Raw genomic sequence first — 72,089 nt, 5'->3', positions numbered from 1 at the left:
TAAAATAACTATAAGCAGGGATCTCACTTTTTTTTTTTTTTACTAAAAACAAAAGTCACAATTCAGAAATCATCTTCTCACAACCCTACTGGTAATCCTAAGAATCTAATCAGGCTAGTCAGATTTTTCTCCAAATTTGTGCAAATTACTTAATTAAAAATGAACAGTAGAGAATATTTAGAATTACCTGTAATGGCTATAACCCTAAATGACAACAGAAACTTTCTATTGCCAAAGTGTTTTCTTTTGAAAACAGCCTTTACTAAATTATCAGTTGCTCATGGAGCTTAAGATTCACTTGCAACACTTTAGTTCCCCAGGTGGTACTAATTTTACAGCAGCATAGGAGGCAAATACGGTGATTTCTCAGTGTGATCATTTATCTTGTGTTTTTATATTATTTGCTCCTGTTTCCAAGATGCCCAACATTTGTGCCAACAGATGGCTGGAAAATGCCTCAGTCAACAAAGCAGCAACGTCTACAACAAAGGGACAATGGATTGAGCAATCAGGGAATCACCAAGCCAGACAGCAGCTAATACTTTTAAAATAACTGTAAATTATTTACAACAAAGCTCTACATTTGAAAAACTAAACGATCTATTTCATATAATCAATTAATGCTGAATAATAAAATTTTAATTGTATTTAACATATTGTAGTTGATGAGTATCAACTACATCTCCATTGATGATTGAACCTTAACAATTCATTCAATACAAAATTGGAACAAGATACTCCCTGACTTCAAGAATTTCACAATGAATTGGGATAGGCACATGGGTCAGGTAATTATCTTAGCTCTTGCTTGGGTAGCAAGGGGTATGTAAATCAGATTAGGAGCACCAGGATTCCTTTCAAGGGAGGTGATATTGAGCAGAGATGTGATGGTAGAGTACACATTAATTAGGAAAACAGGTGGTGGGAAGTCATTCTGAGCAGAGGGAAGAACATGTGGGAAGCCATAGAGCATCATAAGGCATGACCCTATCCCAGCGCTGCTAGAGGTTCAATATATCTAAAGATGATGCAGGAGCCAGAACTAGGGGCTGGATAATAGAGAAGCTTGCGTGCTAAACTTATTACGAGCTTTATTTTGAAAGTAGTGGAACATTATTGGACCACTTCAAAAGCGGAGTGTTATGTTCAGGCTTGAATTTTAGAAATATCTGTCTGGTAGCCATGTGTAGGTTGGTTTGAAAGGGAGGCATCAGACAGGAGACGAATGAGAAAGCTGTTGCAGTAAACTGGGTGAGAAACAAATGAGGGCCTAAACTAAGATGGCGGCTGGAGACTAGAGCTGGAGAGGGGAAAGCCTTCTATATCCGTCCACTTCTCTCCACACCCACCATTTTGGCAGAAGCCTAAGCCTTGCTCATCCCTTACTTAGGCTACATTTTCAAAAGTCAGAAAAAACTTTTTCCTGAAGAAGAGGTTTCTGAGACAAGTAGGTAAAAGAAAGGTCAGTGTGTGGGAGTGTGTGTGTGTATGTGTGTGTGTGTGTGTGTGTGTCCTTGAGTAAAATTACAAGCCAAAGAGGAAGGCAGCATTATGTATTCTCTGTAGGTGAGCAGGAAGCTTGCTGCTCTACACAGTGCTAACGTAATGAGTCCGTCCTGTGCCTATTCATTCAAAATAGGATTGAGGACGTCAACTTGACAAAGCTTTCTCTCCTTGCAGGACCCCTATTTGTTACCAATTGTAAGATAATCTGAAAATTGAGTCCGATTGCTTGGCCAGACTGGGTTGGGTGGTATTTGCCCTTGTAACGCCAGTTTCCTGCTTTAGCGACGCCAAAGATTTGATGTGAGGGCAGCCCGCAGTGACAGAGAGACACAGATCGGACCAACAGAAAAAAGCTGTGGGCTTTATTGAGCAGAGTGACAGTACGAAGCTTCCACAGCGTGGAAGGGGTCCCGAGCGGGTAGCCAGTGTTAGATTTTTTGATCACCTTTTAAACTCTTTAAGGCGGGAAATACCTGAGGTGGGAAGATGTTACCAGAGCAAGAATTGGGTGGAGGAGGTTATGCCTCTAATTCCAGTCCCAAGCCCACGCAGTATTTCAGCTCCTACAATAAAAGGGACATTAAGGGTTTGCGTGTGGTGAGACTGGGGTATAAGGAGACTTTGTAACTCTTGTTCAGTCTATATGGACATAGGAGGTGCTAGAAAGGAGAGAAAGCATAGTTCTTTTGGAGTGCTGTTTAGACGTTGATAGGCTGTGTTATCACAGATTTAAAAAATGCCTGAAGTTAGACAGGTGAAACCTGAGGTTATTGATATCCAGGACTGACATTGGGAGGTATTTTTATTGAGAGCCATGCTGAAATTTATGCATGTGAGATTTGAGGCTGTGTGGCTGGCAAATTGGTGACTATGGGACTGATTAATTTGGTGGTGTTTAGGACTGGGGTGGATAAGTTCTACTGTCCGGGGACAGGGACTGGGACATATGGTTGAAAACGCAAGGGGAGACACATCCAACAGTTGGTTGGATTACTAGGAAAGGCTTTTTGGATTCTTTTAAGGGTGGTGTTAAACAGGATCTAGAGATGAGAATGAGAGTTAAGGGTTTCTTGTAGTCTGGAAAGGTCTAATTTTTTGTATGGACTGGGAGTACTGGAGAGCTGGACTAAGTTTTTAATTGCTTGTTGGATATGCTGTTCTTTGGCCTCATCTTGGACGCCTCCTCTATCAGACATACCTATATGGGTATAATATGTACAACAAGCGTTGGCCCCCCATTTCTCAGGGCAGTCACCTCAGATCTTTTTTTTTTTTTTTTTTTTTTTTGGTGATATGTATGGCCATTGTTAGAACAGAGAGAAGCAGTTTTATAACATTCTTTTTTTATGTAAGTATATGTGGCAAAAGATGTGGGTGCTCGGAAGGGGCTACCTAATCTTCAAGAGTTTTTGAGAGAATGCTAGTTGACTCTTTCAAGGGAGGCACACTGGCACGGGGTGGGGTCGGGGAGGTGGGTGTTGTAGTTGGAGAAATGGACACAAGTACGAAGACGGTGGCCGGAAACCTAAGAGGAGTCATGACGTGTTGTAGGTGGAACGGTCATAGGAAAGAGGAAGGAAAAAAGAGTAAATTGCTGTTAGAAGGAAGGACGATAGAAGAAAGGTTGATGTGATTAGGATTTTTGTCCTGGCCGGAGCTATAGTATATAATCCTACTGCAAAGAGTATAGTTAGTATACTGCTTAATAATGTAATGAAACAGTAGAAGGATTCTATTAAAGAGAGCAAGGAGAGATGTCAAAGGTCATGTAGGTTTTTTACTTATCCTCTTTTAGGTAGGAAGAAGTTCCTCTCTAGGATTAACTGCAGGAGTTTTTCTGGTGGGAGGTTTTTTTTTCCGAAGTAGGAAACGCAGGCTTCTAGTGGCTGACAGGTGTATTGAGGCTGGTCTGGCTGACCTTGTGACTCCTGAGTTGATGATCTGTAAGTTCCTTAGGAGGTGTCCAAGGTTTGACTCGGGTTTGGTGAATCCAGGATTACACTCTTACCACTTTAACTGCAACGGGGGTAGACAGGATAACCGAGTATGGTCCCTCTCATAAAGGATCTATAGATGGAGAGGTAGAGGGGAGAGACTTGACCAATACTAGATCTCCTGGTTGAAACAACTCTATTCCTTTTTTCCTGTCACACTTTTCAGGTAAAGTTTTAAGATTTTGTTGATATTTTGCCAGAGAAGTTATATCTTTGACTAAATTGGCCGTTTCTGATCAAGCAGGAGGTCATTTGTGAGAAAAGGCCGTCCATACAGCGTTTTATATGGACTGAGTCCCATTCTATGAGGGGAGTTTCGAATTCTTAATAAGTCTATGGGCAAGAGAGTGCGCCATGGGAGACGAGTTTTTTGCACTAGCTTTTTCAAATGTATCTTAAGTGTTTCATTAGCCTTTTTGACTTTTTTTTGACGATTATGGCCTCCAGGCACAGTGAAGGTGATATTGTATTCCTAGTGCCTCGGAAATTTCTTGAGTTATTGTAGCTTTAAAGGCTGGTCCATTGTCTCTCTGTAAGCTTTGGGGAAGTCCAAATCTAGGAATTATTTTATGAACTAAGACTTTATCCACCTCTTGGGCCTTTCTTGTTTTACAAAGTTAGGCTTTCACCCAATTTGTAAAGGTATTAACACAGACCAGTAAGTACTGAAATCCTCTTGACTTTGGCATATGGGTAAAATCTAACTGCCAGTCCTCTCTAGAATAATGTTCTGTTCTTTGTCCTTTTGGAGGGGCTTTATGGTGAGCTAAGGGGTAATTTTTTGGGGCACACTTTACTACTTGCCGGATGGTTTTGAGGAGGTGTGGCCCTGTAAATAGGGATGTGGCCATCTTATGGGTACTTTTAATACCTATATGAAAAGTTTGGTGGAGGTTTTTAAGTATTTTCTACTGGCTGGCTTCAGGTATGAGCACCCTTTTTTCCTCTGTTGTTAGCCACCCTCAGGGGAGAAAACTACGTCCTCGTGAAAGTCCCCATTTTGTTTCAGTTGGGGAATACTGTGGCTTAACTTCTTGAAGGGGGCTGCTCCATACCAGGGGTCCTTTTATGGACATTTCTGGAGGAAAGTCCTGTCTGGCAGCAAATTTGTTTTCAGCGTCTGCTTGGCGGTTTTTTGTTTGTTTGTTTGTTTGTTTGTTTTGCTTCCTCTCCTTCACCTTTTTGATGGCCTTGGCAGTGTAAGACTGCCACCTTTTTAGGTTTTTGCACTGTGTGCAATAACTCCATGATTTCTCTGTGGTACTTAATGGGTGTTCCTCCAGAGGTTAGGAACTCTCTTTCTTTTCATATTGCCACATGTGCATGTAAGACTAGATAAACATACTTGCTATCCGTGTATACATTTATTTTTTTTTTCTCCCAGCTCTAAGGCTCAGGTAAGCACCACTAGTTCTGCTAACCGAGCACTGGTCCCTGGAGGAAGAGGCTTATTTTCAAGTACTAATGCACCGCTACCTATGGCATAGCCTGCCTTTCATACCCCATTTTCTACAAATGAACTTCCATCGGAGTACAGGTTAAGGTCAGGGTTAGCTAAGGGGACTTCTAAGGGATCTTCTCGGGCGGCATAAGTCTGAGCTATAATTTGTTGGCAGTCATGTTCAATTGGTTCCTCATCCTCTGGGAGAAAAGTGGCAGGGCTGAGGGCCGCACACGTGCGCATTTGAAATACTGGTCCCTCAAGGAGTAGTGCCTGGTATTTGAGTAGGCGGTTATCTGACAGCCACAAACTTCCTTTAGCATTTAATATGCCACTTATATCAAAAGTAGTCTAGACAGTGAGATCTTTTCCTTGTATTCTTTTAATAGCCTCTGACTCTAACACGGCCACTGCCGCAACTACCCGTAAACAGTAAGACCAGCCCTTGGCTACTACATCAGTTTTTTTGCTTAGGTATACCACTGGTTGTGGGACTGTCCTACGGGTCTGAGTAAGAACTCCAAGAGCTATTCCTGCTCTCTCAGTGACATATAAAGAGAAATTTTGTCCTGTGGGGAGGCTCAGGGCTGGAGCTTGTACTAGGGCCTGCTTTAAAGTTTTGAAGGCTGTTTCTGCCTCTGGTTCCTATTCCACTAGATGGGTGTTTGCCTTTTGAATCTCTTTTATCAGGATATAGAATGGCCTGGCCACTTCACTGTATCTAGGAATCCACAGTTAGCAAAAGCCAAGGAACCCCTGCAACTGTCTCAATGTCTTAGGGCGAGGATAGGCCAGTATAGGCTGAATATGCTCTTTGCTAAGGGCCCTAGTTTCTTTGGCTAGGACTAGGCCTAGATATTTAACCTGTAGATAGAGCTGGGCTTTTATCCTAGACACTTTGTACCCCAGGTTAGCTAGAAAGTTCAAGAGGTCTAGAGTAGCCTGCTGACATGAGGCTTTTGATGGTAGCCAGAAGTATATCGTCCACATATCGGAGGACTAGAATGCCTGGACTTGAGAAATGGCCCAGGTCTTGAGCCAATGCCTGATTAAACAGATGAGGGCTATCTCTAAACCCTTGGGGCAAGACTGTCCACGTAAGCTGGGACATGGCGTCTGTAGGATCCTCAAAGGCAAAAAGGAACTGGGAGTCAGAGTGCAGGGGAATACAGAAGAAGGCATCTTTGAGGTCTAGAACAGTAAACCATTCTGCTTCCTCTGGTATCTGACAGAGCAGAGTATAGGGGTTGGGTACAGCAGGATATAAAGGAATTACTGCCTCATTGATGATTCTGAGGTCTTGCACTAGTCTCCACTGACCGTTGGGTTTTTGTATTCATAGGATTAGGGTGTTGCAAGGACTGCTACATTTTTTTACTAAACCTTGAGCTTTTACATTTTTAACAGTATCCTGTAATCCTTTGAGAGCTTCAGGCCTTAAGGGATATTGCCTTTGATAAGGAAAAATAGTGGGGTCTTTCAGCTTGATTTGGACTGGATGGGCATTCTTTGCCCTGTTCTTCTAAGGCCCAGACCTCAAAGTTGATTTCTTCTTCAAGTAGGGGACAACAAATGAGTAATTTGTTCCCCATATTCATGTAGATAATGGCCCCAGCTTTGGCTAATATGTCCCTCCGTAATAAGGGGGTGGGACTTTTGGGCATAACAAGAAAGGCATGTGAAAAGAACAAAGTCTCCCAATTGCAGCTGAGGAGGCGAGAGAAATACCTGGTTACAGGCTGTCCTAAGTTTCCTCAGACAGTAACGGACTTTGAGGACAGTCATCTGGGGCAGGAGATTAAAACTGAGAAGGCCGCACCAGTGTCCAGGAGGAAGTCCACTTCCTGGCCCTCAATGGTCAAACTTACCCGGGGCTCTGTGAGGGTGATGGCATGAGCTGGCGCTTGCCCCAGACACCCTCAGTCCTGTTGCTGAATCATCCGGTTGGGTGCTTCTGGTCCAGAGGGCCTTTGTCCTCTGGGGCAGTGTACCTTCCAGTGATTGCCTTGGCATATTGGACATGGGGGAGGGGGTGGTTTGTTTTTTGTTGGACAATTTTTTTAAAAGTGTCCTTGCAAACCACACTGATAACAAGCCCTACTAGGCAATTGGCCTTCTCTTCTCTTGGATCCCTCTGAGCCACCAAGGTCTGCCTGCCTGAGGGCCATGACTAAGGCTGCAGCCTTTCTCTTATCTTGCTTTTCCCTTTCGTCCTGTTCCTCTTGGTCCCTGTTATAGAACACCGAGGTTGCCAGGTTTAATAATGTCTCCAAATTTTGTTCTGGGCCTAAAGCAGACTTTTGGAGTTTTCTCCTAATGTCAGCCATTGATTGGGTGATAAATTTATCCTTTAAAATAAGTTGGCCTTCTACGGAATCTGGAGTTAGGGAGGTGTGCTTTCTTATGGCCTCCCTTAGCCTTTCTAGAAAAGCGGAGGGGTTTTCCTCTTTTCCCCGTGTAATTGTAGATACCACTGAGTAGTTTATAGGTTTTTTCTTAGTCTTTCTCAACCCCTCTAAAATGCAAGTTAGCAAATTCCTGTGGCTCCAATCTCCGTGATCTGAGTCAGTATCCTAATGAGGGTCTACACTGGGGACTGCCTGTTGCCCTGTGGGGAATTTTTCCCTCTCCTCCAGGTTCATTCGATCATTTACCTGGCTAAGGTATCATAGATCCTTAAATTGCCAGGCTCCTACTAAAGCTGCTTCTTTTTCAGTAGGACTTAAGGTCTGATCAAGAAGCAACATGATATCTCTCCATGTTAGATCAAAGGACTGCCCCAATCCTTGCAGGACATCTATACAGTTATCAGGATTATCCGAGAATTTTCCTAACTCCACCTTTATTTGTTTTAAATCTGAGAGTGAGAAGGGGGCATGCACGTGAATGGGCCCAAATTCTCCTACTGCTTGTAAGGGACATAGTTTGGGTGCCTGGCTCAGGAGTTTACGTTCTGTTTCCAGTGTGCCTTTAACACTTCAGTGGGGCCGGATGGAGAAGAGTCAGTAGGAGAGGAGAGTGGGGCTGAGGGAGGAGGCCCTGAGTATGGAGGCAACTGTGGGCCTCTGTCATTTGGGCAAAGCCTGCAGGCTTGGCCCAGGCCAGTATTGTCACGAAGGCAAAGAAAACCTGTACATAAGGGACTTCACTACATTTACCTTCCTGTTTACAGAAAAGATCTAGTTGTAGAAGGGTGTTATAATTAATACTTCCCTCAGAGGGCCAAGTTTCTCCATTTTGTAAGGAATACTGTGGCCAGGCAGTGGTACAGAAGAAAATCAGCCGCTTCTTTTTTAAGGTTTCAGGGTCGAATTTGTCCCAGTTATTCGGGATACATCTTAAGGGAGTGTCCGGTTTTGAAGGTGTGGTGCCCATCTGGGTGGGCATCTGGGATGCCCGCACCCCTGGTTAGTCCTGGGACTTGTCTTCCCTTAGGGCGTCCCCCAAGGGTCAGGTCCAATTGTGCTCAAAGCTCATGGCCACTTTTCCTGAACCCTCCATCTACCAGATTTAACCATGCTTACTGGCGGGATTACCCCTGCCGTGCGCCCACTGACCACTGAATGGAGCACAAGGACTGTTGGATTTATTGTGGTCCTTCTGCCAACGTGTCCTACCTGTTCCAGGGTGGCAAGGCCTGGGTCGGGGGGCACCACTGATGCTTGCATGCTAAGGCCCAATTTACATGGGCCTGGCCATAAAACTATCCTTCAAGGAGGAATCTCTGAATTAGCGACAAGAGGCTTAGTAAGCTTTAAGGGGGTGGTGGATGACCTGTAGGCCAGGGCCGAGAGAACAGCTGCTGTACTCTAGCCTTCTGTCCCCACTTGCCATCAAAGGAGTAAGCCCCTCTTTTAAGGCGGTACCAGTATCCTGTGTCCTAACTGATTATATTTTTTTCCTTTCTTCCTTCCAATACCAACTATTGAATGGTTCAAATAGCAATTCAGCGGCTCTAAGAGCTGTACCCATGCACCACAGATTGTACTTGAGAGGCCCCAAGGAAGGGGAAAGTCTCTCTGGGGAGCAATGGAGGAAATGCCCTAAGCCTTCTACTATCCACATGAAAATTACAGACCTGTCTTTAAATTGTCCTGATGTGGGGGACCATACACTATGGTGGGGAACTGGCCCTTCAAAATAGCCATCAAACGGCGACACCTGCCTAAACCCCGGAGAGCACCATGAACGGGAATCTTCTGGGCACCACCCCGAGAATTTAAGACTTCTAAATAGGGAATCTTGATCCTACAATAGTGGGAATAACCTTGCTTGTGAGACGAGGAAAGAAGTCTAGCCGGCAGACATTAGGACCCAGGAGGCAGGGGTCAGAAGATGTGGCGGCCTCACGCTGGGTAACCCTTGCAGGGGGAGCCTCTGGCAGGGCCCTGATCTCAACCAGGAAATCTGGGAGACTAGAACGTCCACTGATAACTCCCGGGTGTACTTCGGGACCGCCACGGAAAGTGAAAGAGTATGAACTGGATCCAGACTAACCAACATTCCCAGCCCCAGAGGGTCAGGGGTTGTTAAGACCGCCCTTTTCCAGACAGCCTGACACCCGTGTCTTTAGTCCAGCGGCCGCGCTAATCGCCTTTAAGTGGCCGACAGATGCCCGGTTTAGCCTCCGAATTCTAAGAAAGGACAGGACAGAATAGCAAAGGAAAGGGGTCCGATCGTACTCACCACGTGACGATCTAGATGCCTTTCCTGGAGATCTTCCTGGCTGGCTCGCCAAAACTGTAACGCCAAAGGTTCTTGCCTTAGCCACGCCAAAGATTTGGTGTGGCGGCAGCCTGCAGTGACAGAGAGACACGGATCGGACCGAGAGAAAAAAGCTGTGGGCTTTATTGAGCAGAGTGACAGTACGAAGCTTCCACAGCGTGGAAGGGGTCCCGAGCGGGTAGCCAGTGTTAGATTTTTTGATCACCTTTTAAACTCTTTAAGGCGGGAAATACGTGCCATGGGAAGATGTTACCAGAGCAAGAAAAACAGACAATTAAGATATCTTAGATCTTGAGGAAAACCGGCATTGTAACTTAAGTTTTATCTGCTTTATAACCTTGCAGCGGCATGGCAAAGGAGACAGGATCTCACCGGAGTTTACAAATTGTGTTTACAAGGAATTGGAATTGGGACATAGATAAGGTCTGCTGATCACAGGAAAATGGGCTTTTAACATTCCTTTTAGTTTCAGGGGAGGGGCAAGAGAGAGAGGGAGCGAGGACACAGGGAAGCTTACAGCAAAAGTTTCGCTGTTTATAGCTTTCTTGGGGGAAGAAAACACATGCCCAAGTTTTGATGTTAGGAATATTTTAAGCATACATCTTTAATATTATTCATCCAGGACCAAAGTAAGTCCTGATGCAGGAAAGGAGTGAGTTTCACAGCTTTCTGAGCCCCTAATCAACCCAGGAAGCCCAGCTGGAACCTCCTCTCACTGTTAGGCTAGATTTTAATTACATCTAAGTGACAGTAACTTTCCTTATTCCTATTTGACCTGGTATTTTCTGGTTTCAATTTCTCTCGTTGAAAGGAACAACATTCCTAAGGCAAAATTCACAAGGCAGGTATCTAATAATTTGTTTGGGTGCTGTTGAAAGAAATTAACGAAATGATCCATCACTCCCTCAGCACTCCCACATGTGTGCACGTACACACATCCCCACACATTGGCTTTCTTCCAGTTCTTTAAATCTCAGGTTCTGAAAGAGATGCCAAATGGCTGGTACATTAATCCTGGCTTTTAAGCACCTACACACCAGGAAATGAATGTTCACAATAAAAGGCACAGTAAGGTGAGCGTCAATTCAGAACAGCAGAAGTGGAAATGTATATTCATTTGTAAATATTAGAAAGGATTTCATGGCTACATTGGCACTTGAGATCATTTCAAAGAATATCAATAATTAGAGACTGGTGGAGAATATTCCAGACACAGAGGAAAACATGCTAAGATGATGAGGAAAGACAAATTGATATGTTCGGAAAAGTGTAGGGAAGAGGGAGATGAAAAGAAATTTATAAATGGATACAAATATGTGATTTGATAGAAGAAATAAGACATAGAGTTAAAGAGATCAGTAGGGTTATTCTAGTTCACAGTCATCTATTGTATATTTCGTAATAAGTAGAAGATAATTCAAATAGTTCTAGCATAAAGAAAGGACAAATGTTTAAGGTGATGGACATCCCAAGCACACTGATTGGATCTTTACAAATTATATGAATGTATTAAATTCTCACATGGATCCCAAAATTATGTACATCTATTATGCATCAAAAGAAAATAAATTTAAAAGAAGAAAACTGTAGGGAACCCACTCTGGCTGAGGCACATAGCATGGGGAGGGACGGAGTTGAATTGTCAGAGCCATTAGGTCAAACTAGAAATTGTCAGTGAGGTATTGGTGTTTAATCCTGGCAACCACAGGAAATGATTGCCTAGTATTTAAGCAAACTGGTGATGTGAACCATGCTTCAGAATTTAGTTTTTATTCTAAAAATAGAAAAAAAAAAAACTATCTAAACCTTCCGGCCACTATTTTATTTCCCCAATGAAAATGGCAGGAGTCATCTCAGGGTTTACATGGAAAAATCACTTTTAAAAATACATTTGTGTATATTTTCCCATTTAGTCGTCATGGAAACTCTGAAGCAGGTACTGTCCTGGCTCTCCTGTTTACTAGATGTATGACCTTGGGCACGATACCTAAGTCAGCACTCATCTCTAGCATGGTAATAACAGTAGTACCTACTCCCTGTGTTTAATGTATAAAAGACACAATGGATGTAAAAGCACTTGGCACCATACCTACTGCATAATAAGCTTTCAATAAATATTAGATTTATAATTATCATTATTATTATTACTTTATAACAAGGAGAATGAGACAGAAAAGTTAAGTGATTTGCCCAAAGTTGCTGGGCTAGGAAGTGGCCGAGTTAAACTTGACTGCAAGCTACTGGCATGATGTTTCAAAACTGCAAATCATATCATGCTCCCTGTGAAAGAGTAAGTAAATTATAGGTCCAATAATGGAGAACTGACTAGGTAAATTGTGCACCTCTATCATGTGGAATTCTACAAACCAATTATGGTGATGTTCAAGAATTATTTTTTCCAACATAGAAAGAGTCAAATATATTATTACATTTTGTAAAAGTTAATGTACACTAAGACAATTTTATTAAAGATAAATAATAGAAATATCCTTTCAGGGTAGAAAATATTCTAAAAGGATGTATGCGCCAAGGCTCTCGGTGACTGAAAAAGAGTGAGAATGGATTTTTCTTATTCCTATGCTCACTCATCTGTGAGCATAGTAATATGTGCCATGTTTGACATATCCTTGTTGAACACAATTTGTCTTAAAATACATCTTTTAAACATCCACCTTTCTCCCCTCAACCCTAAAACACACTTCCTCTTCATAGCACACCTGTCTTGGTGCCAAACACACAAAGCATTCTTTTCTAAGATGATATATCCTACCTAAGATCCTATAAGGAATAGTCCTTGGCAGAACACATGACTCGCCCATTATTTAATCGTGTTACTGTCTGTGTTTGTTGCAAAGGGCTAATCTTAATCATAGAAAAGTTTAATGTTCTATAGATCTTTACTGTGGGCCATGTAGAATGGTAAGAAAAAAATTTAATTTCCCACTTTCCCTTATTCTCTGTCATAACCATGGATCTAAAATTCATCCCAAATCTCAAAGACCTTGAGTTTAGTCTAATATCTTTTTTGAAATGTATGTATGTACAATATACATAACTTAAAATTTACTATCTTAACCATTTTAACTGTAAATTTCAGTGACATTCACATTGTACGACCATCATCACCATTCATCCACAGAACTCTTTTCATCTTGCAAAACTGAAACTCTGTACCCGTTAAACAATAACTCCTACCTCCTCCAAGCCCCTGGCCACCACCATTCTATTTTCTGTCTCTAGGGATTTGATTACTCTAGATACTTCATATACGTGGAATCATTGCTGTGTTTGCCCTTTTGTGAATGGCTTATTTCACTTAGCATGATGGCCTCAAAGTTCATCCGCGTTGTATGCAGCTAGAAGCCATTATCCTCAGTGAACTAACTCAGAAACAGAAAAATAAATACCATGTGTTCTCACTTATAAGTAGGAGCTAAATATTGGGTACACATGGACATAAAGATAGGAACAATAAGCACTGGGGAGTACAAGAAGAGGGAGGGAGAAAGTGGGGCAAGAGTTGAAAGCCTATCTATTTGGTATTGTGCCCCCTACCTGAGTGACAGACTCATTTGTACTGCAAACCTTGGCATCACGCAATATACCTTTGTAAAAAACCTTCTTATGGACCCCCTGATTCTAAAATAAAAGTTTTAAAAAATTGATCACATTAAATTAAATTAAAATTAAAAGGACATACCATTTGACCAACATCAACAAAAAAATTTCATCCATGATGTAGCAAGTGTCAGAATTTCTTTCCTTTTTAAAGACTGAACAGCAGTCCGTTGCATGAATTTGCCACATTCTGTTTATCCTTTCATTTATTAATGATGACTTCAGTTGCTTTCATGTTTTGGCTATTGTTAATAATGCCACTATGAACATGGGTATACCAAAATCTCTTCAAGTTCCTATTTTCTATCCTTTTGGATACAATCCAGAAATGGAATTGCTGGATAACACTATTTGTTGAAAGACTGTCTTTCCCCCCACTGAATGGTCTTAACAACCTTGTTGAAAAATCATTTACTGTATATGTGAGGGTTTGCTTTTGGGCCCTCCATTTTATTCCATTGGTTTATATGTCTGTCTTTATGGCAGTACCAAACTAATTTGATTACTGTAGCTTTGTAGTAAGTTTTGAAATCAGGAAGTGTGAGACCTCCAATTTTGTTCTTCTTTTTCAAGATTGTTTTGGCTACTTGGGGTCCTTTGAGATTCCATTATGACCTTTAGGATGGATTTTTCTATTTCTTCAAAATTATCAATGGGATTTTAATAGATACTGCATTGAATCTGTAGTTCACCTTGAATCTGTAGTTCGTCACTATCTTAATAATAAATCTTCCAATTTGTGAACACTGGATGTCTTTCCTTTTATTGTCTTCTTTAACTTCTCTAATGATTTTTCTTTATTTTTCCAGCTCAGTGGCCTATAATGCCCTTTCCTAGACTTTGCCTTTTTCCTCTGTAGTGGTTTGAGGCCCTATTGACTTAATTTGACTGTGTTTGATATGCAAAAATAGGCAATTTGAACTCTTTGATACGTAATGTAAGGAGTGATGATACGTTATGGCAGAGGTCCTGGGTGTTCTGAATAGTTGGTGACATCGTTAATTTAGCTGTCTAAATTGGTGAAATAATCATTATATAATGATGAATGAAAAAATATACTACATAAGACCCCTGAAAAAGCAAATATCAGAGTTCTCCCACCCTATGTCTTTTGCCAATGGCTATAACTGTCCACTGTGGAATGTGAGTGGTCGTGGAGTTGGCAGAGGGGATCATTGGAAGAACATGAGATAAGATATCATGGACATAGGTAGGGTAATGTAAAAATTTTTATAAGTTTCCTTACTTGAGCTTAAGTTTGGGTATAACCTGTTTCAATGTTTGCTAACCTTCAAAAAGTTTTCAATAAAATCCCCTGAGATTCTTACGTGCCCTAATGTTCTCTCTCCTATGTCTCATAAGAAGTCATGAGTACAGAAGTGGGCATCCAGGAACGTATTTGACAAGGGATTTGAAACTGAGGGCCAGGACGCAATAGCCCATTAATGCACAAGAACATCGGGTGCTCCGTGAGATATTCTAGTGATAACAACAGCAAAAAAGCTCCATTCTCGTGAGAACGATCTGAATCGATCTGATTCTTGATCTCTGACATTGTAATTTGAAATTACAGAAGTATTCAGGCCCTCAGGAGCGGTAACTAAAATGGAGAAGCTGCGCTGAAAGGTGCCGTGGGCAAGTCAAAATTAAAAGTAAGTTGAGTTACACAGTAGCAGAAATTGCTACTGTACTAGCATAGTATCTCATAGCAGCAGTCAGTACTAGTCAGGATGAAGAGCAGGAATCAGAGCTGTTAGGTAGAAGACACTATCGCTAAAGGAGCCACTCAAAAGCTAATCCAGTCGTGCCACTCACCAACTTAAAGTTAAACCTCCTTTGGGGTCCATCATGATCTGCCCCCATCTTTTACCTCCATCTCACAACTCCCACCGCTCACTCCTGTTGTCTTTCAGCCCCAGTGATCCCCCATACTGAACTATAGTGGTCCCCTGCAATCCACTTTTGCTTTACAGGTTTCAGTTTCCCACGATCAACCACAATCTGAAAATATTAAGTGGAAAATTCCAGAAATAAACAATTCCTAAGTTTTAAATTGCACATCGTCCTGAGTAGCATAATGAAATCTCATGCCATCCCACTGCATCCCACCTGGGACGGGAATTATCCCTGTGTCTGTGTCTCCATGCTGCCTCAGGTCCCCACCCATTTATTACTCAGCAGCCAACTCAGTGATCAGATCAACCATTGCAGTATTGCAGTGCGCATGCTCATGTAAACCTCATTTGACTTAATAATGGCCCCAAAGCACAAGAGTAGCAATGCTGGCATATTGTTATAATTGTTCTATTTTATTACTGTTGTTTTTAATCTCTCACTGTGCCTAATTTATAAATTAAACTTTATCATAAATATGTATGTATAGGAAAAAAAGCATAGTATATATAGAGTTCGATATTATCCATGGTTTCAGGCATCCACTGGGGGTCTTGGAATGTATCCCTGTGGGTAAGGGGGGACTATGTACTTGTGGTTTCTGAAACAGATCACGTGCTCTCTCAGCTCTTGGCCAGAGGACATGCTGTGTCCTGTCTACCCAACACCCATCTCTGTCTGCCTGCCTCATCTAGTTCATCACTCCTACTTATCTCTCAGGGTTTAAGACTATGTCTAGACTAGGAACCTTTCCTTTGGGCTTCATTTGTGCTTTGTCAGTTTCTTTATTTGCCACTCCTGCAGTGAACTGCAAGCTCCTTGAGGAGCAGTTGTCCTTTATGCCCAGGCTTAGCCAGGCACCTGGCACATAGCAGTCAGGCAGGAAAATAGGGTCTGGAGGCAGGGAACATATGGCCGACTCACACTTCAGCTATGACAGGAAATATCCTCTCCATAAGGCATGCACCAGGTAACTATTGAAAACCTCTAGAGGGCATTTAAACCCCCAAAAATTCTGTTAACGGGGCCCTTGAGCCCCTATGCTCGGGCCCGCTCCCACACTGTGGAATGTACTTTCATTTTCAATAAATTTCTTCATTCCTTCCTTGCCTTGTTTGTGCGTTTTATCCAATTATTTGTTCAAGACGCCAGGAACCTGGACACCCTCTACCGGTAACAGTAGGAGCTCAGTATCTGTTTTACTAAAAGTCATACCCTCAGGTTAAATTTTATAAGAAAATCCAATTATATGCAGCATACAAAAAAATGGAAATATAGTGGTAAAATTGTGAAATGAAGTACAATTCAAGAAGAAATAATGAAACAAGTCAGAGAATCACTTTGACGAAATGATGCAATTCATAAGAAGGCAATGTCTCCACTAGGTGATACTTCCTCCAGGAGCTCTCCTCTCTCCATCCAACCTGGTTTAGGTTTCTGCCTAACCCCCTCACCTTTCTTGCAACCCTCTCAACTGACATCATTTGTCTTGGTGGGGTTCCCCACAACTCTGTAGTTCTTCTAGAGGAGTGACTGTGTCTTTTTACCTTTTTATCTCCAGCATTTGATAAATGGTGAATGGATGAATGAGACAGAGGCATGAATCTTTTGCAAAAAATAACATGACATCAAAATATATAGCAAAAAAACTATAACAAGTGAAAGTAGAAATGACAGTTATACAATCATGAGATATTTTAACACACTACTATCCATCTTTGAAAAATCAATTGAATAAAAAATAAATAAGGGCAAGGAAGAATTGAACTATATAACAAAGTTACATTAATAAATACTGAACTTTGTAACCCAGATATAGAAAATGCTTCCATAAATCAGATGTTTACAAAAATAGACCATGACCAGCCCACAGAGAAAACTTCAATTTACTGCACAAAGCACAAATTATGTAGAACAAGTTCCTGAAGGAAATACAAAAACAAAAAAGAAAGAAAAAGGAAAGAGAGATATAGCAGAAGCCACTTAGCAATTTAGAAAGCTTTACCAATGGTCCTATAAAGGTTGACATTATTTGAAGCAATAATACCCTTTCCAGAGATCCAGCTCAAGGAAATGATCTCAATTCCATCCTCAGATTTCTATGTACAAATATTATTTTATAACGTTTTTATAATAGAAAAGAATAAGAATTCCTTAAATGTCTAACATTAGAAAAATAGTAAATTATAGTGTGTATATCTAATGCAATATTATGAAGCCATTAAAATTATGTTTATAAAGATTTTAACAGCATGAAAATATTTCTGTTTCAGTCAGGTTGCTATATAACAAATCACTCCAAAACCTAATGCCTTGAAACTATAACAGTTTATTATTTCTCCCAGTCCTATGGGTTGACTGTGTGACTCTCCTGCTTTGCATGATTTTGGCTACAATTTTGGGATGTCTGAAAGGTCCAAAATGGCCACCCTCATGTGCCTGGACCTGGGTTATCTTCCATGAGCCTCTCCATGTGGCTCCTTACACTCCCTGGAAGAATGGGGACTAGAACACAAGAAGAACTGTTCTAAGCAGCAAAGGCAGAAGACATTGATCTCTTAAGGCCTAGTCTCAGAAATTACACAGCATCACTTCGGCTGCTGTGTTTTATTCATCAAATTAAATCCCAGGGCCAACCTTGTTTCAAGGGAGGGGAAGAGAGATTGCTTCTCAATGGAAGTGTTAAAGCAAACTAAATATGGCCTGAGAAGGACTTGGTACTTCTATATTTGAGTCCTTGTGGATGAACTGCAACCTAACTTAATAGGTAGGCAAGATTGAAAACCTAATTTAGGAGTATGCCCTGTAACAATCCCTTAGTCATCGCCAATCCTAGCAACCATACTTCAACCAGTCATACACTGCTGAGTGTTCAAACTCTGTTCAAATAAGGCAGATGCCAAGCTGTAACCAATCCAGCTGTTTCTGTACCTCACTTCTGATTTGTGTACGTCACTTTACCTTTTTTGTCTATAAATTTGTTCTGACCATGAGACACCCCTGGAGTCTTTCTGAATCTGCTGCGATTCTGGGGGCTGCCTGATTTCGCAAATCATTCACTGCTCAATTAAACTCCTTTAAATTTAATTTGGCTGAAGATTTTCTTTTAATAGAAGGATTGGCAAAGGATCTTTAATCCATCATAATAATATAACATTAAGTGAAAAAATCCTATTTTTTCACTTAATTTTAAATACATACATATGTAAATATAAACTCAAGTCTAATTTGTAACATTACATGTATTTTTATATTTCCTATGAATAAAAATGTATATTATACATAGATTTATATTTTCCATATGAACTTTAAAAGACCAGAGGGCAAAATGCTAACAAGGATTATCTGCAGATAGTGAAAGAGGCCTAATTATAATTTTATTCTTTAAAGGTTTCTGTTTGTTCCAAAGTTATGGAAATGTATTACTTTTAAATTGGAGCACAAATGTTATTTTAAATATATTTTATTCCCATATAGAAACATTTAAAGCAATTTCCTACAAAAGGCTAGAAAGCACTAAAGGAAATTGAATCAGAAGTGGATGAAAACCAACATCAGATTGAAAAGCAAACAAAACACAAAAAAGATAGTTCCAGATAGCACCTGTATAATTCTCTTCTTGACTGTACAGAATATTAAGCATCTGAATCATCAAACATTTCATAGCAGATTTATGACGGTATTGAACAAACGTATAAATGATTTTCCCCTTTCATTATACTTACAGTACATATTGAATATTTTTCTGCCTCCAAAAAGAAAAAAAAAAGAAACAAACGTCCCTGTTTTCTGTGTATGGATCTAAGCTAAGATAAAGGGATGCAGCAGAAACCTTGAGGCAGAGAATAATAAAAATTGACATTTTTTTCATGTATTGTACTAAACCCTAGAATAAAATAGAGGTGCTTTAAAAATAGTTTTACTGTTGTTTCTCTTGACTCTGTGCTTTTATAAAGTTAAAATAATGAGTTTTTTTTTAAACAAAGGCAACACGCAATTTTAATGCAGCATCATAAATTATTGCATGGTTTTGATGGCAACTTTAGGTAACATAGGAACACTAAGGAAGAAAGAAACATGCATTCTTCTTATACGGATAGAAGTTATTTGCAAGGACACAGATCTGCTGTCTAATAGTTTGCCTAGCCTTTCCAGAATTGTCAGGAGAGCCCAGTTTTTATCTTTGCATCCTCACTCCCAGAAAGTCTGGAAATATTCTTGGCTTACACTAAAAATTATATACTCCAGGAAAGAATTTTCTCTCCCTCCCAGAAATTGTCAAAGATTCCATAATCCAACACAATTTCAGAAGAAAGAGAAATATTAGAAAAGCGTTAGCCAAAAAAAGTGTGTACATGTACTCTGTTTATAGATGTGCACCTGCTGAACTTCAAAACAGCACCCCTAGATAGACGTCTGCTGATGTATGTATACCAGATGAAGCCTCTATTTTCTCACAACCTGAGATTTCTAACCACAGACAGAGTGACTCTCAGCCCCATTCCACAGATAAATTCTTAGCAGTGTTTCTCAAAACACATGCATATGCTGTAGTGATCTCTTTGGCACTAACAGGTAATGATATGTGCCATGCAGAAGATGTTTGTGACATATGAGATTATTCCTAAGTCATGAAACATAAAGCTTTTCCTTTGAATCATTCTTTAACAAATAAGGCCAATTAGGTAGCAAGTGCTCCTTTGGGTCCAGGTAATTACATATAACATTTTAAAACACTTTTCTATAAAAGTGAAAACAATCCTATCAAAGCTATGATAATATCTACTCTAGACTCAGTTATGCTGTTTTAAACTCCATTACAAATTTCTATAGACTAAGAATTTCAGCATCTTTAAACAATAATGAGACCTCAAGAGATGATTTCAAAAATGCCTTCCCCATTGTTTCATCACTTGCTTATACACGGGTCTTTTACCTTCATTAAGCTTCAGAGGTTTTATTAAATAATTATTTTCATTGTCCATGGACTCTGAGTGCATCGTACTGAGAAATAAACAGCTTAACATAGTTTTTGTTGTTTTTGTTTATCTCAGGGATTTATTTTAGGTCTTTGAGATGTTTTCCGTTTTCATGACCTAATGGCAGATTAATCTCATTTGAGTTCAAATATTTATTCAGTTGCTACCTCTTTGCAGGAAAACCTTCGTGTTTTTTAATGGCTCGTTTTTTAATGGCTCGTTTTTTAATGATTGGGTCCTGCCATGCCTAAAAATAGAAATGAAAATTCAAACTTTATGACATATTTAAAGAAATCCATTAATAAATATTCCTATAGGTTCTGTATGGCACAAAGATTTTGTTCACAGTCTTATTCTAGATAGCTCATCTGGTGCACATTTTTTCATATACTTTATATTTTTAAAAAAGTAATAGAATAAAGTGGAATCAAGGCCTCTGAAGCAACAGGGTAAGGACAAACCCAGAAGCAATGGCCTGGTAATATGACAGGGAACATGGGTCAGTTAGGGATAAGCCTGATCATCAGACAGAAGCCTCTGAAAGTTTAACTTCATGCTAAGTATTAAGTCTTTCTCTATCTCTCTCTCCTTCCTCCCTCCCTTTTTCTTTTTGTTTCTCAAAAACTCACAACTAATCGTCCTTGCTTGCCCAAAGTTAAAATTTAGTTAACGAAAACATCCACTAATAAGAACACCATATTTCCAAATCCAAGGAATAACATAGTTCCTGGGTTCGACATTTGAATTGGGAGTTTTATTTTTATGTAAGTTTTTTTATAGCTAGAGTTTTTGTTGTAGGAATGAGTATCATTTTCCATTATTGCAGATCCTAAATTAAGAACATGCTCAAAATTAGCTCATTTTAGTGTTACAGACAGTGATAGGAGTAAAATATATTTCCACTTTTTATTATGATCTTACTGTCTGCCACAAAATTTTATTATATTGCTTTGTGTGGGCTTTTTTAATACATATCATCTGATTTCCACAAAAGGCACATTTCCTTATATTTAGACAGCAAAATATAAAGTTATATTTGGAAGGCAGCATTTCTGAATATTCTTCCTTAAAGAAATGGAACCCTCTGCTTTTATGTTTGATTAAGAACATCACATGTATTTTAAGCACATGTAAATATCTCTTTTCCCTTGAAATGCTTCAGTTTTACAAGATTGGAAATGGGAAGAGGCATTTTAAAACTATCACTGTGATGATTGCTGCTGATTTCTTATATAAGCTATACCAAAGTTCAAATTTTTTGCCAAAATTACTCATAAAAAGTTATATATTCTCACTCTAGACTTGCTAAAGTGTCTCTTGCTAAAGGAACTCAGACTGGTTCATAAATATTGTTTCTCTTTTAATCTCCCAACTCCCCTTTAAGATAGATGCTATAATTACACTAGAAAGAATTTTATTCTGCTGTCCAAAAAATTATGTTTATTATTTCTATTTCAGTGCTTGAAGAGGGTTCTATTGAAGAGGGTTCATTGTATTCAATCCCACTATGACCCAAGATGAGAGAGTTCTTCTCATTATTTTCTTTTTTCTGACACAGAGTTTTGCTCTTGTCGCCCAGGCTGGAGTGCAATGGAGGGATCTTGCTTGGCTCACTGCAACCTCCACCTCCCAGGTTCAAGCAATTCTCCTGCCTCCACCTCTAGAGTAGCTGGGATTACAGGCACGTGCCACCACACTCGGCTAATTTTTGTATTTTTAGTAGAGGCAAGGCTTCACCATGTTGGCCAGTCTAGTCTCGAACTCCTGACCTCAGGTGATCTGCCTGCCTCGGCCTTCCAAAGTGCTGGGATTACAGACATAAGCCACCTCGCCTGGCCTCTTCTCATTACTTTCATGCTGAAATGTTTTATAACATATACTACAACAAGTAGGAATATCAAATATCCTGCTTTAGGATCTCCATCTCAAAAGAAAAAAAAAAATACCTCCTAAAGTGATTGACCCCTGTGTGACGGTTAATATAGAGTGTCAACTTGATTGGATTGAAGGATGCAAAGTATTTTTCCTGAGTGTTTGTGAGAGGGTGTTGCCAAAGGAGATTAACATCTGAGGCAGCGGACTGGGAGAGGCAGACCCACCCTCAATGTGAGTGGGCACCATCTAATCAGCTCCAGCGCTGCTAGGATAAAGCAGGCAGAGGAACGTGGAAGGAACGTGAGTCTTCTGGCCTCCATCTCTCTCCCGTGCTGGATGCTTCCCGCCCTCAAACATCGGACTCCAAATTCTTGAGCTTTTGGACTCTTGGACTTACAGCAGTGGTTTTCCAGGGGCTCTCAGTCCTTCATCCACAGACTGAAAGCTGTACTGTCGGCTACCCTGCTTTTGACGTTTTGGGAGGCAGACTGGTTTCCTTGCTCGTCAGCTTGCAAATGGCCTATTGTGGGACTTCCTCTTGTGATCGTGTGAGTCAATACTCCTTAATAAGTTCCCTTCATGTACACATCTATCCTATTAGTGCTGTCCCCATAGAGAACCCTGAGTAATACACCCTGAAATAAAGAAGTTTAGCAAAGTTTATGTGAATCATTTTTGTTTTGGTTTGTATTTGTTTTAATCAATTACATTCAAATTTTAGCTCTAGTGTATTTAGAACAGAATGGTTTAACTTCATTTCTTTAGCTGAGGCATTATGAAATTATGAACAAGCTTCTGCCATATTTTTATTTCTTAATATTTTATAATTTTAAAACCATTTTCATATGAAGTAACTTGACTTTTCAAGCAATCTTTTGTTAAGCAGGGCAGGAATTGTTATACATTTTCATAATGAGAAAATTAAAGTTTAGAGAAGGTTAAATACAGCCCAAGGTCACATTACCAGCAACTAGCAGTGTTAAGCCTTGAAGGCTAAGCTATGCCCACAGTTCTTTGTGCTGTATTAATGATGCATTGATAATTCCATGGTTACAAGAAACACATATTAAGTGCCTAGTAAATAATTCATTGTACAATTTTTCAAAGTATGAAGTAAAAGAAATAAAATATACAACTTTTGTTCATGAGTTTACATTCTAATGCTAAGAGAAAATATTAGAAGGAAAATATAGAAATATGTCTTCTACATCGAAACATGAGTGGTGTAGAAAGAAACATTTGAGATATGCAATCCGTGTACTTTAATATGGTACAAAGTGATTAAATGGGCCCTAGAGAAGCACAAAGTTTTCTCTTGGTTTGCTAGAGAAGCAATGTCTGCATTGTTCCAATGTAGTCACTAAGTGTCAAAACTTAATGTTTCTCTTACCAGAGAAATATGCCTGGTTTCAAGGTTACCAAACTGACTACTGTAAACAATTTCTGCAGTCAATTCACAGGACCTCCACGGTGTGCCTTTTGCTGGATAGGAAAATGCCAGCCAGCTTGGAAAACAAGAAGACACATTTATGTCTACCGTGAGCATTGGCATCAGCCAATTATCCCACACCGTTTTCGGCTAGCCAGTGCTGAAGAGAGCAAGGTCAGTACTCTTTTAGCTGAAAGACCTAGGAGTTAACTAAGTGTGGCACTTTCTGTGTCAATTTCAAAGTATTTTATAATACTAAATAGTCACTAAATACAATTTATGGAATTTCGCACTTGGAGCATAAACTTTATGATCCTTCTCTTCCAGACTATTGTCATTTTCTTTTTGGCAAAGAATCAGATTTCTTCATTCCCTCTTTTCTAGTAATTCAACGAGCACTTATGCATTCTATTTACATAATGGTTTATTGACAATTCTTTTGGAGGTGTTCTGCAAGCCACTTACTTCACCTGTGGGTTTCAAGGCTTTGGTTTATCTTGCAAAACAGAGACAATATCACCCACATCACTGCTCTCCAACTATTTGTGGGAAAGAACCAGTATTTTTTAATTATTATTTCAACTCTGTCACAAACCTCTATGTAGTTGTACTGTGCATGGCTGGTTCACAATGCACACATGCAAGTCTGACAACACACTATCCAGTCTATACATGATCTATGGAACAAGGCCACTGATCCCAAGCCTGAATGTCATAGAAATGTCAAATTGCTACAAAATTTTCCAAGTGTTTATTCCTTATTTCTGTAACAGTGTGCATCAAATTTAGCTTTTATCTACACTTTCCACAGAGATCCATGACCCTTAGTACAAAACTGTGACCACCTGAGGAGCTCAATTGCTACCATCTAGTGGAATGACTCTTCTGGAGAACTCTTTCAGCCTAACCAACTACACATTTCCTTCAAGCACTGAACCTTCTACTTCATTTCCTTGCTGTTACAGTCTGTTTCCTTCTACGTATTACACATGTCCAGGAATGGACATTTCTGATAGTCTTCTTTTTAATTAGAAGACAGAGCTCATTTTTATTGTTTATTTATTTTTGAGACAGAGTCTTACCCTGTCGTCCAGGCTGGAGTGCAGTGATACAATCTCAGCTCACTGCAACCTCCCAGGTTCAAGTGATTCTCGTACCTCAGCCTCCCAAGCAGCTGGGATTATAGGCGTGCACCAACACACCCAGCTAATTTTTGTATTTTTAGTAGAGACGGGGTTTCACCATATTGTCCAGGCTGGTCTCGAACTCCTGACCTCAAGTGGTCCTCCCACCTGGGTCTCCCAAAGTGCTGGGATTACAAATGTGAGCCACTGTACCCACCCAGAGCTCATTTTTAAAAAGATATAGTCTCTATCCCAGGTTAAAAGCTGTATGTCAACATATTAGAAGTATCTTAAAGATAGAATACCCATATTAATGCTAACAACTTAAGTGACCAACTTAAATCACATGTGTGGCCCAGGAGGCTCACAGCAAATATTTGACCAATTAATAACAGGAAGCATCAAAGGGAGAGAAGTGAGGTGACCACATAATTTAACATCCAAATGTAGTTTATAATTCAGAACTCAAAAACATTTTATTATACAGGCATACCTCACTTAATTGTATATCCCTTTATCGCACTTCCCAGATACTGTGTTTTTCACACATTGAAGGTTTGCAGCAACCCTACACTGAGAAAACCTATCAGTGCCATTTTCCCAAGGGTGTGTGTTCACTTCACGTCTCTGTGTCACATTTTGGTAATCCTCACAATATTCTCACAATATTTCAGACCTTTTCATTATTATTATATCTGCTATGGTGATCTATGTTTGATGTTACTTTAATTGTTTTGAGGTACCACAAACCATACCCATATGGCAGCAAACTTAATCAACAAAGGTTGTGTGTGTTCTGAATGCTCCACTGACTAATCGTTTCCCATCTCTCTCCCTCTCCTCTAGCCTCCTTATTCCCTGAGACACAACAATATTGAAATTAAACCAATTAATAACCGTCCCATGGCATCTAAGTGTTCAAGTGAAAGGAAGAGTCGCATATCTCTCACTTTAAATGAAAACCTAGAAAAAAATTAAGCTCAGTGAAGAAGGCATATCTAAAGCTGAGATAGGCCAAAAACTAGACTTCTTGTGCCAAATAGTTAGCCAAGCTGTAAATGAAAAGGAAAAATCCTTTGAGAACATTAAAGCTGCTGCTCCAGTGAACGCACAAATGACAAGAAAGCAAAACAGCCTTATTGCTGACAGGGAGAAAGCGTGAGTAGTCCAAACAGAAGATCAAACCAGCAACAACTTTGTCTTAAGCCAAAGCCTAATCCAGAGCAAAGCCCTAACTCTTTTCAGTTCTATGAAGGCTGAGAGAGGTGAGGAAGCAACTGAAGAAAAGTCAGAAGCTAGCAGAGGTTGTTACATGAGGTTTAAGGAAAGAAACTGTCTCCATAGCATAAAAGAGTTACAGTAAATAGACAAGAATAAGGCAGGAGAGGGCTCTCCACTCACCAGAAATGTCAGGCAATCATCAGGTGATGGTCGGGTGGTTGTTAAACTGTCTCGCTAAGATAATAATTGGTCACAGCTGGCACCAGAAAAAGGCCGTCTCCAGGTAGATAGAAAACACCTGAAGCTAGTGATCACCTGCTTCCTGATAAGGTCTCAGGAATTGGGTGAGTGGGCTCCAGCATGTGTACTAAAAGGCAAAATGGCAGAGTTTAACTGGTATATGACCTTCTAGGAACACTTGACTGGTGAGGGAAGAATGCCTCAAGTGAGCATGCGTACAACTCCAGTAATTACACTGCACATACAGCCCTTCCCAAGTGCTGACAGGCCACTGCACATGTGGACAGCCCAACCCGAGAAAAGAATCAGGAGAGAAGAGACACAAGACCCCAGAAGTATGCCAACATATAAAACCCTAAGTCAAAGGTCAAACTGCACACTTGAATCTCTCAAGTCACCCGCTTGGGCCCCTTACAAGTGTACTCTGCTTCCTTTCATTCCTGCTCTAAAATTTTTTAATAAAATTTCAAACCTGCTCTAAAACTTGCCTCGGTCTCTCCCTCTGCCTTATGCTCCTTGGTCAAATTCTTTCTTCTGAGGAGGCAAGCATTAAGTTGGCTGAAGACCCATACAGATTCACCACTGCTAACAAAACTACAAGGTAAAGAAGCAAATGCTGATGTGGAAGCCACAGCAAGTTATGAAGAAAATCTAGCTACAATCATTAATGAAGGTGGCTACACCAAACCACAGATTTTCAAGAGAGACAAACCAGTCATCTATTGAAACAAGATGCCATCTGGGATTTTCATAGCTAAAGAAGGGAAGTCAATACCTGGCTTCAAAGCTTCAAAGAACCGCCTAACTCTCTTGTTAGGGACTAATGCAGCTGATGACTTTAAATTAAAGCCAAAGCTCATTTACCATTCTGACAATCTGATGGTTCTTAAGAATTATGCTACATCTACTCTTGCTGGGCTCTAGAAATGGAACAACACAATCTGAATGACAGCACAGTTTGCTGAATATTATAAGCCTAGGAGTGAAACCTACTGCTCAGAAAAAAAGATTCCTTTCAAAATACTACTGCTATTGACAATGCACATGGCCACCCAAGAGCCATGATGGAGATGTATAAGATTAATATTGTTTTCATGCCTGCTAACACAACATCCATTCTTTAACCCATGAGTCAAGGAGTAATTTTGACTTTCAAGTCTTATGATTTAAGAAATACATTTCATAAGGCTATAGCTGCCAAAGATAGTAATTCCTGTGCTGGACCTGGGCAAAGTCAATTGAAGATATTTACCATTCTAGATGTCATTAAAACATTCATGATTCATAGGAGGAAGTCAAAATATCAACATTATCAGGAGTTTGAAAAAAGTTGATTTCAACCCTCATGGGAAGGCTTTGAGGGGTTCAAGACCTCAGTGGAGGAACTCACTGCAGATGTGGTAGAAATAGCAAGAGAACTAGAATTAGAAATGGAGCCTGAAGCTTTGACTGAATTCCTGCAATCTCAAGATCAAACTTTAACAGACACAAGTTGCTTCACATATATGAGCAAAGAAATTGATTTCTTGACATGAATCTACTCCTGGTGAAGATCCTGTGAACACTGTTAAAATAACAAAGGATTTAGAATATTACACCAACTTAGCTGGTAAAGCAGCATCGGGGTTTGAAAGCATTGACTTTAATTTTGAAAGAAGTTCTACTACTGTGGGTAAAACGCTATCAAACAGCATCACATGCTATAGAGAAATATTTTTTAAAAGGAAGAGTCAATTGATAGAGCAAATTTATTGTCTGATTTTAAGAAATTGCCAGAGCCATCCCAACCTTCAACAATTATCACTTTGATCACTCAGCAGCCACCAACATTGTAGCAAGACCCACCAGCAAAAAGACGATGACTCACTGAAGACTCAGATGTTCATTAGCATTTTTAGCAATCAAGTATTTTTTATTAATGTATGTACATTTTTAGATATAATACTACCATACACTACATAGACTATAGTACAGTATAAATATAACATTTATATTCACTGGGAAACCAAAAAATTGTGTGACTAACTTTATTATGATATTCACTTTGTTGCAGTGGTTTGAAATCAAACCCTTGACATGTCTGAGGTATGCCTGTAACATAACATAATAAATTTCAATTGTGAAATGTATTGACCTAAACCTTTGCTTCTTTCAGGAAAAGTTACAGAGAGTATAATATACTTACAAAAAAAAGTTTTTTAATAATCAGTGAAAGAATACAGGCATTGGTGGACAACATTTAAAGTAACATTATCTTCCTTGCCAATGATTTGGTAGAGATTAGGGAGGATGCTGGAAGAAGGTGGTTATTACCCTCCTAAAATCCTCCTTTTGGTCCTAGGAGGCAATGGAAAGTTCTAGATGGTAACTCTGAGTGGTAATAGCAGGAACACTACTGCTGTCTTCACCCACCTCTTCTTACAAACAAATATTCAGAGATTCACTTGAATTTTAGGCAGATTTACTTTCTCTGCTTTCTCTGTTCTGTGAAGAATCAAGAGTCAGAAAGTTGCCCTAAGATCCTATATCCCGACCAGTATGCACCGAATGGGAATTCTAAATTAATGTATTATTATTGTCAACTGCAAAGGGAGCTTCCTAATATCCACTCTAATGAGAAAAGAAGAACAAAAATACAAGAAAATAAAGGAAAACAATAGCTTTTGCGCAGGAGAGATTAGAGCAGAAAGATTTGACATTTATTTAACCAGAAGTTATTATCTAATATATTACAAGGTCAGACCTGTATGAATGATAAAAATCAGAGAATTATTAAGGCTCACAGACCATGTCTTCTATTCTGAACAATGAGTGTTTGGGATACAACAAAACAAAGGTATTTTACACTTAAAGAATATTTTTCCCTCATTTAAATTTCATTCACTCGTTACCTAAATATCACTGACTCTTTTATTGGACCTTATTCACTTGTCATCATTATTGCTTTTTTCATCTCCTTAGTATGGAAATAAAATATACATGCAAGAACCTTGGGCTGAACTTACATCAAGTCCCCCTGGAACATTGTAATAATACAAAATAAATCCTGAAATATAGACTTAAAAATATAGATAGTTCTATGAAGCTGGAGTTTACAATTTTTCTTTTCTAGAATCAGCCCTTAATCATACACCTCTTCTTTTCTTTTACTTACACAGAATTTCAACCCTTCTTGCTATATTCAAGACATAGAAATCCAGGCAGAAGACAACTCAAGATATTTTGTGGATCTATGCCTTGCCTTCAGAAAAGCAAATATCTACCATAAAAAAACACTGGTCCAATATTCACTTCTATAAGAAATGCAGGGGTAAATAAATTATGGATTTTATTATCGCTAATAGAGAGAGTCACTTAACCATTACTCCTTACTACATTCTGCTTTTCTGACAAAATTTCGACTGAATATTCTCCCTAAGAGCCTCCAAAAGGAACCAACTGATGACAACTGATTTTGGACTTCTGGCCTCCTGAACTATAACAAAATAAACATCTGTTGTTTTAAGCAAGCCAGGTTGTGATTGTTTGTTACAGAAGCTCTAGGAAACTAAAATACTTAATATCTAAGTATCTTAAAACTAAGATACCTTCTTATACCTTCTTATCATGTGATCATAGAAAATATGTCCAATTAGTCACAAGTGGGATTGGGCAAGAGAAGACGGATAAGGGGTGTAAATCCTTCACCACAATTAAGAAATTATATGTAGAAATTGCATTCTATTGGTGAAGCAATAAAATCATTGTTGGGAATAAGAACAGCATTACAGTGTGGTGGCTCAAACCTGTACTCCCAGCAATTTGGGAGGCTGAGGCAGGTGATTCACTTGAGGTCAGGAGTTCGAGATCAGCCTGGCCAACATGGTTAAACCCCATCTCTACTAAAAATACAAAGATTAGCAAGGCATGGTGGCGTGTGCCTGTAATCCCAGCTACTTGGGAGGCCGAGAAGCAGGAGAACCACTTGAACCTGGGAGGTGGAGGTTGTAGTGAGCCAAGATCGTGCCACTGCACTTCAGTCTGGGTGACAGAGTGAGACTCCATCTTAAAAAAAGAGAATATCAATATGGTATGGCTTAATATAGAATATAGAAGCCTGGGTTTCAATCCTACCTTTACCACTTGCAATGTGTACATATCTTTTTATTATTATTATTTCAGTAGATTTGGGGGGAACCAGTAGTGTTTGATTACATGAGTAAGTTCTTTAGTGGTGATTTCTGAGATTTTGGTGCACCCATCACCCGAGCTGTGTACAATGTATCCAACGTGTAGTCTTTCATCCCTAACCTCCCTCCCACCCTCTCCTCTAAATTCCCAGAGTCCATTGTATCATTCTTTTTTTTTTTTTTTTTTTTTTTTTTTTGAGACGGAGTCTCGCTCTGTCGCCCAGGCTGGAGTGCGGTGGCGCGATCTCGGCTCACTGCAAGCTCCGCCTCCCGGGTTCACGCCATTCTCCTGCCTCAGCCTCCCGCATAGCTGGGACTACAGGCGCCCGCCACCACGCCCGGCTAATTTTTTGTATTTTTTAGTAGAGACGGGGTTTCACTGTGTTAGCCAGGATGGTCTCGATCTCCCATTGTATCATTCTTATGCTTTTACATCCTCATAGCTTAGCTCCCACATATGAGTGAGAACATACAGTGTTTGGTTTTCCATTCCTGAGACACTTCACTTAGAAAAATGGTCTCCAATTCCATCCACATTGCTGCGAATGCCATTGTTTCACTTCTTTTTATGGCTGAGTACTATTCCTTGGTGTATATATATCACATTTTCTTTATCCATTCTTTGATTGATAGGCATTTGGGCTGGTTCCATATTTTTGCAATTACAGATTGTGCTGCCATAAACATGCGTGTGCAGGTATCTTTTTTGTAAAATGACTTCTATCGTTTCATCTGGGGTAGATACCTAGTAGTGGCATTGCTGGATCAAATGGTAGTTCTACTTTTAGTTATTTAAACAATCTCCACACTGTTTTCCACAATGGTTTTACTAGTTTACATTCCCACCAACAATGTAAAAGTGTTCCCTTTTCACTACATCTACGCCAACATCTTTTTTTTTTAATTTTTTGATTATGCCATTCTTGCAGGAATAAGGTATTAACGCATGGTGGTTTTGATTTGCATTACCCTGATAATTTGTAATGCTGAGCATTTTTTTCTTATGTTTGTTGGCCATTTGTATATCTTCTTTTGAGAATTGTCTATTCATGTCCTTAGCCCACTTTTTGATGGGATTGTTTGATTTTTCTTGCTGATTTGTTTGAGTTCCTTGTAGATTCTGGATATAAGTCCTTTGTTAGAAGTACAGATTGTGAAGATTTTCTCCTACACTGCAGGTTGTCTCTTTACTCTGCTGATTGTTTCTTTTGCTGTGCAGAAGCATTTTAGTTTAAGTTTCATCTATCTTTGTTTTTGTTGCATTTGCTTTCGGGTTCTTGGTCATGAAATCGTTGCCTAATCCAACGTCTAGAGGGGTTTTTCTAATGTTATCTTCCAGAATTTTTATGGTTTTGGGTCTTAAATTTAAGTCTTTGATCTATCTTGAGTGATTTTTTTTATAAGATGAGAGAAGAGGATCCAGTTTCATTCTTCTGCGTGTGGCTAGCCAATTATCCCAGCACCATTTGTTGAATAGGGTCTCCTTTCCCCACTTTATGTTTTTGTTTGCTTTGTCAAAGATCAGTTGACTATATGTATTTGGTTTTATTTCTGGGTTCTCCATTCTGTTCCATTGGTTTATATGCCTGTTTTTATACCAGTACCATGCTGTTTTGGTGACTATGGTCTTATAGTATAGTTTGAAGTCAGATAATGTGATGCCTCCAGATTTGTTCTTTTTACTTAGTCTTGCTTTTGGCTACGCAGGCAGGCCCATTTTGGTCCAATATGAATTTTAGAATTGTTTTTTTCTAGTTCTGTGAAGAATGATGGTAGTATTTTGATGGAAATTGCACTGAATTTGTACAGTGCTATTGGCAGTATGCCCATTTTCACAATATTGACTCTACCCATCCATGAGCATGGGATATATTTCGATTTGTTTGTGTCATCTATGATGTCTTTCTGCAGTGTTTTGTAGTTTTTCCTATAGAGGCCTTTTGCCTCCCTGGTTAAGTATATTCCTAAGACTTTTTTTTTTTTTTTTTTTTTTTTTTTTTGCAGCTACTGTAAAAGGGGTTGAGTTCTTCATTTGATTCTCAGCTTGGTTGCTGTTGGTATATAGCAGAGCCACTGATCTGTGTACATTAATTTTGTATTCTGAAACATTGATGAATTCATTTACCAGTTCTAGGAGCTTTTGGGATGAGTCTTTGGATTTTCCAGGTATATGATCATGTCATCCACAAACAGCAACAGTTTAACTTCCTCTTTACCAATTTGGATGCCCTTGATTTCATTCTCTTGTCTGAGTGCTCTGGCTAGGACTTCCAACACTATGTTGAATAGAAGTGGTGAAAGTGGGCATCCTTGTCTTGTTCCAGTTTTCAGGGGGAATGCTTTCAACTTTTCTTAGTTCAGCGTAATGTTGATTGTGGGTTTGTCATAGATGGCTTTTATTTCCTTAAGGTATGTCCGTTCTATGCTAATTTTGCTGAGGATTTTAATCTTAAAGGGATACTGGATTTTGTCAAATGCTTTTTCTACGTCTATTGAGATGACCATGTGATTTTTGTTTTTAATTTTGTTATGTGGTATATCACATTTATTGACTTGGAGATGTTAAATCATCCCTGCAACCCTGGTATGAAACCCACTTGATCATGGTGGATTATCTTTTTTATGTGCTGTTGGATTCAGTTAGCTAATAATTTGTTGAAGATTTTTGCATCTGTGTTCATCTGTGTTCATATTGGTCTGTAGTTTTCTTTTTTTATTATGTCGTTTCTTTGTTTTGGTATCAGGGTGATGCTGGCTTCATAAGAATGACTTAGGGAGGATTCCCTCTTCATCTATCTTGTTGAATAGTGTCAATAGGATTGGTACCAATTCTTCTTTGGATGTCTGATAGGATTCAACTATGAATCCGTCTGGGCCTGGACTTTTTTTTCTTGGAAACTTTTTAATTACCATTTAAATCTCACTGTTTCTTACTGGTCTGTTCAGAGCTGCTATTTCTTCCTGGTTTAATGTAGGAAAGTTGCATATTTTCAAGAATTTATCCATATCCTCTAGGTTTTCTGGTTTATGCATGTAAAGGTGTTCATAGTAGCCTTGAATGATCTTTTGTATTTCTGTGGTATTGGATGTACTGTCTCCCATTTTGTTTCTAATTGAGCTTATTTGCATCTTTGCTCCTCTTTTCATGGTTAATCTTGCTAATGATCTATCAATTTTATTTATCTTTTCAAAGAACAAGCTGTTTCTTTCATTTATCTTTTATATTTTTTTGTTTCAATTTCATTTCGTTCTGCTCTAATCTTGGTTGTTTCTTTTCTTCTGCTGGGTTTGGGTTTGGTTTGTTCTTGTTTTTCTATCTGCTTGAGGTGTGACTTTAAATTGTCTATTTGTGCTCTTTCAGACTTTTTGATGTAGGCATTTAAGGCTATGAACTTTCCTCTTAGCACCACCTTTGCTGTATCCCAGAGGTTTTGATAGGCTGTGTCACTATTATTGTTAATTTCAAAAAATTTTAAAATTTCCATTTTGATTTCATTGTTGACCCAGTGATCATTCAGGAGCAGGTTATTTAATTTCCATGTCTTTGCATGGTTTTGAGGGTTCCTTTTGGAGCTGGTTTTCAATTTTATTCCACTGTGGTCTGACAGAGTACTTGCTATAACTTCAATTTTCTTAAATTTGTTGAGACTTGTTTTGTGGCCTATCATATGGTCTATCTTGGAGAATGGAGAATGTTCCATGTGCTAATGAATAGAATGTATATTCTGCAGTTGTTGGGTAGAATGTTCTGTGAATATCTGTTAGGTCCCTTTTTTCTAGGGTACAGTTGAAGTCCATTGTTTCTTTGTTGACTTTCTGTCTTGATGACCTGTCTAGTGTTGTCAGTGGAGTATTAAAGCCCCCCGCTATTATTGTGTTGCTGTCTATCTCATTTTTTTAGGTCTAGTAGTAATTGTTTTATAAGTTTTGGAGCAACAGTGTTAGGTGCAAATATATTTAGAATTGTGATATTTTCCTGTTGAACTAGTTTTTTTATTAATATATAATGACGTCCCTCTTTATCTTTTTTAACTGCTGTTGCTTTAAAGTTTGTTTTGTCTGATATAAGAATAGCTACTCCTGCTTACTTTTGTGTCCATTTGCACAGAATATCTTTTCCACCTTTTAACCTTAAGTTTAGCATATTCCTGGAATGTAGTAAGTACTAAATAAATGCTTATTACCTCTTAATGTCATATTTTTAACTGTTAATACACCAGCAAACAAAATAAGCACACAAAAAATCTATTCTGACGTTTTCTCAGGGGACTATTATAGTAAGTAAGGATATGGTATAAATATCTGAACTGCCAACCAGTGGAAGGACAAGCCACTTTTAGTAGCAAATAAGCTATTAACACATTATAAGGTAATTAGACTGATCCAGCCAGATACAAAGAAGTACTTGCCTCATGTAAAAGGAATTTTTTTTCAGAATTTTTAGGCAGGTTTTTTATTTAGACATACACACAAAAATATGTTTTCTGAAAGACTGTACACAAAAAACTGCCCTACTGAATCCTTGCCCATATACCTGTGAAAAGAGCTCTGAACTGAGCATTGGATTGACTTCAGACTCTGCTGTTCACTAGCTCTGTGACTTCCCTAAGTCTGTGTCCTCGTGATTAAAAAAAAATGGGTAAATTATGTATCTTGTATAATTTTTGTAAGGATTGAATAATAATACAAGTGAATTAGAACTTTGTAGATTATAAGTTAATACACAGTATGCAGTATTCTGTAACTGTAATGAAATGCTCTGAGGGCTGTGAACAGAAGGGTCAGGCCCAGGGTTTGAGCCCTACCCTAGGAGGTGATAATCCTGGAGAAGGCTGAATGTCATGTCCAAGTTCACACATCTAGGGCAGAGGGAGCAACATGACCCTGGTCCAGTTACTGTGAGAAAACATTTCTAATGGTCCATTTTCAAGGCATAATAAATCTATGTACTGGCAGCCTCCCTGCAGATGTAACAAACCACGCAGCTCATGCTTCTAGAAAGTCACAATAAGCAAACAGAATGTAGAGAAGACGTCAGCCCATAAATAGAAGACAGTTTCGTTATTGGGAAATCCAAACTTAAGCGGGGAAGGAGACCAGGGTATAACTTTATAAGGAAGATAATGAGACCTAGGCAATGTCCGGGAGGATTGTAACACCATAGTGCTCAACCAATGAGGAACTAAGGGAAGGACTTGCGTGCTGGGAGATAAATTACCTGCAGTAACTGCCCCAGGTGTGCCTGCCTACCAGACACCCAATCTTGCAAGACCACCATTAAAAGTCTTGTTTCCACTGTTCTTCATGTCTCTGAGTTAATTCTTCGGGTTTGGATGGGTAAATGTGTGTTTCTCACAGTCACTTATCTCCTTCAAGCCTCTTGCAGTAACAGATAACTCCGGGTGACTGCCCAGGTCACATGCATCCCTTCTTGAGAATGAGCCTGATTCAGAGAAGCAGGTCATCAAGATGCAAATCTATTCTGTGTGACCCTGTTCCCTGAGCCATAGGTGATTGCTCCAGGGGTACAGACCCAACCAAAGCAGTCAATCATATTCTGTCTCATTTCAACTGAGGAACACAGATATGCAGAGCCTTGGAATTGCTGGATCTGGGTATCCCTGGAGATAGGTATTCCAGAAGGAAGTCCAGAAATGGCGGCTGCCAAGTCTCTGGAATCTCCCAGATTTCTTTTTTTCCTAAATCAACTTTTCCTTTACTTTCATGACATAAGCCAATAGCTTTCTACCAAATTCTTCATTTTTACTTAAGTCAATTAGGTCTTCATCCTTGCTCATCATCATGGTCATTCATCATCAGAAATGCAGGGGACTGATATTGCATTATTCTAATTTTACAGAAAATGTATGCACCTATTTAAAATACTATCTATAAGAAATAGTATAATATTATGTTTTATAAGCAATACAAGTCTAACTGACAAATAAACCCTGAATTCCACGTTATAATGTATTTTATTTAAGGTGGACAATTGGAAACTTACTAACCAAAAGAAGTAGGGAGACAAGACAATGATATTTCTTGTTTATGTTCTTTTTGTTGAGGTTTTCAATAAACTGAAAAAGAATCAAACTTTCTACTAAAAGAAAAAAAACCCAACTGTGACACTATCTTTTGCACTTTTTAACTACATATTTTTTTATTATAGGCTGAGGCGGGTGGATCACAAGGTCAGGAGTTCAAGGCCAGCCTGGCCAAGATGGTGAAACCCCATCTCCACTAAAAATACAAAAGTTAGCCGGGCATGGTGGCGGGCACCTGTAATCCCAGCTACTCAGAAGGCTGAGGCAGAGAATCGCTTGAATCCGGGAGCCAGAGGTTGCAGTGAGGTGAGATCGCACCACTGCATGCCAGCCTGGGTGACAGAGTGAGACTCCATCTCAAAGAAAAAAAAAAAAAGAGTCTGTATGCCTATTTTGTTTATATACACATATACAATTGTAAAAAATAGATCTGGTTATTGCTACCAAAAATTTGTGAGGTTTTAAAATAGATCAGGTTACCAAATGAACATAATTGGAGTAAAATGCATAAACTGTTAACAAGACAATATACTAGGCAATATAAACACTATACATAAAATCAGAGGCAATAAAGAATATCTCAAGAATAAGGTCAATTCCCATGTCAAAATTTTACTGCTGAAATTTCAGAGGTCTGTAACAGTTTTCCTTAATGACAAACTTTTAAAAAATTGATTAAATTGATGTAATAGCCTGGGAACTATCTTAAAGAACACAAAGACAGTATCAAAATCAGATTTTTCACTAATTTACCCTGAAATTATAAGTTTTATAAATCTTCTTTAAAAATGGCTTTGTTGAGATCACATGGACACAGGAAGGGGAACATCACACTCTGGGGACTGTTGTGGGGTGGGGGGAGGGGGGAGGGATTGCTTTGGGAGATATACCTAATGCTAGATGACGAGTTAGTGGGTGCAGCACACCAGCATGGCACATGTATACATATGTAAGTAACCTGCACAATGTGCACATGTACCCTAAAACTTAAAGTATAATAATAAAAGAAAAAAAAAAGAAAATGTGGAAAAAAATGGCTTTGTTTCCATCTGTATAGATCTTAACTCTTAACAATTGTCTTCATTTAAACAGTCTTTTAAAAATAGGCAGGTGGTATAAAATGTATTTAGAAATGCAAAGAAACTAGAATAGTGAAACAACCTTGAAAAATAATAACAAAGTTGGGGGCTTCCATTTCCTAAAATAAAGATTTGCTATAAAGCTGCGATCATCAAGACATTGTGGGATTGGTGTTAAAACAAACAAATAGATCAATGGACTGTGCAGAAATAGACCCATTCATGTATGATTGCATTAGTCAGCTAGAGCTGCCATAATGAGGTACCACAGATCAACTGACTTAAACAACAGAAATTTACTTTATCACAGTGCTGGAGGCTGGAAGTCCAAGATCAAGGGGTCAGCAGCATTGGTTTCTGGTGAGGCTTTTCTTTCTGGTTTGCAGGCGGCCACCTTCTCATTGTTTCTTTACGTGGCCTTTTCCTCAGTGCTCAAGTGGAGAGAGAATTTTCTGGTGTCTCTTTCCCTTCTTCTAAGGATACTAGGCCTACTAGATCAGGGAGTCCCGATCTTATGACCTCTTTTAACCTTAATTACCTCCTTAAAGACCCTCCCTTCAAAAACAATCATGTTGGGAGTTAGGGCTTCAACATATGGCATCAGGAGAGAAATAATTCATAACAATGGTCAATATTTTTTGCAGAGATGTAAAGGAATCCGTGTAGAATGGATAGTCTTTTCAATAAATGGTACTGGAACAATTGGATATCCATAGCCAAAGGGTGGGGAAAAAAGTACTTCAATCCATACATTGCCTCATATACAAAAATCAACTCAAAATGGGTGATAGACCTAAATGTAAGAACTAAAACTACAGAACTTCCAAAGGCACTGTTAAAAATGAAAACAACAAACTGAAAGAATATCTCTGCAAATAACATATCTGACAAAAGAGCTATATAAAGAACTCTCAAAACTCAATAAAAAGAAAACAAACAACCCAATCTTTAATGGGAAAAAGCTCTGAATGGACCTTTACCAAAGAAGATACATGGATGTCAAATAAGCACATGAAAATATGCTTAATATCATTAATCATTAGGAAAAGGGAAATTAAGACCACAATGGAAAACCACTACACACCTATAAGAATGTCTAAAATTTAAAAACTGACTTTACCAAGTGTTGGTGAAAATGGAACATAACTCTGTTCTGCTTAATGTCTTCCCAGCATCTGGTAGCCGCTGGCACCCCCCGCCCCACCAAAAAAAAAAAAAAAACTGTTCTTAAATTGAAATTGTAGGGTCAAAGGAGGAAGTCACAACAAAGCATGAATTTTCATCAGTATCATGCTGCATGGATGTAAACTAGAATGAAAAACAAAAGTTCCAATTCACCAACTTTTATTGTGTGGATCATGTTTTGCTGTCTTATTTAATAAACTTTGCTTAGCCCCGTGTCACAAAGGTCTCCTGTGTTTTCATCGATAGCACATAATACACAACTGACCAATAAAAGTCAGATCTGAACCCGTTTCTAGAATCTAGGCACTCCCTTTTCACTGATTGGTAATTGGTAAAATGTAAGTTTAGATCTAATATTGTATTTGCTACTGAGTGGAGAGTTCCTGCTTGATAATGAAGACAACACGCAAACAGCTGCCTCAAGAGAGAGAAAGGGAGGTTCCTGACCTGTCAGAAACCAACATAAATCCTGCACTCAAACTGACTTAAGACAGTTTGAGTTTGCTTGCCTCATTAGTTATTAAGCGGTCCTAACTAACAAAGTGACCATTTCTGGAGTAATTTCAGTATAAGAAACATGGAATTTCTAACATCTACCCCTAGACTGCTGTAAGGAATGAATGATAATGTACATAACTTGCTTAGCACAGTGCTCAGCAAATATTGATTCTGTAAAAGTTAGTGTAGTAGGACCGGTAACCAGACTGCAGTGGATGAAGAAAAAAATGGAAGATGAAGAGAGAAACAGGTATGGGTAATATTCCAGGTGTTTTTGCCGGAAAGAGAAATAGAGAAGGGAAGTAGGGCTAGCAGAAGTAAAATTCACAGATAAGGAAATTTTAAGCTGAACTTCTTTTATGCTATTCCATTGAGTTTGTTGACAAAAATGTGTTTTATCATGTTCAGTCAATATCATACTAAATTTGATTTTGGTTGTTTTCCTAACACCTTCAGATTTTTAATTATTATTGCTCTAAGGCTTGCTGAACTTATAAAATTTTATTACTCACTTAGAGAGAATATATGAGAAAAGTAACAGAATGTTTATGAATTAGACCTTTGGATTGAAGAAACTTAAATGAAACTTTCTCTTTCTTTCTAATTAGTAAAATCTCTTTTAGATGTGGCTGCCATTGATCCATGTTTCTCTGATAACTGTTAAGATAAAATTATATTAAGCTGTTATGTATTATTCTTTCAAAATGAAAATGATCATATTAGAATATCATCATTTTATTCTATTTTAATGAGTTCAAAAAAATTAGGGTTTAGGTTAATAAACACTATATAAAATGGTAAAAATTTGTCTAAGTTATAAGGATGATATCATCCTGAACCTTATTTCTTTTGCATAAAGTGTTAATTATCTACAGATCACAGGTTATTTTGCTATTCCTCCCACCATTGCATTATTTGAATTTTCATAATGGACTTTTGTATGTACAATGTCTCCATTCAAAATACTGACTCACTCTTGATGTAACTTGTGACACTAAATTAGAAACTCAAAAATGTTCATTTGAACCAAACTAAATTAATGTTGTGTGCTGCTCCAATTACCAATAAGAAGATGTTTTATCCTATCACTATAATTTTCCAGTGGATGTTGGTAGGGAAAGTGGGAAGTGTCAAAGTATGAACTAATTAAGCAGATCTACAATAACTACATCTTCATCCTCATACCACCAAGAATTATAACAGTATAACTGAAAAATATTGCCATCTACTTTTGAGCACAGTAACAGATCATTGATTCTACTTTCTACAAACCCCTGGTAAATTCTCTAGACTGTATTAAAGATGACTAACATACATATCTCTCATTGCTTACACAGTCTTTTACATAAATAACCCATAGGATCTCACTCAACTCAGTGAAGTAAATAAGACCTTTCAAAGGTGTGAGAAAACTAAGCTTCAGAAACATTTACTGACACCTAAAGTGCAGAGTTACCAAGAAATGAAACTATAATTCAAATGCATCATCCAACTCAAAATTTCATGGCTTTCAGTATACCACACATATATTTATAGACATTATCATATGTATTATTTCTTCTAGCAAGAAATTAAGTGAAATTCCCTCACAAAAATTTTAAGATGGTAAAAATGAGAACACCATAAATTCTTCCAATCAAATCAAGCTTCACATTGATCTTCTGTCTCTCACAGCCAAAGTTGTCCCTTCATAGCCTTGTTTTAAATTTTGATTGTCTATAAGAAAACCACAAACTTCCAAGAGCATTACTCTGACCCCACAGCAGCAGGCATCTTGCAGAGGATATTGACAGAGCATATCCCTCTTTGACCTCAGGTGTCTGGGAACATGAATTGTGACTGCTTACCTCCTGCTAAGCCCCTGAAACCCACTGGGCTTCAACCTTTGCTGTAACCAGCAGGTTGCCCTGCTTGGATTACTCTTTTAATGAACAGAGCCAGATGGTGGCCAGTGAGTTTACTGGACAATAGAAGCTTCCTTTTCCTTGAAATCTGACTTTTTCATAATAGAAATGCTAACTTCTTTTCTGTAACTTCCCAGAAACCCACATTCTTATAATAGTCATTCCCTGAGAAATTTCCAAAAAATGTTTCTCATCCAAAACAACTTTTTATGGGTGTATATTCTCATGTCATTACATACTCTATCTCAATTAGATCATACAAATTTTAAACTCCAGAGGCTGAGGCAGGACTGCACGGTACCGCTTCTCTACTTCCACTAAGCAGCTCTGTCAACTCTACACATATTGCCCTGGTATATTCCTGGATATTTAGTAGACACTCAAAGATCTTGACTGATTGTAGTAGTCACTGTGCAGACTGAGTCAACAGAAGAAGGTCTTCCAAGGAATGTAAAATGTAAGATAGATAGCACAGGTTTAAATACACATTATATACATAATAAGAAATTCAGTAGAGAAGATGCTTTACAAATATACACAGAATATATTAATCTTAAGACATTCATATTATGTTCAAGTAAAGGTTTGATTTTTCTATTGTGAGATTGTAAATGAATCATTTCATTTATAGCTATGTATACCTAGGGGAAAAAAGGGTAATTTTAGCAGGTCTAAGGTAAGCTACATGTGAAAGATAAGAATTTGAGAGAAAAGGAAAATGAGAAACAAACAAGGGTAAGGAATGACATTGTAGCGTCTGAATGAAGGAAAACCTGAGAGACCCAAGTAGGAATGCTGCCTGCTCATCATTAACATGTTCTACATTAAACATTACAAACTTAACATTTTTATAGGTCAAAAATGGCCAAATATTGGCAATTTTGTATAGTTTCTTCTAATAAATACAGTGGTATATTCATCAATTATTCGACAAATATACTTGAAAACCTTCCAATGAACAGAGAATATTGATGCAGGATCCAATAGTTGAATTGATAAGACCATATAAAAAAGATTATCCCAAACCTAAAGAGCAATAAGTTCTTGAGAAGACAAAATTTCTATAGTAAATATTTGGAAATAATGTAAAATATTTTCCCATCAATCCAATTGAAAATTAGATGCATTTCTAAAAGTAAAAAATCACTGCCCAGATTACTAGAGCTAATATGTTTCTTACTTAAAAATTGGACATATAATAATATGAGATAGTAAGTGATATTTAGGTTCAGAAAAATAAATAATTATTGGGCTACTCATTGGATACCATCAAGTTCTCAATTAAGCCTCTACAAAAGTTACTCAAATTATGATGTTTTTATTAATCTATTGAGGATAAAAAGAAAAATTCCATCTGCCACAATGAATGTGTGTGTGTGTGTGTGACAATTGCCTCATTATTTAACTCTATATTATCTGGTTTTAAACACACACATAAAGACATTTAAGGACAATTTTATTCTTATTACTAATTATATTCATTATACCATGTTTCTATAGTTGAGTGAACAAGATACATATTTACCCATTTCTAAATGACTAGATAGATTTTTTACTGTATGGCTTATTTTCACAAGTGTTTTCCTTTCATAACGTTGACCCATAAAGCATGTAGCCTAGTTTTAGAAAACATTCATATTTTCACCCACTAACAACTAGATTTAAATTTAATGTGTATGCATACAATTGGTATTTTTTATTGAGTTAGGAGACATGGAAATTACTGTCACTTCTTCCTTAGCAGCTTCTTACACCCCCTTTTATTTCCTGCTCATTCAAACTTAAGATTTCTAAGCTGGATTTGGATTAAGTTCTTTTAAAAGATGAATGGAGGCCAGGCACGGTGGCTCACGCCTGTAATCCCAGCACTTTGTGGGGCCGAGGAGGGCGGATCACGAGGTCAGGAGATAGAGACCATCCTGGATAACACGGTGAAACCCCATCTCTACTAAAAATACAAAAAAATAGCCGGGAGTGGTGGCAGGCGCCTGTAGTCCCAGCTACTCGGGAGGCTGAGGCAGGAGAACGGCATGAACCCAGGAGGCAGAGTTTGCAGTGAGCCCAGATCGCACCACTGCACTCCAGCCTGGGAGACAGAGCGAGACTCCGTCTCAAAAAAAAAAGATGAATGGAAATAATCAACAGAGAATTTGCCACCTCTGTCTACATCATATATGCCAGGGGGTTCCAGTCTCTGTGTTTCTTTAAAAATATTTTCTAAACTTGTTGATTTTTATCATTCTTAAATTTAAGGATAAGAGCACCATTATAGCCTTTGGATGAAATAGATTTCATGTTGTCAAAAGTCCAACACAGTGATAGTTATAGAATTATTCCCCAAAGACAATGTATTCCTAACTGTAAAAAATAAAAATAAAATTTCGTTTAAAGCTTTAAAAAAAGCTTTTCATTAAAGCATATTGCTATCTTTAAAACAGGCAATTAGGGACTTACAGCTATAGTGGTGGGAAGCTGATTAATCCTTCCCACACACAAAAAATATATATATACTTTTTAATATTCACTTTTGTGTATATTTATTTATTACACATTGTATTATATATTTTGTGTATATAGATATATACACAATATATACATATAGATATATACAATATATACATATTTTATGTATATACAGATATGTACACAAAATATTTTGTGTATATACAGATATATACACAATATTGTGGATATATACACAATATATACATATAGAGAGATATACACAATATTGTGCATATATAGAGATATATACACAATATATACATATAGATATATATACAATATATACATATTTTCTGTATATATAGATATATACACAAAATATAGATAATTATATACACAAAAAATATATATATAAATAAATATATATGCAGAAAAATATACACACACACACAAACTGAACAAATACAATCATGTCAGGGCTCTTAAAATCTATCAAGCCAGATGACAAATTGAGAAGTTTTTTCTTGAAAAACTACTGAAACTTTGGTTAAGAACAATAGCAGTTGGTGGCCTTTTTTGCCTGTGGCTGCTGGCATTCACTTGTCAGCCCCCACCTCAGGTCAGTTACCAAAAGCAAACAAATAGCTTTATCAGGTGGGTCTAACCTAAAAAAGCCTCAGTTTTACTCCCAGAGGGGATGTGGCGTTAACTTGGGAGAGCAGGAAGGAAACTTATGGTTTTGTCAGTTAAAGATGGCAAAGTTGGAAGAAAACAAACTAGGGAAACCTGCAGCTTTACTAGCCTGAAGTTACACTTCTGGATTGGGCAAGCATGGATCAGCCAGAGATTTAATTGGGAGAACCTGAAAGTGAGAAAACATAGAAAGATTATGTAACTCTCCCAGATCCCTTGCTGACTGGAGAACTACTGCATTCATTAGAAAGACTTAAGCAATCTGGGCAGAAGTTAAAAGCTAAAAGAGATTGGAGAACTAGATAACTTTCAATATGCTCCCAAACCCACAACAAGATCAATTGAAAGATAGTAGAAGCTTACTGGCTAGGAATGTTTGAACGTATTATGTTTCCATAATTGACTAACCTCTAAGCTATCCAAACTTGTACTTTCTTGGGTGTTTTTGTTTGTTTGTTTTGTTTTTCTAGACAGGGTCTCAGTCTGTCACCCAGGCTGGAATATAGTGGCTCAATCATGGCTCACTGTCACCTCAACTTCCCAGGCTCAAGTAATTCTCCGATCTCAGTCACCTCAGTAGCTGGGACTACAGGCACACATCACTGAAACCAACTAATTATTTTTTAATGTATTTTCTGTAGAGACAGGCCTTCACTATGTTTCCCAGGCTAGTCTCAGACTCCTGAGCTCAAGCAATCTTCCCACCTCTATCTCCCAAAATACTAGGATTACAGGAATGAGCAACTGTGCTCAGACCAAATTTGGACTTTCTAAGGCAGCCTGGAGTAAAACTTTAAATTTAAATTTAAAAACTGAGCAATTAAAATTTTAAAACTATGAAGCCAGGGTAATAAAATGTGGAAGTATCATTGGATATACCATGGGAGGGAGACAGATTTTGCATTGTAAGTCAATACAAGGTACTAAAAAGAAAAACAGAAAAGAAAAACTTCAGAAAAACAAAACATAATCTAGAGGTGAGATAACATATTACCTAAAACATTCAGTTCTTAACAAAAGAAAATGAGTCATGAAAAAACAAGAAAGTGTGAACCATACTCACTAGAAGTTAACTTTAAGTGGATCCAGATATTGGATTTAGCAGACAAATACATCAAAGCAATTAAACAAAAGTATAATCATAATGAATCAATCAATGGGAATTCACAAAAGAGGAATTAAAACTATAAAAAGAAATAAAAATTCTATAGTTTGCAATTTATATAACTGAAATGAAAGTTTTACTATATGGGCTCAAAAGTGGATTTGAGATGGCAGAAGAGAATTAGCTGAAAGATCAATCAATATAAACTTTCCAATCCAAAGAACAAAAAGGGAAAAAAAATTTTAATGAGCAGAACCATAGAGTATTCTGAAGAAAGGTCAAAATAGATCTCACAAAAATGGTAAGAAATCATAGCCCAAAACTTTCTAAATTAGATGAAAATCACATATATCTAAAGATCCAAGAGTCTAGTGAACTCTGGGTAAAATAAACACAGATATCCAAGCCTAGGCATATCTTAGTGAAACTACTGAAAAACAAATCAACTTATAATGAATGGAGAACAACAATATGATTAAGAGCTGATTTCTCAACAGAAAAAAATAGAGGCTTAAAGGAATTGGAATGACATAATCAATCTTCCAAAAGGAAGAATTAAAAAAAACACTGTCAACCAAGAATTCTATATATAACAAAACTATCCTTTAAAAAAAGAACGTGAAAAAAGACAGAACAAAAGTGAAATAATTTGCTGATAAAAGATGTATCTTATAAGAAATTCTAAAGGAATTGTTTCAGGCTGAAAAAAAAATACCATATGATAACTTGAATGCAGAAGAAGGAATGAAGAGCACCGGAAATTGTATCTATGGATAAATATTAAATAAAGTATATTTTTTCATTAATTATTTTGATTTTTTAAATAGATAAAAATGTTTAAAGTCAAAATTATAACAATGTATTGTTGGGTTTATAATATAATTAACATAATATATATAAAAATAGTAGAACAAAGGAAGGGAAAGGAAATAAGCTATAGTAAATAGTTAATATATCTTACTAAAATAAGCCAGTGTTTACCTAAAGGAGATTACAAAAAATAAAAATGCATATTATAAACTTTAGGGGAATTATTTTTTAATTAAAAATATATAGATAAAAATTCCAAAGTGTAATGGAACCTTAAATATTCTTTATTTAACACAAAGAAGATGGTAGAGAAGGAACAGAATAACAAAAAGCGACATGAAACGTATAGAAAACAAATATCAAAGTGACATATATAAATGTAACCAAACAACAATTACATTAAATGTGAATGGACTAAACATTTCAATCAAAAGGCAGAGATTGACAAACTGGATTTGAAAACTAAGATCTAACTATATGCTATATATAAGAGGCATTCTTTAGATTCAAAGACACAAATAGGTCCAAAATGAAGAAGCCGAAAAAAGAAGGATCTTTCATAATCATAAAAGGGTTACTATATACATTAGGAAGATATAATAATTATAAATGTGTATGCACCTAACAATGGAGCCTACAAATATATAAAGCAGAAAAATAAGAGAACTAAATGGAGAAATAGACAACAACTATAGCTACAGGTTTTAGTAATTTCAAAAACTGATAGAACAACTAAGCAGAAAATCAAGAATATAGAAGACTACCAACCTATTCGACCTAACTGAAATGAACAGAATATTTTACCCCAAAATGGAAGAATATTCTTTCTTTTTAAATGCACATGAAACATTCTCAAAAATAGACTATGTCTTAGTCCATAATCAAAATACTGAAATTATACAAAATATGTATTCCGAATTCAATTTATTTAAATTAGAAATCAACAAAAGAGGGAAACACAGCAAATTCTCACATATTTGGAAAATAAAGAACACACTTTTAAGTAGCAAATAGGTCAAAGAAGATATCAAAATTAAATTTTAAACTATAAAATTAATGAAAATACTGTACAACATATCCAAATTCATTGAATAGAGTATCTAAAGAAAACTTACTACTTTATATGTTTATATTAGAAAGGAAGAAAGATCTAAAAAAATCTAAATTTCCACTTCAGAAAGCCAAAAAAAGAAGAACAAGTGATGCACAAAGTAAATAGAGGGAAGAAAATAAAATTGGAGTGGAAAACAATGAAATAGAAAACAGAAAAACAATAGAGGAAATTAATCAAACCAAAAGTTGGCTGTTTGAAAAGTTCAACAAAATTGATAAACCTTAACTAGATTGAAAAAAAAAAAAAAGAAAGAAAAGACAAAAGACAAAATTACCAAAAGAAAAAAAGGGCCATCCCTAAAACCCTAAATAAATTAAAAGTATTTTAAGGGACTATTATGAACAACTTTATGCCAACAAACTATTCAACTTAGATGAAATGAGCAAATTTTTATGGGGGTTATCAAAACGATATCAAAAGGAAATGGAAGCTGGGCACAGTGACTCACGCCTGTAATCCCAATGCTTTGGGAGGCCGAGGCAGGTGGATCACCTGAGGCCAAGAGCTCAAGACCAGCCTGGCCAATATGGCAAAACCCCATCTCTACTGAAAATACAAAAAAAAAATTAGCTGGGCATGGTGGTGGGCACCTGTAATCCCAGCTAGTCAGGAGGCTGGGGCAGGAAAATCGCTTGAACCTGAGAGGTAGAGGCTGCAGTGAGCCGAGATTATGCCATTGCACTCTAGCCTGGGCAAAAAGAAGGAAACTCTGTCTCAAAAAAAAAAAAAAAAGAAAGGAAATGGAAAACACACACAGATGTATATCAAGTAAAGAAATTAAATAAGTAATTTTAAAATTTCCCAGAAAGAAAAGCCCTGACCCAGACTGATTCCCTACCAAATATTTAAGGAAAAAATATTACCAACCCTAAACAAATGCTTTCAGAAATTAGGAAAAGAGAAAAAATTTTCTAACTTATTTATTGAGCCAGTATTTCCATGATAACAAAACTAAAGACTTTCTTAATTTTTATTTTTTAATTGACACATATTTATTGTACATATTTCTGTGGTACATGTGATATTTTGATTCATGTGTACAGCGTAATTGACATATTAGTCACCTTTTGACAAAGATGCCTTTATGAAAAATCAGTTGGCTGTAATTGCATGGATTTATTTCTGGATTCTCTATTCTGTCCCATTGTTCTATGTGTCTGTATTTGTGCCAATACTATATGTTACTACTCTAGCTTTATAGTATATTTTGAAATAAGGTATTGCAATGCTTCCAGCTTTGTTTCTTTTTGCTCAGGATTGCTCTGGCTATTTGGGGTCTTTTGTGGTTCTATATAAATTCAGGGGTTTTTCTCTATTTCTGTGAAGAATGTCATTGGCATTTTCATAGAAATTGCATTAAATCTATAGACCACTTTTGGTAGTAGAGAAAGACTTTTTTAAAATAAAAATTACAAACCAATGTCTCTCATAAATACAGACACAAAAATCCTTTATAAAATATTAGCAGAACAAATCCAGAAATATATGAAACAGAACACATACCTTGACCAAGTTCTCCTAGGAGTTCTCCCAGGAATGCAAGTTTGGTTTAACATCTGAAAATTAATTAGTGTGATGTACCATATTAATATTAATAGATATGAGGACAAAAGCCCCATGATCTCTCAATCAATTCAGAAAAGACATATGACAAAATCCAACATCGTTTCAAGATAAAAACACTCAATAAACTAAGAACAGAAAGGAAATTCTTCAACATGACAAAGGAAATCTATGAAAAACTTATAGCTAACATCGTACTTAATGGTGAAAGAAGGTTGGAAACGAGGCCACATTGTCTGCTCTCATCATGTTGCAAATAACATGATTGTATAGGTAGACAACCCTAAGGAATCTACAATTTTAAAAACTTCTATAAATAATAAGTTTGGAAGATCACAGAATACAATATCAATGCACAAAAAGCAGTTGAATGTCTGCATACAAGCAATGAAGATGCAATTAAGGAAGCAATTACATTTGCATGTCATCAGAAAATGAAGTATTTAGTAAAAAAGTTAACAGAAGATTAAGACAAACCTCTGAAAACTATAAAACAGTTTTTTCACAGAGCAAAATTTAAGATCATCTTAAAAAATGGAGAACTAGTCCATATTCAAGGATTAGAAGACTAGATATTGTTTAAAAGGTACTTTTCTAAAGAACAGCAGGATACTCATGTACAAAATAAAAGAACTCGCACTGTTACCTCACATTATATCCTTTCCTCACACACCCCCACACACCACAGACCAAAGTAACACAAAATAAATTGTAGGCCTAAATGTAAGGACTAAGTTATAAAACTTGTGAAAGAACACAGTCTTAGGTAAACAAAAATATCTTTAATAAGACATCAAAAACATGATCCATGGCAGAAAGAATTAAAATTTGAAACAAATTGGACCTTATCAAAATTTAAAACTCAATCTTCGAATGACATCATTAAGAAAATGAAAACATAAGCTACAGGACAGGAGAAAATAATTGTAAATCATATATCTGAAAGAATATAAGGAAAAACAAAAGCTCTTACAATTCAATAACAAGAAAATCACTTAGTTAAAAAACAAACGGGCAAAAGATTGGAATAGACATTCACCAAAGAAGATATGTGGATAGCTAATAAACACATGAAAAGATACTCATCATCATTAGTTATTGCACAAAAAATTAGAATCATGAACATATACCATTGTACACACACAGTAGAATATCTCTAATCAGAAACACTGGCAATATCAAGTGTTGGCAATGATGCTGAAAAACTGAAACTCTCATACATTGCTGGTGAAAATACAAAATGGTACAGCCTCTTTAAAAAACAGTTTGGTGGTTTCTTTTAAAAGTGTAAAGCATAAATATGTCATATAACACAACAATTTCAATCCTAAGTCTCTAGCCAAAAGAAATAAAAGCATTTGTCCCTAAAGACTTCTACATGAATATTCATAGCCTAGGTATTCATAATAGCCAAAAACTGGAAACAATCCGAATGTCTATCAACTGGTATGTACATAGGTAAAATGGAATTATACTAACAATAAAAAGTAACAAACTACTGCTATGTGCTGCAGTATGGATAAACCTTGAAAGAGATCCTAAAAACTAGATATTGTATGATTTTATTTAAATCATTAATTTAAGGGTTTTGTTTAAAAAAAAAAGTTCAGAGAAACCAAAAGTACATCAGTGGTTGCCTGGGGTTGGGGGTGGGAGCAGTGATTGATTGCAAATGGACACAAGGGAAGTTTTGAGAGTGATAGACTGTCCTAAAACTGGATTCAAATTTGGTTTGTTTACGGTGATTGGATTCTATAGTAAAGAAATTATACTTTAATAGAGCTGTTTACAAAACTATTTGTCAACTGAGGCCGGGCACAGTGGCTCACGCCTTTAATCCTAGCACTTTGGGAGGCCGAGGCGGGTGGATTGCCTGAGCTCAGGAGTTCAAGACCAGCTTGGGCAACATGGTGAAACCCTGTCTCTGAAAAAAATCTACCAGAAGAAGAAGAAATAAAAACTGTTTCTGTAAATGTATTTAATATTATCACAAAATATTATCACAATTCAATACTTATTGAAGATCATTATTAACCAGATATGTACCTTACTACTTAGAGCAGGAGGCTTGGCTATTACATAGTTTTACTATAACATAAACTATGTAGTAAACTATGAGTAGTATAATATAGTAGAGAAAATTGAAGTCCTAGAAGATAGAGGTAATGCATCTTGTCTTGGAACTAACTCTGAGGAACACATAGGAAAGGTATATGATAGTCAAAAATGTTTCCCTAGTCATCACCATTATATTTCCATTGACCCCTAAAGTATTTTAAGCAAATGACAATGAAACTTTGGATTACTTTCTTATGTTCCTGATGAGTAACAGAGTGAAGCAAAATGTCATCCCAGTGGCCCCAGGAGAAAAATGCACCTATGGCCACTTTGCTGCTTTGAGTCTTGCTGCCACTGATTTGTTCTAGAACTCTTTCCATCTAAACCACTCATCACTCTCAACCCAAGTAGCAACTTTACAGCCATTTTAGGGTGCTGAGACTTGGGGGTTTTTGCTACCAGAGTATAACCTAGCTAAGCCTAACGATACACTCTCTCCATAAAGAGACTATAAATATATTCTTTTTTGCTACTGAGCCTATTCTAAAGGACCTACCCAGAATAAACTGTGAACAGCTGCCAAGTCAGTCATGTCTTCCAAATAAACTCTGGCGATCAATGGAGCTGTAAATGTCATCACTAAATTACCTCCACTCCAACACCAGAATTATAATCCCCAGCTCAGAAAGTGAAAGATCAGACTATAGTGAGGGACTATGATTTGGACACAGCTCTCTGGATTTCTCAATGAATAGCTTATATTTGTTCCAGCTACTTTGCCTAAAATCCTCTTCCTCAGTCCTCAAACATCTCTCCAATCAGTGAAAGCCTTGCAAAAGGTTTTTATCTTTTCTGTTTTTCAATCTTAATTGAAAGAGAACTCACAGAGAAGTAGGAGTATATTTTCTGGGTTTTGCAAGGGCTGCTTTCACCACCATAAAATGAAAACTTTTATCATTCTTACATACACTTTACACAATTTAACATAGAATCAACAGAAATCCAAAATACTAAACTTGGAGCCAGAGATATTCACAGTTAATGAAATTAAAGAGTATGACAACTAAGAATTACTTTCTCATTTGTGCTCATTTAGACAAACCTGTTCAATATGGAGTAGGCATTTCTTCGTGGTTTTGGCACTAAATGATTTTAAGAGCTTTGTGTATTAATAATGAAAAAATCTCTTTTCTGTTACTTCATTACTAAAACTCTCTTTTTGTTTTGTTTTTTTCAAATCTACCTAAACCTAGCAAGTAACAGACTCTATATACTGACGATGAATGAAACCCATCTCAGTGAAGGTCACGTTTAGAATGAAAACATTCAATTGTTGAATGTTTCTTTCCTCTGAAAATACTGTAGAAGAATTTCAACATTACAGTTTGAATGACAATCATTATTCTACTTTGCAAATTACATAAAATTTCTGTAGAATGACAACCAAGGTCAACAGCTTCTTTGCACAATCCAAGAATAAAAATTAAACCCTAACATTATAGCATTTTAGACAGAAGGAAAACATAAAAAGCTTTCTGTAATGTGTTTTAAGTTTTAAAAAACTTTATATTTATAAACTATAAAAACTCAACAAATTTTGAGACATCCAGCTGTTTCTTGAAGGGAATTCAACATATTTCCTTGAGGATTTTGTATTATATGAAAGCATTACTTCCTGTTTCTTCATAAAATCTAGGAAAATCTAATTCCAATTGGAAACTCTTCTTCATTTCACTACCACTCAAAAAGAAATGATGACTTCTGAAATTGTGTTTGGTTTTATTTACATTAATCAACAATGATCCTAAGTAAGTTCTTGCTCTTCTAAAGTTTATACTGTATTTCACATACTATTTTTCTTCTCTCATGTAATAAATATTTATACCTAATTTATTTTTACATTATGTTATACCCTTTTCCTACCATTTAGGAATCCACCTTATCATTATTAGAAGAGCTTCTTTTCTCAACCACCTCTATTATAGACTCCAATCAACACATTTATTTATCAGATTTCTTTTTAGCCTCCCTTGACCAAGAACAACAATGTTTTAAGTAAAATAACCCTTTTTTATTAATGTTGTGATGACCAAGTAATGTTCAGCTTGAATATCATAAGTTATCTTATATTACACACATCTTGTATTTGATAATCGAGACTCAAGTTTAGCACCTTTTTTATAATTGGTTAAACAAGAAACAACTGGCAAAATCGCTAATTAGAACACTGATTTTTGGAATTAGCTATAGGAAATAGAGAATCTCCATGTCTTCAGCCCTTCTCTCAACCTTTCTGTATTTCCACATGCCTGTCCCTTTTTAGTCCTGTCTGATGATTAATTATAATAGCCCAATAAAGAAATGGCAGATTGCATTAGGTTATACAGAACCAAAGAGGTCTGGAAAAAACAGAGCATGATCCATACCTACACGAGTTCTCAGATGATATCACATATTGCCAAGAAATATTACTACATTAATACCACAACAACATAAAAATTATCAGTAAAAGCCACTAATAGCAAAAATCCAAACCTAAGGCTTATTCATGTGTGGGGTGTGGATGTGTGTGCATGTATGTGTGTGTGCATGCGTGTGTGTCTGTGTGTTTCTATGTAGAAGAGAGACATGCGAGAGGTCAAAAATAGAGAAACAAGAAAGAAAAGGATAAAAGATAGATGATAGAAAGCCAAAGACCATTTCCCTTGTTCAGAACTGATCTCCTCCCGTGGAACCAGAGAGCTTTTGAGACTGGAAAATATGGGAAAATAGACATTTTACAATGAGGCCCTGTCACCTCCAGAAGTGTTTTGATAATGAAGAGAGCTCCAGCACTGCTGTAATCCCCATCCTGGGCAGCTTTCATCTCCCTGCTAAGACTGCATGGTCTCGGGTTATTTTTAGTGGTCTGCTTCCTTCTTTAACTTAATTTTGTGGTGATACGTATATAAAGGTTATATAGATGATCAAAGGAAGAGATCTTTAAAAGGCTGAAACCCTGCTAAGCATAAACAAAAAGAATTTTTGTCAGTATCCGTGGTAGTTCTCTGTGACTTTAAAAAAAAATAGCAGCAGCTAAGACATACATTTCAAGCGATGAGAAGCAGGTTTGCAACTGAACTGCCTTGATCAACTTCTAAATTAATATTTTATGTGACAGGGAAGTATGCTCTCTTCTCCAGCCCAATCTGGGAACTTATTACTAGCTTTCCCCATGAGACCAGCTGGAAGCTCAGGCATGAAGGTAGAGGAATTGTCCCTGGCTATTGTCTATCAAAGCCTCCTCTTATAGCAGTAGCTGTAAACCGGCAGATGTGGAGCAAAATAAATCCAATTCAGATTTTCTTCCCTAACCTATATATCCCTCTAAGGGAAATGGCCTGCATATCAGTAAAACCAAGCTGGAAAAATGTCCTATTGTTTCATCAGCCTCCAGTTAATAAACAAGATTTTAAAAAATCATTTTCACCAACACAACCCTGCACTGTCCCAAGGGACCTGCCCTGAAGGACCTTCAAAAGGTGACTGTAAGAGTGAGTTTCTACCTTTGGGCTGAAATGTGGTGAATGGGCCAGTGTCTTTGGAAGGCTCCATTCTAAGCAGCACCTTGCACACCACAGGCTGCACAGATGGCATTCCTCTGCCACTCTTCTCAAACCTACAGGCCTCAAACCTCTCTTCTTCCCCAGAAGCTCTGAGTGCCTGACCAGAGGTTACTTAGGTCCACTGGATAGTTCCTTATGGAGATAAAAAATAAAAGAGAAAATACAAAGGGGAAAAGTGGCAGAATTGGAAAACTCATTTGTTTCCTCAAACCTCAAAGCATGACCTCCCAGAAAGAGGTTGAGTTGAGAAAATAATAACAAAGAAAATTTTACTGGAAATGAGGGTGGGTAGGGGACAGAGAAAGGAAGCTCAGTCTAAAAAAGAATCTATCTAGCACCTTTTCAAATAATTCTATAAATGTCCTTCCAGAATGACTAAACCGGAAAGGAAATGTCTCCCCGACCCCTTGCTGGTTAATATTTAATGTTTGTTTAACACCCTGCACAAGCTTTCTGCTGTTCTGTAACATTTGAGAAAGGAATTACACACTGATCATAATATATTGTTTAAATTATATGCATACCTAAAGTTTTCAGTTATAACTAAAATAGAAAATGTGATTGAGAATTTTTTTAATTGCTAGAAGATAGATTACACAGGTGCATTCATCACTGCATTAGGCTTTTTTGTTGTTGTTGTCGTTTTTACTATAGCATAGCACTTTCACAGATGGAGGCTCAGGAAAGGCCTTCTAATGTGACAGTTTTCAGGCAATAAAATGGGAGTCTTCCAGAAGAGACATTCTTGCATATTAAAGACTGTGCACGTGTCAGGGCAGCCGGTACATGGAAAATCTCTGAACCTTCCACTCAATTCTGCTGTGAACCTAAAACTGCTCTGAAAAAAAATAAAAAATAAAAAAATAAAAAACTCTTTAAAAAATGGCAGCAACCTTTTGGGAGATACACAAAACAGATGAATAAATGGATATTAACTTTGCAAACTAGAAAAAGCTGAATCCTAAATTGTCAATGGAGGAATACTCAGGGCAGTGAATTGCTCTGTATAGTACTCCAATGGTGGCTACATTTGTCCAAACCTATAGAATGTACACTAACAGTTAATCAAAGAACCAGATGGAACATAACAGGGAAGATAGAAACACGTAATTACAAAACACATCCAAAAAGTGGGTAAATGACTAAGAAGAGAAGGAGAAACAAGACTGTAGTTGATGAAGACGTGAGAAAGTAAAAGTATTTGAAAATAACTTTGATTTAAAAGGAGAAAAAATGTAAGAGATTACAAAGTCAGAAACTAAAATGTAAGCAAACTAAATTCTACATGGAAAAAGGGTTATGACTGTTTTTACAGTTGATTTTTTAACCAATTATGACACCACGTGCCCTTTGTAAAAAATTTAGAAAATGCATCAAACTAAATAGAAGTAATAGTATCCATAATCCCACAATTCAAAACCAAATATAATAAATATTCAAATGCATTTCTTTCTATATTTTAAACACATTTATATAGTTATGAAATGATGACATTGACAATTTAAATTCTGTTATTATCCCTTAACACAATCACGTGAATCATTTCCCATGTTATTAGAAATGCTATGCAAATGTTTTTAATTATTATATAATATTTATTGTACAGATATACCATGTTTTATCATCCTTTTTCCATTTGGCGGTATTTATACAGTTTTTCACTATTATAAGTTGTGCTGCAAACAGCATTTAAGCATCAGTTTTTTAATCTATATTTTAAGTTCTTTCCTTAGGATGGATTTTCTTAAACCATAATATTGCATCAAAGGGCTTCATTGTCAAAGCTATTGGTACATATTACTAAATTGCGTAAGTTTCTAAGATATGCTATCAGAGCCAATGGCAAATCTTCACTCTAGCACCAATTATTATCATTTTTTATTTTCTGAATATGTAATTTTAAAAAAAGCTTTCATTCTTATTTTATTTTATATTCTCTATTAGAAAGCATGAATGTTTTCTCTCCAGCTGTGTTTTCTTATCTGGTTCCCTCCAGTATTTTGTAAACTGTAGGTTTACTTCGCCAATTAATTTTAACAGATTTGTAGTTTTCCTTATGGGAAACCATAAATTTCCTGGTTTTACCATTATGTTGAGAGGGAAAACAACATTATGTCAATTTTGCAAAGAATTTCTAGATGATGCTAGCTTAAAAATATATGGAATTTTTTATGACCTGAAGGTTATAATAGATAAAATGACGTTCAAGCCAGAGCTAAATATTTAATAAGGAGAAAGATTTTCAGAAATTTCACCCTTTGATGCTACCCAGGGTGGTGTCACAAAGTAACCAGAACCAAAGATTAATTGAAGCACATCTATAAAGAACTATTGTTGTAAAATAATTACTACCCTACGTTAAATAATCCAGAAATTTGAAATTTCATCACTAGAGTAGCCTAGGGATCCCTCTCTGAAAATGTAAATAATGCTAGTAGAAGTAGCACATGTAATAAAAGTGTGTGTGATTTGTAAGAGCTGCCTTTCTTCTCATGAGAAAAATCAAGCATGTGGGAAGCATTGGATCCCTGATGGGAGCATGAAAGGCACCAAACCTAGGCATATCACAGGTAAGAGGCAAATCTCCCTCCGGCAAGCATTTTACTGATTTTTCCTCCTAACTCATAAGCTCCCCTTCTCTCCTTTTCCATCATGGTAATCCACTCTTTCTTCTTTAGGAGACCTGGGCCCTGGTCCCAATTCTTGCAGGAACAGAAAGAAAAGCTTAACGATGCCACCTCTCCCCCAGGCCTCAGGTTCCTATAAATTAAAGATTTGAATAAAATGACCACTTTAAAGTTCTGTAATTTATAAGTGTTGAGGTTTTAATGGTGCTTTGAGGGAAAATAGCAAAATGTTCTATCAACTGTATTGGTTTTGCTTGAAGGCATAATGTTCACTTTCAATACTTTCTCTTTATGACGATGGAAAATTCTTAAGTGTATTACTGTCTAATCCAAAGCAAAAATGAAAAGGTGCTGAAATCTGGCTTTTAACTCTGATATATTGATTTGTTATTTTAAGACTTATGAGACCAAATAAATGTATATTTTCCTGTTTAAAAAAATATATTTTCTCAGTCTAGTTATGTAGCAAATTGTTAGCCCCACTAACAGAACTGTAAAGGGGATTTTCTTAAAGAAACCATAAAACAATGGCACAAGTTAGTGGGGAGGGAGAGATATAAATAGAGCACAGAGGATTTTTAGGGCAGTGAAATTGCTCTGTATGGTTCTATAATGGTGGATATATTTGTTCAAACCCATAGAATGTACAACACCAAGAGTAAACCCTAAGGGAAACTGTGGGTGATGACAGTGTGTCGATGTACATTCATCAGTTGTAACAAATGTACCACCCTGGTGAAGTGCTGACAATGGGGAAGATTATGCATGTATTGGGAAAGGGGGTATATGGCAAACCTCTGTACCTTCCACTTAATTTTGCTGTGAACCTAAAACTGCTCTTAAAAATAAAATCTATTAAAAAAAAACCATAGCAGCAACATTTTGGGAGATGCAAATCAGAGGAATGAATCAATATTAACTTTCCAAACTGGAAAAATCTAATCCTAAATTGTCAATGGAGAAAGCTGAACAGAATCCTAATTCACAAACCAGAATCTTCAAATGTCTCAGAAATCAGCAGCAGCAGAAAATTCCAGTATTGGAAGTGAAGATACAGCTGAAAATGGCAACAAATTTCAAAGTTTGATTAGAAAGCCTCGAATGAGCTCCCCTTCTTTGTTAAACTGAGCGATTACCTCTCCCTAATCCCTAGGGAAAGACAAAACAGAAGGATTCTGGATGAGGACACTGCATACAGTTGAAGTCAGTGGTATCATACTAAAGGAGGATTAAAACTGAGCATTTACACTGTTGGTGGGAGTGTAAACTAGCTCAACCATTGTGGAAGACAGTGTGGCAATTCCTCAAGGATCTAGAACTAGAAATACCATTTGACCCAGCCATCCCATTACTGGGTATATACCCAAAGGATTATAAATCACGCTACTATAAAGACACATGCACACATATGTTTATTGCGGCACTATTCACAATAGCAAAGACTGGGAACCAAGCCAGATATCCATCAATGATAGACTGGATTAAGAAACTGTGGCACATATACACCATGGATACTATGCAGCCATAAAAAAAGGATGAGTTCATGTCCTTTGCAGGGACATGGATGAAGCTGGAAACCATCATCCTGAGCAAACTATCACAAAGACAGAAAACTAAACACCGCATGTTCTCACTCATGGGTGGGAATTGAACAATGAGAACACTTGGACACAGGGCGGGGAACATCACACATGGGGGCCTGTCATGAGGTGGGGGACAGGGGGAGGGATAGTATTAGGAGAAATACCTCATGTAAATGACGAGTTAATGGGTGCACCAAACCAACATGGCACATATATGCCTATGTAACAAACCTGCACGTTGTGCACATGTACCCTAGAACTTGAAGTATAAAAAAAAAAAATTGAACCTGAATATTGAAACTCCATCCCTCTTTCCTGACTTGGTTCACAGGACACTGGCAGGGGGAGCCTGGAAGATCTTTATCTGTAGAATCTCACCAACTCAAGCAAAAGAAATTAAAGATATTGATATCTGAGTGTATCCCCAATGAAACAGTCTGATCTGCTCAGTCTATTGTGAAGTCTGTGGTCAACAAGCCCTGCACATGCAATGAGCTTCTCAGTGCACCACACTTGAATGTAAACTCACAGACAAGGAGTAATAGTCATTGGAAAAAAGACTCTAAGTTTTAGGGAAGAGACAAAACAAAGACAGAAAAAGGAACTTGAAGGAAATAGAGAACATTCAAGAAAAAGAACAATTTTTAAAATGTGTCTTCAGTATTCTCAGAGAGAAGAGATTTTATATCAATGAAGCTTGAACACAATAATATAGAGTAAAAACTTTGAGAGGATAAAAAAGAACTTTGAGAAATTTTTAATAGTAGCAGAAATGAAAAACTCAATAGAATGACTGAATGATAAACATGAGGATATCTCTCAAAAAGTAGAGCAAAAAGGACAAAGGGATAAAAAAAAAAGAAGAAGGAATGATAAGAAAATGTGAGGCTAAGTCCAGGAGCTCCAACATCGTAGTAAAAGAATAGAAGGAACATACTTCAAAATAATAAAGGCCATATATGATGAACTCACAGCTAATGTACCAAATTCATACCAAATGGGGAAAGCTGAAAGCCTTTCCTCCAGGATCTGGAACGAGACAAGGATGCCTGCTTTCACCACTCTTATTCATCATAGTACTGGAAGTCCTTGCCAAACAATCAGGCAAGCAAAAGAAATAAAAGGCATCCAAATTGAGGGGGAAAAGGGAAGTCAATTGTTCCTCTTTTTTGATGATATGATCTTATATCTAGAAAAACCTAAAGACCCCACCAAGAAAAGTTATAACTGATAAATTAACTCAGTAAAGTTGCAGGATATAAAATCAACATACAAAAATCAGTAGTGTTTCTATACATCAATAATGAACTAACTGAGAAGGAAATCAAGAAGGCAATCCCATTTACAATAACAACAGAGGAAAACACCTAGGAATAAATTTAATCAAGGAGGTAAAATATCTTAATGAAGAAATCTACAAAACACTGAAAGAAATTGAAGAAGACACAAACGGAAAGATATCTCATGCTCATGGATTAGAAGAATTAATATAATTTAAATGACCATACTACCCAAAGAAATTCACAAATTCAATGACATCTCTATCAAAACACCAATGTCATTTTTCACAGAATTACAAAAAAGAATCTTAAAATTTGTTTGGAAACAAAAAAGAACCAGAATAGTGAAAGCAATCCTGGGCAAAAAAAACAAAGTGAAGTCACACTACTTGACTTCAAAGCATATTACAAAGCTACAGTAACCAAAACAACATGATATTGGTATAAAAACAGACACATAAAGCAATGGAACAAAAATAGAGAGTCCATAAATAAATTCCCATATTTACAGCCAACTGATTTTCTATAAAAATACCAGGAACATACACTGGGATAAGGACACCTTTTTCAATAAATGGCGCCAGGAAAATTGGATATTCATATGCAGAAGAATGAAACTGAGACCCTATCTCTCCCCATATACAAAAATCAACTCAAGATAGAATAAGACTTAAGCATAAGACCTAAAACTATAACATTACTAGGAAAAAAATAGGGAAAATATTCAAGTCATCAATCTAGGCAAAGATTTCATGGCTCAGACCTCAAAAGCATAGACAATTATTACAAAAATAGACAAATGGTATTATATTAAACTAAAAAGCTACTGCACATCAAAGGAAACAATCAACAAGCGAAGACACAGGAAGAACAGGAGAACAGGAGAAAATATTTGCAAACTACTTATCTGACTAATATCCAAAATATACAAGGAACCTAAACAACTCAATGATTTTAAAAATGAATAATCCCATTAAAAAGTGGGCTAAGGACATGAACAGACATTTTTCAAAAGAAGACATATAAATGGCAGACAGGTCTATGAAAAAGTGCTCATCATCACTAATCAGGGAAATGCAGACCGAAACCACAATGAGATATCATCTTTCCCCAGTTAGAATGGCTATGATGAAAGAGACAAAAAATGGCAAGAATGCAGAGAAAAGGGAATTCTTATAAACTGTTGATAGGAATGTAAATTAGTATAATCACTATGTAAAACAATGTGGAGGTTTCTCAAAAAATCTGAAAATAGAACTACAGTACAATCCAGCAAGCTCACTACTGGGTATTTATCCAAAGGAAAAGAAATAAGTATTATCAAAGGGATTCCTGCACCCCTATGTTGACTGCAGCACTATTCATAATATCAAAGAGATGGAATCAGCTTAAATATCCATCAATGGATGAATGGATAAAGAAATGTGGTATATGTATACAATAGAATACTCTTCAATCACAAAAGAGAATGAAATCATGTCATCTTCAGCGACATGGAAGGAACCGGAGGTCATTGTGTTAAGTCAAATAAAGCAGGCACAAAGAGACAAATATTGCTTGTCCTCACTCATATGTGAAAGCAAAAAGAGTTTATCTCATAGAGGTAGAGAATAGAATGGTAGATACTGGAGGCTGGGAAGGGTGCGTGGGTGGGAGGCCCAGGATGCAGAAAGGTTGGTTAATGGGTACAAACATACAATTAGATAGAATATATAAGTTCTAAAGTTCATGACTTTAAGTTCTAGAGTAACATGACTACAGTTAGCAACAACGTATTGTATATTTCTAAGTAGCTAGAAGAGAGGTCTTGAGTTGCTCCCAACACATAGAAATGATAAACACTCAAGGTGATGGGCACCCCAAATACCCCAACTTGATCATTACACATTCTATGCATGTAACCAATATTCGCATGTACCCCATAATTACATAAAATATTGCATATCAATAAAAAACTATTGAAATAGTAAATTTTATATTATGTATATCTTACCATAATAAAAAAATAAAAAGAAAAAAGCTCCAGTAGGGATATCTCCAAAAAGATGAAATAGATACATTACTTGACCTGTTTTAATTAAGAGGAAATTAAAGTTTCTGAGGGATAAATTAGGAAAAAGAGATAAGTAAATAGAAAACAAAGCAAATTCAAAATGAGATAATTATTAACCACAACAAAAGAAATTTTTTAAGCTGTGCAAGGAAAGAAAAGTATCACAGGGTCTAACCTAGCAAATGGCTAACCTAGGCCCACTTCTAGCATTTACAGAATGGGGACAAGATAAATGAAGGCCCACTTATCGTATGACTGCATATTTTAAAAATATAAATTAAATTAGCAAAGTGTTAAATAAAATATATTCTATCCTCCTGCCTTAGTAAATGACCTGGAAGTCCAGGACAGAATTTAAAATTCTCAAGTTTCTCGAAGTTCCACACCAGAACTTTGCAGTGGAAGGGGAGAACCAGCCACTGGCCCCAGCTGAACAGCTCACCCTTTTTCTTCCAGCCCCAGGGTCCATCCCACATCTGAAGAGCCTTGTGGTCATGTGTCTGGACACACACACGTGTCCATGCTCTGACCACACCCTCACCAACACCTCCCTCCTAGGTACCCACATAGGTGGCACCCTCCACCTTTAGTAGGACATGAGACACACATGGGCCTTGGAAGCCGTTTCAGGCCATTTGGGTGGGGAATTCTAGGTCTCTGAACCCAGTGCGAGACCTGGAAAGGGAGCCTCCTTGACCCTGTGAATTTCTCTCCCCATGAGTAAGGGCCAGAAGAAGATCTCCCAAAGTGTGGCTGGCAAGACACGGGCCTCTTTACAAATGTCTAAGACTAGTATTGGGCTCAGCTGAAAACAGCATTTATATAAGCATGGCAATGTACATAATAAATATTAATACAAAAATGTTAACATGAAATTATGAAGAGGATGATGGGAATGGGAAACATGCAGTGAAGTGCTTGGTATAAGGGGTAAAGGATTAAAGAGAAATAAGGCCTAATCTTTTATAGTAGGAAGTCTAAAGATAATGCCTAAAAGTGAAGAACCTAGAAGTTGAATATAATCATGTTATTTAGGGATATAAAGAAAAAAAAGAAATAACTAAAAAGCATTCAGCTCTAAGAAATAAAATGGAGGAGAGCAGAATTGTAGGGGAATATTATTCTCTATATAAGACTGGTATAGGCCAGGAGTGGTGACTCATGCCTGTAATCCCAGCACTTTGGGAGGCCAAGGGGGCCAGATCATTTGAGGTGAGGAGTTCGAGACCAGCCTGGCCAACATGGTGAAACCTCATCTCTACTAAAAATACAAAAATTAGCCGGATATGGTGGTGCATGCTTGTAATCTCAGCTACTTGGGAGGCTGAGGCAGGAGGATTGGTTGAACCCAGGAGGTGGAGGTTGCAGCGAGCTAAATCACGCCACTGCACTCCAGCCTGGGCGACGGAGTGAGACTCCATCTCAAAAAAAAAAAAGAGAGAGAGAGAGACTTGTATAATTATTTGACAACTATATGCATTTCAACTTTGATACTAAAAAAATTAAAAAGAACGTAGTATAAAGAATAATCTTTTCTAGTGCATTGAACCACTTGCACCTTAATATGAACTCTGGGAAACTTTTCATTAACCTGGTCCTTTCAGAATAACAAAAATGTAAGAGGCAGAGCTTTAGAGGAGAATATTAGCATGTAAGAGGAACATTGGTGATAGGAAAATGTTTCAGATTCACAAAGGTCCTTTGGGTTTTTTTTTTTTTTTCACCTTAAGTTCTGGGATATATGTGCTGAACTGAGGACACTACATGTTTGAATTTATTCATTCAATAGATATTTATTGAGTAAGTATTTATTTATATGTGACAGGCACCATGTTAGGAGCTAGGGACACAGAAGCAAGAAAAAAATTTTTAACACGTTTCTGTCCTTGCAGTACTTAATGTCAAGACCAGGTGACATTATTGAATCAAATATTCATTCAGTGAATATAAAATATCAACTGTGGCAGTTGCCATAAAGCAAAGTTCTTGGTGCTAAGAGTGTGTAGAAGAGTAAACCTCCCTCAGTGAGAAGAGTGGGGAAATGTTGCCCAGAAATCACCGTCAAGTTAAAATCCCACTGAGTGGGCCTTACCTAGACAAACCTGTGTGGGTGGAAAGAGAGGCACAGAAGAGTGTTCTGGAGGAGGAAAGAGCATTCCCAATGGCATCCTTGTTGTTTTATTCCTTTTTGTGTGTGTGTGTGTGCATCTTATTGACAAATTTCCCTACTCTGCTGTGAACCTTCCTAGCTTGTTACATTTTCAAGCCGTAAGAGGTGAGCAGGTGTATATGGTAAAGAGAACTAAAAGAGGTGCAGTGGCTCACGCCTGTAATCCCAGCACTTTGGGAGGCCAACGTGGGAGGCCAGAAGTTTGAGATCAGCCTGGACAACATAACATGACCCCATCTCTACAAAAAATATCAAATTAAAATAAAAGAGCTGAAAGAGGCTAGTCCTGGTAAGTTGCCAAGTGAGATTCTGACCACAGAGATTGGTGAGATGATCACACAGTGATCAAAATTTCTGATTTTTTTCTCTGAGAAGTCATACAGGAAGGCTTTGCAGGGTCTTCACAGTAGGCTGGGTGCTCTGAAAACAGACACTGCGTTGGGATTAAACATGCAAGGATTTTATTAGAGGAAACCCCTGTGAGAGGAAATGGGATAGGAGCGAGGCTAGGAAATGGTCAGACCATGATTAAGCTTGATCCTTCATGAAGGAGAGAGGGAAGGAAGGTTGGGTGGAAGTAGGGTTGCCTGGGACTGAGGGGCTTCTGTGACAAGATTGAAGGTGGGACAGTTGGGGCACACCGGGAAGGTTGGCCACCCTGGGCGGAAACACTAGACTGCCCTGCCGTGCAGTCTAAGACAGGCTTGGCAAGGCCATCAGGGAGTCCTTGAGCCGAAGCCACCCATCGGGAGAGTCTTAGTACAAACTGCCACACTCATCATTAGCAGCAGCAGCTCGTGGGAATTTCAGCCTCAGTGAAAAAGCGGTAAAGAATTTGCGAGCAGCGCAGCAGCGGCCCTAAGTCGATTCTGGGCAGCACCCGGTAGTTGGGGTTCCATGAGGTGCATTCGCATGGAGGTCTTGGAAGCGGGTATTGGGAAGGGAGAAGGGGCCACAGCAGATCATTTTGTAAATATCATCCAGATGGCAACATGAACAATGCATTGGAGGAGAACAACAATAGATGCAAGGAGGCTGTGTAGCAGGTCCACCAAAGATAAAAACAGTCTGCAGGTATACAAAGAAATGAGTACTTTACATAAGTAATTAATACACTACATAGTATTTTTATCACCCCTGATCAAAACTCTTTCACAGTCAGGAGTTTCAAGTTACCTTTAAACACAGTATCTTTGAAAGGTATTTAACTCCTAAACCCATGAAGAGATTCTCTTGTTATTTTTATAACAACATTTATTACCCATTGTGTATAACCATATAGGTTCAGTCATCAGAAATGGGTAATAGCATGAATTGCCAGAAAAAAAGGCCAGCCTGGCCTCTGGCCTAGTCCAAACTTCTGTTTTCTTAGACTGTGAGTTGCTGGGCTGATTTACAGAGCTTTGATGGCTTGTTTATTTTCACTTCAGGGTTTTAAAACTTCCTGGTAAACTTCCCAGAGACGTAAGATGCGCTGTGACTGAGCTACTTTGATAGTCTGTTAGTTTTGTTCTTTATGTATGACATATCTCAACTAAAACTGCCACTTCTTGGTGCTTTATAACGCAAACCAGCAGGATGATATCAACTTTGTTTTTATTTTCTGCAAATCAGTTATTTCATGGGAAAGAATTTATTTCACTATTTAGGTACTTTTATTGACAGCTGTAAAAAACACTTTAATATCCTGCCCAGGGAATCTTCCTACACTGTCATATTTCCATTCAACTTAAATGTAAGTTTAAACACAGACTTGACTCACAGAGATATCTGCTCTGTTCAAAAGAACTCAAAATATCCGAGATATTCTGATTCTTTTTTACAAGAGAAATAAATAAGACAAACACACAATAAATTAACATTTCTGACACAAATGCTACTCTGCTCACTGTATTTTTTATCTTTCTATTCTTTTTTTGCTGCCATTAAAGACAGAATCTGTTCTTTTAATTTATGAATTCATTGCATCCATTTTCATACCAGAGTCAGCCTTCAGACTTAAACTCTGTAGTTACACTTCTCCAGAGTCTCCAATAGTCTCTCAGTGTATGTTTCACTTATTTTTTTATTATCATCCCTAAAAAAGCCATCCACTCATGTTTTACTGGAAGTTAATAACAGTGTTAAGATCCTTTATACTTTTGATATTTCAGTAAGAAGTCTCTCTATTAATTCCCAGTTAACTCGCTGACTGCCTTTTGCCACCCGCCAGATTTTCTTTTTTTTTTTTTGAGACCGAGTTTCACTCTTGTTGCCCAGGCTGGAGTGCAATGGCGTGATTGTGGCTCACTGCAACCTTCGCCTCCCTGGTTCAAGTGATTCTGCTGCCTCAGCCTCCCACGTAGCTGGGATTACAGGTGCCTGCCACCACGCCTGGCTAATTATTTGTATTTAAAGCAGAGATGGGGTTTCACCACGTTGGCCAGGCTGGTCTTGAACTCCTGACCTCAGTTGATCCACCCACCTTGGCCTCCCAAAGTGCTGGGATTACAGGCATGAGCCACCTCACCCGGCCACCACCCACCAAAGTTTCTATGCCTTGCCTATTCAGTTTAAAATAAAGAAGTATTTGACCTCTGCTCATGCATGAAAAGATCAGAATTTATCATTTCTGACTGACCTTCAAATTTATTCCAATGTTACCTTTCAGCAAGAGGAACAAAGTAGTTGAAAAATAAATATTTCTTATAACTGAGCAAATCTGCTATAGGTGCTCAAAAGGCAAAAAAAAAAATCTGTAAAGCACAGAACCACTTGCAAATGGCAAAAACCAAAATGTTTGTTCTTTTAAGGAGAATCACATTATCAGTGAAGAATATCAATCACATTTGCTACAAAAGCATTTAAAATATTTTCTCAGTTTGATATCCCAGTTCTCATATTATGTTCCAAAAACTGAAACAATTCTTTCTGATATGTTTATATGCCATTAAATGAACTAATGATTTATTCTCTACTAAAATATTAACCAATATAGCTAATCCTAATGGAATAAACTATAATAAATTTTAAAATTTACAATCTATCTGCCCTAATAATTTTTGGCCCATGCATAATGTAGGCATTTAAACCAGGTATTCTGATTATTTGCTATGTTGCCTGTCTCCTTCTCCAAGCCTTCTCGTGAATAATCACTCTCTCCACCCCCCTGAATATTCTTTGTGCATTTACTAAATCAGAACAGCAGAGCATAGTGCCTAATTGCTTTTTCATTTTCTTGCTATTATTCTTTTTTCCTTAACTCAGATACAGGCTTCTTGAAGACATGGTATATACCTTTAAAGCCTTTTCTGATATCCCAATCATTAACCAAAAAAAAATAAAAAACTCATCTACAGAAGCCACACTTGCCTTCATTACAGAATTACCCAACCCCTAATGGCTCTCCTCAGGAAGCTCTGCACCTGTGGTTAAAGAGTTCTGTCTCTGTTAGAAATCTTTTTATTGCAAATCGGGGAAAAATATCTCCAACTAGTTTAAACAAAAAAGTATTTTCTACTCACGTAAAAGTCCACACGATGTCGTGACTTCAGATACAGCTTTCTTCAGGACTCAGGTGATATCCCCTCTTTTCTTCACTTTCTTGGAGTTGACTTCATTCTCAGGCTCCCTACAGTGATTCTTGCAACTTGGGATTCCCAGATCCACCACACACAGTCCAGCGCCGGAAGGAGAGTCCAACAAAAGCTCAAAAAAAGTCTTTGGCTAAGTCCTCTTGGTTGAGACTGGCCAGGTTGGCAGGTGCTAATAGCTTAGCTTGGGGAAAGCCTCAGCTCTGGAGCCCAGGGCTCCAGACTCAAAACTTGCGGGCTAAGAGGGAAGACAGAGTGGCTTCCGGGGAAAACTGTGGTCAGAGAACAGGGACAAGGAGGGAAAAAACCAGTCCATAGCCACTTGTAGTATCGCATCCCCTTGTGACTTTTAGATGCCCAATAGCAGTATTCGTCTGAGGCTTCCGTATTATGCTGCCATGATGTTTCCTAGTGGCAAACACCTATGGGACTATCAAACAGAATCTTTGTTTGTTCTTCCAGAAACAATTTTCAAAGCAATGTAATCTAAAATGTATAAATATACCAATAGTGTATCTAGACTTCCACTGACTTTCAGTGTGTTCTTCTCAAGCTCTCAATATAATAAAATTATGTGATTTTTTCATTATCTGTTTTTTGACATTATGAACAACTATAATGCCATAAATAAAAACCTTTTGTTAATTCATAAATATTAATTTGTTGTATTGTCTTCAATTCTTTTTTTTCTTTTTTTGATACGAAGTCTTACTCTGTCACCCAGGTTGGAGTGCAGTGGCATTGTCTTCAATTCTTAATAGGGATTCTAAAATACTTCCTTGAGGTAACGGTTCTTTTTTTTGAGATGGAGTTTCACTCTTGTCACCCAGGCTGGAGTGCAATGGCACGATCTCGGCTCACTGGAACCTCCACCTCCTGGGTTCAAGCGATTCTCCTGCCTCAGCCTCCCAAGTAGCTGGGATTACAGGTGCACACCGCCACACCTGGCTACTTTTTGTATTTTAGTAGCCATGTTGGCCAGGCTGGTCTCAAACTTCTGACCTCATGTGATCCCCCCACTTCAGCCTCCCAAAGTGCTGGGATTACAGGCATGAGCCACCGCGCCCGGCCCTGAGGTAACACTTCTTGACTCGTAATTTTAGTTATTTTTACTTCATTTAACATGGCACTAAAAGCTCCCACACAGAGGGGAACATGTTACAGCCTGCTGTTAATGTCTCCCCTGATCCTAGACACCTTTCTTAAGAGGTCCATTCCTTTCAACACTTTCAAGCCAGGTAAACACGTTCACCAGTGTTACTGCCTTTTTCTCTATTGTAAACACTTGAGAAATATGTTAAATGTCATTCTATCATTTCCTCTTCCTCTTGTTTCCCTTTAAATATTTTGGTAGAAAATACTTTTCCCAGAAATATAACTGAGTTTATTCATCTTTAAAACCGTATCTTTGCATACTATAGAATATTTTTAGGCAATGCCAAGGATTTTTTGGTTTTTTGCCTCTCATCAATTTCTTCTCACATTTACTCTTTTTCATAAAGTTGACTTCTTTTTCATTCAAACTTCTGTCAGATTTCTACTTGTTCTCTCTTCTTTCCCTTAAGACTTGTTTAGTACCTTCTAAAAGATGCCTTCTCCAAACAATTTTTCAGAAGACTAAGATGCTGCTTAAACCTAAAACCACAGTCTTAAAATTATTTTTATTTTTCATCCACATGCAAATTGAAAGACGTGGAGTCATGAAATAAAATATTCTTAAGCTTATTAATATTTTATGTTTACATATACATACACGGTGAGTCCCAAAATAGTATTTTAAAGTGCTGGATGTTTTTGCCTATTGATTTTAATTAAGTGTACTTTAGGTTGTCTGGATTGCAAGTAAGAGAGAAAGGAAAATAGATGAAAAAAATCACAAGCAAGCTTTTTATTCCAGTTCTTGGGGAAAAAACTAATAAGCCACCTCCACAGTGAATTTCTAGTGAGTCATTAACCAGGGATTTGTTGCCTTGGTTACTGAGCCAGGTAGAGATTCCAGCAAAAAAGCAATGTGACCGATAGCTCAAGAAACTGAAGAAGTGAAATTTCTGCATGATGATATTTGCAGTTACTACAGAAAGAAATGAAAAGAGTAAAAAGTATATGTTAAAAGGGAAAAAAAGATTACTTCGATTTTTGACCCCATGTCAAAGATGTTTACAACCACACAACACACACTTTTAAGAATAACATTTCAGTGTTTGTTTCCTTGTGAAATATTACAAGACATAAACCATTTCCAATATATGAGACCTGTCCCACCCTAGAAAACAAAGCACTTGACTCATCAGTGGTGAATGGACATTCCTTTGGTAGAGAATATTGCAGTAACATACATTTACAAGATAAGCATTCAGAAAGCAGAATAATTGGATAGATTTTCCAGGCATCCTATCTCTGTGGCTTTTCCATCACACCGTATCAAAAATTTAAATTACCTGAAGATTGGTACCAAATCTAGAAGCAAAGAAATAACAAAAGGAAGAATTCGAAAGCAAGACTTCAAGCATCATCCTCATCTTTGGCTGTAACTGGCTTTTTCACTAAACTCAGAATCATACTGAAGATATTGATGGTCTACTAACCAACCTCCAGAGATGGCAGAGATTACAATATCTGTGATGATTCATTTTGTTCTGTTTCTCTGGAGAACCCTGACTAATACATTATCCAAGTCCTACTTCCCACTCTTTTCTGCCAATACTCCAAGCCACACCAGTTTACACTAAAACCAAAATCCAATGGTAGAAAGTAAAACACTGGCAAAGTCACCACTATCTTATGGATGAGAATAGGACATTTAATAAGAAACCACAAAAATCATAAATTTTGCAAACAACCAAGGCCATGACATAGGCAATAGGACAGCTTCTGTGAAACTGCATGAGCCTCAATTTCCTCCAGGAAATTGCCCAGGAATAATCATATCCCCTCCAGAAGATAGATTCTTACCAAACTCAAATGAAGTAATACATATGAAGCTCTGGCTAGATAAAAATTGATATCTTTTCTTTTCTCTTGTTTCCCATCTGGATCTCTTTTACCTCCATTTTTATTTAAAAGATCTGGTTTCCTAAAAGGTTTAAACTTAGAACTCTAAAATTTAAAACATTTTCCATGTACATTCTGGAAGGGCTATTTTTTTCGCTAAGTGCAATATCACTATTGACTATTGGTCTGCAACCCTCTTTCAACACATACAAACAAATACTTTCAAACAAAACTGGAAATAAAGGATAAAAGGGGAACAAAACTGGAAATAAAGGATAAAAGGGTAGACAGTGTTGGATCAAGGTGTAAATTCCTAAAACATTTACGTCGTTTAATCCATGCCAAACTTGAATGCAGTCATGTAGGGCTCACGGTAGATCTTACAGCCCAGACATGAAGCATTCATGATCAAAATATATTCTCAACCGTAAATTACCCTGGGCTTACAATCGTCCCACCATCCTCCTGTATTTAATTGCAGGATTTCTTTCACCATCATTAATCCAATTTGGGAAAGGCTTAAAGTACTCTATTCGAGCTAAGCACCGACGGAGTTAAATGAGATGAATGTTTGGCATCTGTGGTTTATTGCAAATTCAACAGAGGGTGATGAGATTTGCTTTATTCCCAATCTGGCTTTACTGAGGCTTCTCTTTTTATGAAAGTAATGGGCTTTCTGCCTTTATTTCCTGTCAAAGTTCTTTAATGCTTATTACTTGATATTTATTTGTCCTTTAGCTTTCAGAGGTGGCCAACTCCTAAGATGTTTAAATATACTGCACAGAGTTTGAATTTTCTGGGATTTTTTTCTTTTTTCTATTTTTCAAAAAGGTTAGTTCTTCATAAGAATTATTTTACTGTTAGTGATAACAAAATGGTAAAAATACTTCTGGGGCTTTTAACTCTCTGCTTAGTAAAACTATCTTTTTTGTACTTTCTTCATGATTCAAATACCACATTATATTTACTATATAAGGGATGATCTTTAGATATTAGCCAATACAATTAAAGACATATAATAATCATATTTGAAAGTATCCATTTTACAAACAACAATTTCATTCTATGATTTTCTATATTTTCATATAGAAGTCTGTCATACGTAATGGACTTTTGGCCTATTTTGTGTCAGGCACTGAGGAAGTAAAACAAAAATATATGACATAGCTTCTGCTTTCAAGGGGTTTACAGTCTCCCAGAAGCGAAAAGCATATAAACAAGTCATTATTATATCATCTTGGCAGAGTTTTCCTGGAAAAACCACCTGAGGCAGGATGAAGCTCTGAAGATTTATTTGGGACATACAGTCCCAGGGAAACAAGGGGAAGGAAAACTGTAAGTAAAGCTGGAGGGATGAGAAGCAATGCAAAGTGATGCATTACTGCGCTAGCAACTGCTTCATAAGGAACTCCAAAGAGACACAGCCGATCACTTTCAGGGCATTTGCTCAGCTACTCAGATGCCTCCAGACACACTCTGCACAAAGACTCTTTGCC

At 37.3% G+C, this 72,089-nt stretch overlaps 1 long non-coding RNA gene across 1 annotated transcript; it reads left to right on the top strand.

Annotated features, from left to right (window-relative positions):
• The first annotated feature begins 38,834 nt into the window (after positions 1-38,834).
• LOC129528356 (uncharacterized) lies at positions 38,835-57,109 on the top strand. Its single transcript, XR_008673616.2, has 3 exons — positions 38,835-39,270; positions 56,815-56,887; positions 56,996-57,109. It is a non-coding gene; the product is annotated as an uncharacterized lncRNA (long non-coding RNA).
• The last annotated feature ends 14,980 nt before the right edge of the window (positions 57,110-72,089 follow it).

Source organism: Gorilla gorilla, chromosome 17 (assembly GCF_029281585.2).
Source record: "Gorilla gorilla gorilla isolate KB3781 chromosome 17, NHGRI_mGorGor1-v2.1_pri, whole genome shotgun sequence".
Lineage (NCBI taxonomy): Eukaryota > Metazoa > Chordata > Mammalia > Primates > Hominidae > Gorilla > Gorilla gorilla.
The sequence above is the reverse complement of the archived record's forward strand: the minus strand, read 5'-3'. Positions and strand labels throughout refer to the sequence as shown.